The following is a 60,948-nucleotide window of genomic DNA, read 5'->3' as shown; positions in this document are numbered from 1 at the left end:
CATCAGGAGCAAACGTCATAAGTTGAAACTTAAAAAAAAAAAAGTGTATATGTGTGTGAAGTTCCTTTCTGAAGACTAAAATATCAGCCCTTGCCCCCCACATCCTAGAAGCACTTATTTTTGTGGAGTAACCATCGCGTCAGACTTAGTAATAGCTTTTCATTGTAGGGTCCAAATGTTAGCATCATATAGGTCTTATACGTCAAGCGTATAAAAAAAGATAGAAGACTTTGATTAACTTGACAACATATATAAATGTTATTACTTTTCATTGTAGGGCCCAAATGTTAGCATCATATAGACCTTATAATTCAAGTGTATAAAAAAAGATAGAAGACTTTGATTAACTTGATAGAATATATAAATGTTAATCTTTTTTTTTTTTGGAGAATCGTATAAATGTTATTCTAATAGGCAGTAATAGCTTTCCATTATTGGGCCCAAATGTCAGCATCATATAGGTCTTATATATCAAGCATATAAGATACTTTCTTATATATCAAGCGTATAAGATACTTTATCACAAGAGAAATGTTCTGTTTACAACATTTTTACAACACTTTCATAACAAATCATAGTTAGTAGGTTATTACTTTCATAACAAATCATGGTCAATAAAATAATTTCAATGGTGGATTCAAATTAAAAACCTGTAATAACTTGCCAAGTAGGATTTATTGTGAAAATATTGTGGACGTAGTACTTCTCTTATCACAATGGTGACGTCTATCATTAATAGCTTTCATTATGGGGGCCACATGTCAGTAACATGTAGGTCTTATACTTTGGGCTTGTAAGATAGTTTACCACAAGAGAGATGCTATGTTTACAATATTTTCACATACTTTCACAACAAATCTTAGGTGGCAGGTTATTATTAGTGGATAAAAAAGTAATTTCAATTGTAAATTCAAATTAAAAACCTCTAACAACTTGACACTTAAGATATATTATTAAAATATTGTAGACGTAGCACTTATCTTATCACAATAGTGAGGTCTACCATTAATAGCTTTTTATTATGGGGCCTACATATCAATATCATGTAGGTCTTATACATTTAGCGTATAAGATACTTTATCACCGTGAGGTCCAAAATTTGTGATAGCTTTTTGCCAATGACTAATGAATGATTCTTGGAATTGAAAATACCTGTTTTTTTTAATTAATGAGAATATTTGATCAAGAGTAGACCACGTAATACGTAAACTGTTGAATAACAAACCCGCAATATCAATTTAGTTTCATAATTCAAGGACTTTGATTGACTTAAAAAAATAATAATAATAAATTGAAAAAAAGATAGAAGACTTTGATTGACTTGGCGACTTATATAAATGTGAATCCTAATATTCATCCCATCCCATGCCTCACTGATAAAATCACAAAATATTTGCGTCTTTTGCTTTGTTTTAAGGGTATCAATTATCAAATCAAAATGGGCAAGTGTTTAAGTTGGAAGTATTTCAGTCTACTACTTTCCTTGCTCTTCTTCCGTTCTCAAATCCCCTTTTCTTCTTCCTTGTCTTCAAACTCACAATGCTCTGCTCTGCTCCATTTTAATCAGTCTTTCTCTATTCTCGCTTCTAATCCTTATCTTGTGATTTTCCAGAATTGTGAAAATTCTAATCCAAAGACCGGGTCTTGGAAGGAGGATAAGGACTGCTGCACTTGGGATGGTGTTGTCTGTGACAATTCCACTCGCCATGTCATTGCCCTTGACCTTAGTTTTAGTTGTCTTCATGGCTCAATTGATTCCAACAGTACCCTCTTCCTTCTTCGCCATCTCAGGACCTTGAATCTTGCTGGAAATTCTTTCAATTTCTCCCAAATTTCTCCTGAGTTTGGCAAGTTTCAAAGTTTGACTCATCTTAACTTATCTAATTCTCATTTTTATGGTGAAATCCCATATGAAATCTCCCAGTTGTCTTCGCTTGTTTCACTTGATCTTTCTATCAATTCTCTATCAATCAAAACACCAGTTTGGAAAAGAGTCATTGGTAACCTTTCCCAGTTAAGGGAACTTCTTCTGGATGAGATAGATATGTCCTCAATTACACCTAATTCTTCGATGATGAATCTATCCTCCTCTTTGACAACTCTTAGTCTCAGTGGTTGTAGCTTGCAGGGAACTCTCAAAATAAACATCTTCCGCCTTCCATGCATACAAACCCTTGATCTTAGTAATAATCGAAATCTTGAAGGTTCTCTTCCAAAGTCTAATTGGAGCAGTAGTTCCCTCAAGTTCTTATCTCTCCATTCAACGAAATTCTCAGGAGAATTACCTGATTCTATCGGCAGTCTAAAGTTCTTGGAGCATTTGGATCTCCGTAGTTGCAATTTTACTGGGGCAATTCCAGCATCACTTGGAAACATTACTCAAATTATTTATTTGGATCTGTCGAATAATAATTTTAGCGGTGAGAATCAAAAATTGCGACTTTTAAATTTTAGGTGTTTTTGGCTGAAACATCAAACTGACAATTTTTAATTATTGTGGATTCAACAGGTTTGCTACCGTTGTCAATATTTGACTTGCCGAATCTATCCGTTTTATACCTTCACCACAATCAACTTGTTGGTCCCCTTCCTAATCACGTAAGTGGTTTGAATCTCCTAATTTGTCTTTCTTTAAGTTCAAATTTCCTAAATGGGACACTCCCATCTTGGTTATTCTGTTTGACCTCTTTGGAGAACTTACATCTTGATCATAATCAATTCATTGGTGAGATTGGGGAATTCAAGTGTAATAATTCTTTAGAGCACCTTGATTTGAGCTATAATATGCTACAGGGCTCTATTCCTAGCACAATATCTAGACTTGTGAACCTTACTTATCTATATCTCTCATCAAATAACCTAAGTATTATGTTGGACTTAGAATTGTTATCAAACCTCAATAATCTCAATGTTTTGGATTTTTCATATAACAATATATTAGTCAGCATCAACAACAATCTAACATTTACCTTGCCCAATTTGGAGGAATTGTACTTGTCTTCTTGCAACATTAGTGAATTCCCAATTTTCCTAAGAACAGCAACAAATTTACTAAACTTAGACCTTTCCAATAACAGAATTCATGGCCAAACTCCAAAATGGTTGGGAGCTGTGGGGAGGAATTCATTATATTTTCTGGATCTTTCTCACAACTTTTTGACAAGTATAGATAAGATTCCTTGGAAGAACCTAAATTTTGTTGATCTTCGTAACAACTTGCTTCAAAGACCATTCCCCACGTTAAATTCTCTTAACCTTCGATATCTCTTTGCCTCCAATAACAATTTAATTGGAGAAATTCCTTCTTTAATTTGCAATGCAAGTTCCCTTGAAGTTCTAGATTTGTCTCATAACAACTTTAGTGGCATGATTCCAAAGTGTTTAGTACACTCTAATGTACTCTCAGTGTTGGATTTGCGAATGAATAGCCTTAATGGTACCATACCTGCAACATTTTCAAAGGGAAACTATTTGAGGAATATTAACCTTAATGGCAATCAATTGGAAGGGCCATTGCCACGATCTTTGGAAAATTGTACAAACTTAGAAATTCTAGATCTTGGAAACAATAAGATAAATGGCACCTTCCCCTATTGGTTGGGAAGTATTCAAAAACTACACGTTCTAGTCATAAGATCAAACCAATTTCATGGTCATATAGGCAATTCTAAGGCCAAATTTCCTTTCCCAAATTTGCGAATCCTAGACATCTCTAACAATGAGTTTAATGGTCCTTTGCCAATAAAATATTTCAAATATTTGAAAGCCATGATGAAGGTGGATGAAGGAGAAGTTGGGTTGAAATATATGGGAGATTATTATTATCATGATTCTTTGAATGTGATGATAAAAGGGTCGTATATTGAGATGGAAAGAATCCAAACTATCTTCAGAACCATTGATTTTTCAAACAATAGTTTCATAGGGGAGATTCCGCTGATAATTGGGAGCCTTTATTCACTCAAGGGGCTCAACTTTTCTCACAATAATCTTACAGGTTATATTCCATCATCTTTTGGAAATTTAACTAATCTTGAATGGTTAGACCTCTCTTTCAACAAGCTCAGAGGGGAGATTCCCAAGCAATTGGCAGATCTTCCATGGCTTGAAGTTTTAAAGCTATCACATAATCAACTTATAGGACAAATACCTTCAGGGAAGCAATTCAATACATTCAACAATGATTCATACACCGATAACTTGGGATTATGTGGATTTCCATTGACAAGAACATGCAACAACCATGAGACAAAGCAACCAACACCATCGACCTTGCAACAAGAAGACAACCTAGAGTCTAAAAATGGGTTTGGTTGGCAAGCTGTATTGATAGGTTATGGATGTGGACTGATATTTGGAACATTAATGGGATATGTTATGTTTAAAATTGGAAAACCAAAGTGGATTGTGAGGATGGTCAAACTAGAGCAACATATCTTGCTCAGAAGGCTGAAGAATAATGCCCGCAGAAATGGTGGAGGAAATTAACAAGTCAAAACAATTTGTGGGTAGATTTGTTAGAGTTTTTGAAGAAAGTGTCAAAGGCATGTTGTAACTTTTTGTAATTCGTGGAAATCACTTCAATTTCATAAAAAGGTTGGGAGTCCAAGTAGAATGCATCCCTCGTGTGTTATTTCATTTCTAGATAATGGAATTTTTTTCAACCATGGAAGAAATTACGGACATGCTGGAATCTGACTCCAATGGACAAGAAGAAACATACTCTAAATCTGACTCAAACAGCAAAACCCAGCAAAAAATGGAGCTCTCCCCCAATTCCTTCTATGTGTCAAAATTGGGATAAAGATGAAGCTTCTATTTCTACTTGCCATCTTCATCATCCTTATTCACTCTCATCTTCTTCATCTTTCATGGTTCCCAAAGACACAAGACACCATTCATTGCCAAGGTATGTCTCCTTCTTTAGTTACATCTTCTCTGTTTGTCACTTTTTTCTCTCTTTTTCTCTAAATGTAAATGCTCATTCATAGGGAAATCAAGCTGCTGAACTTTGTCATTATTAATTATAAAATAAGTATTTGATTTGTTTTTTTTTTTTTAATTTTATTTTAATGCAGCTGGTTGAAATAATTGGTAGGCCCAAGATTCCTTTCCGCCTTGCATTCTGGTTTTCAGTTGTTATAATACTTGTATTTTAACTGTCTAATTTTTTTTGCTTTAGGTGCACAGTTTCTGCTTTGCTTAGCATAAAATGCCCAGTAATGTGCAAGGTTGATACCTCTGATGTTTTGGAACATATCAATAACCTTTGTGCTCTTGAATAGTTCAAGGCCTCTGTGTAGACAGCAAGGCCTCAGTCTCTCTTGCTTATTTATATTGTTGGGTTTGGTACCATATCCTTATATATTTAAAATTTGCTTTTGTTTTCATGTCCATTTTTGAATTCTTTGGTGAATGCATTTCTTAATATTTCAAAGTTGTGTGATTTATGATGGTTTTTAATTATACACTTGCTATCCATGTTGAATGTGAGTATTGTCACTTCTTGACTAAAAAACTGAAAATTTAAATTTAATTTGATTGAAGATTCAAGATGATTTTGAGATTATATATAGAAATTGGATGAGCTGTAAGTCAACTTGTAGGTGCTAGACTTGATATCATTTCTTCTTTTTTTGTAATCTTCGAGATTTGATATATGAATGTGGAGTGAAGGTATATATAAAGTATCTCACCGTATTATTTTTTTGGCTGAATAGTTTCACTGTATTCATAAAGGAAACTCTCCTGGTTTTATTTTTTATTTTTTTCTTTTTTCTTTTCCATTTTAGCAATAGTTGGTAAAGGTAAATTTTCTTCCATGCTTCAGAGGAGGATTTGGAGCTTTTTTGTGGATCTATAGGGGAGGTTACAGAGGTTAGCTCCATTTCTATATAATGCAATCTTCTAAGTTGCTTTTGTGAAGATTTATATCAATGCCACTTTGGTCTGTGCCAACAGGTTTCGGATTATGGAAGGCAAAGATTCTGGTGAGAACAAGGGCTTTGCATTTGTGACCTTTAGAAGTGCAGAATTAGCTCCTAAAGCCATTGATGAGCTGAATAATACTGAATTCAAGGTAACATAATCTTTTGCGCATCATTTATTATTTGCCTTTTTCCCCACATAGGCTGAGGACTTAACAACAAGTTGAATATTGAATTTGATGTAAAATTATTATTGTTAGCTAAAAGATTAATATGAGTATTCCTTAGAGCTTTTTTAAGGTTTCTATTATTATTATTGTGGTCGTTTGCTGTTATTTATGCATGCTGCAATTGTTGAATGCTTTTGTGTAAACTCTCTCTCCTGGGTAAAAAATAAAATGTTCAACATCTCAAGCAAAGCACCGTTTGTTCATTGGTAAAGTTCCTAGAAGCTGGGGAGAGCAGGATCTAAGGAAGTTTGTCCTGGAGGTTGGGCCTAGAGTTATACTGCTGTGGAACTTGTTAAGGTCAGTGTGAACTAATTATACGTCTTTAGGGTAGTTATCATTAATAGTTGAGATCGTTTATTTCTTTTTTGTTTATTTTCAGAACTCCTAGTGCCTTTAAAAAATTTATGTTTTACCACAGCCAATGGTTTAGTTCTTTTGTGCCAGTTACAAGTGTCTTGTACTCAATTTATTAAACTCTTGGTCACAGGATGCAAAGAATCCAAGCAATAATCGGGGCCTTGCTTTTGTTGACTACCATAACCATGAATTATAAAAAATTTATAGCTTCCTGTCCACACTTGAGGACCAACTATTTCAGTTAAAGTAACCGGAACTGAGCCATAATTTTTTTTTTCTTTTTTGGGAGGTGGGGTGACATTAGTAAAATTATTTATATAATAAGAATAATTCTTCAATCCTTCATTGAAGAATTAAACATTTGATGCTTGACCCCTTTATGGAACACATAAAGACTAAAGAGTTTATGAAATAGTTTATACTTTCTAAATCAAGTACCAAAAAAGCATTCTTTAACCATTTCAAGTACTGTTTTAGAACATGCAACAAGAATTTAAAATCACCTAAGCTTAAACAATTTTAAACAGTGCAAACTTTATAGAAATCTTAGTTAAAAACTCGTTTTTTCACTAGAGATGGTTTAGTTCAAACCATCATCTTGCCAAGAGTCTTGTAGCTTAGTGGCATTGCTTGGTCTTCTTCATAAGGAAAACCAAGGTTCAAATCCTCCCTCCCCCACTAATTGTAACAATTGAATTTTTTATTAAATTTTTAAAGTTCATAAAATCATCTTAAAATATGGGAGAGCGGTTAAAACATCGTTTGAATTTCAAATTTTCATATTCAAGACTAAAAAGATTATTTTGAAATAATATAAAAATCATAGAGTTTAAGGCATCGACTTCTAAGAACCTAATAAGCATACATGTGCATATCATGCATAGTCACAACTACTCACAAAACCTCTAGAAGTATGTGTGTGTGTGTGTGTGTGTATAAGTCAAAACCTGCCCAAATATAGTTTTGAGCATTCTTGTATGTTGTCTCATAGTGGAAGCTAAGAACTTCCCTTATAGAACTTTTAATTGTCCAACTTCAACTCCTAAAACACATGCATCAAAACAATCTAATAACCACCTTAGAATCCTCTAATTTGTTTTATCTGTACCACTTTTAGACTTACCTGTTGATATTTAAGCTTTTCTGGGTACAAAAATTAAAAAAAATCAATTTATCAGATTGGGGATGACATCCCTGGGGAGGTACATTTTAAGCTCTGAAAAATAATCAATTTTGGTGGTTACTAGTAGGTAGTTTTTCAACCTTAAACCTGGTTTTCACAAAATAAGCATTTCATATAGAATTTGCCCTTCTTTGTGAAAGCTTTCTCTGTAATGCTGAACATTCACAAATAACCAAAAATGCTAAAAGTATCGTAAAAGTTAAATCAATTCTTGGGCCTTGGTCTAATTTTTGAAGTGGTTTGCAGGAGCGATTTGTTAAGTGAAGACAATACCATATCAAGGTGAATAGACTGGCTCAATGTTTCTACTGTAGTTGGTGTTTTCCCTTGAAGACCTGTTGACAGTTATTTATACCTGAGGATCTGTTGTCATTCTCAATCTTTGTTTATATCCCTCCCCTCCCCCCTCCCTCTCCCTTCCTGATTAGGTTCTTATGATGAAGAAGGAACTTGAAAAGGATCCAGCACTTGCACGTGAGAACTGGGATAGGTTTCTTCCGAAATTCAGGAAGTACTTCATCTACTACATTTTTTGTTGTATATATTATATATATAATCAATTTCTTGCAGTTTCTTCTGTCCTTAATATTTCCTCTATTTTAAATTTCCCTAATAACTTTTACTCAGGAAAAATGTCAAACAAAAGGTTAAGACTAAAAGAGAAGAAAACATATACACCTTTCCCTCCTCCACGACAACCTAGCAAGGTGAGTTTTGATCCTCATGTGATTCCCTTCTATGGTATTTAGATAGAACATTGTGTGCCAATTTTTATTAATATTTTTCACCATTACTTGTCAAAAATAATGATTTATGGTATTTTCAGATTGATGAACAATTGGCAAGTGAAGAATTCATCATGTCTCTGAAAAAGAAATCATCAAAGAAGTGGCAAGAGAAATAGGAGAAGCAGACAGAGAAAACCACAGAAAACAAAAGAAAAAGAGAAGCTGCATTTATTCCCCCAGAGGTTGTATTTAAGGCGCTTTATACTCAATCGTCTTCATTCTATTGTTGATGAACTTCAGGTCAAATGGCTCCTCTTGGTGTTCCAACAGAGAAATCTAGGGTTTGAATCCCTTCTCCACTACTTCAAATGTATTAAAAAATTGTCACCATTTTATTGACATTTTGAGACTAACTTTTTACTTAATTTTATATCCCAATGACTTTTTATCAATTTTGATTTGACAAATCTCAGGAACCAAGAAAGATGGATACAAAATCTAAGGATGATAATAAAGATATGGCAACCATGGCCATGTCTCTGGATGTATATAGGATTATGATACCATGAGACTTGGCTTATCTTACTTCTAGGACTTTTCTATTTTGATGTAATTGCTTAGACTGGTTATTCTACAAAAAAAAGGCAGAGGAGTTTGGGACGCAAAAATCGGTTGAGAATATTGAAACTGAAGCCTATATTGCTGTAGCTGGGGAACCTTCAAAAAAGAAATCCAAGGGTAACATGGGAAAAGGTGTGTTCAAGGGTTCCATGTGGACATCAATCACAACTGAACTTAACCGAAGGACCGGGAAAGATTTTATCCCTAACCAAGTTCAACAGAAGCATAATAGGCTCCGTACCAAACAACGCAAGTGGAGCCAGTTGCTAAGACACACAGGATTAGGGTGAGACGAGCATACCCAAACAGTGACTTGCTCTGATGAGGTGTGGCAGAATGTGGTTGCAGTATGTTTACTGTTGTTTATTAATTTTGACTTATTGCAATTATTTATTTATGCGATTTGCCTCTTGTGAACTTGCTGTGTTTAGTGTGCTAATGTTTCCAAGGACATTCCAGAGCAATCGTGGTGCAAATAGCTTAAGGAATAAGGGATGCCCAGACTACCCATCACTGCAGCAGTTGTTCGCCCCTAGTACCGCAACTGGGAACCTGCAGATCTCCTCAAACACTCCTCCCTTAAATAGTGATGAGGAGCGTGCCTTAGAGGAAGAGCTTGTCAATGCTAATGATAATGCAAGTGCACCCACCCATCTGGATGATGACTGTTACACCCCTAACTTTGACACTTTCCCGCACACTGTGGAGGATGCTGAGGTTGAGGAGGTAACCCAACGAGCAGAAAAACGTCCTGTGACAGATGCAAGTGGCAAGGGTAAGAAGGTCTCAAAGAAGTCGGATAGGATAAGTGAAATGATTGTGGCCCTAAGGGAGTACACTGCAATGTCGAGGGATAAGTTCAGTGATAAACTCAACAAGGGTAGCAGTTCATCCGAGCAATTCGCTCAATCTGCTGTAGGCGGTGATCCTTGCTCATTTCCCAAGGCAATGGAGGTGTTGAATTCTTATGCGGATCTCAGTAACAAGGCCTATATCAAGATGTCAAAGGTTTTGCAGCAAAATGATGATAGGGTAGTGTTTATGTGTATGCCAGAGCATAGGAGGAGGTCTTGGATTGATGACATTCTAAACCCGGAGGAGGATTGAGGGAGAGCAGTTTCGGTTTAAACTAGAACAATATTTGGTTTTTATGTAATATGGATTCCGGTTGTTCTATTTACTTGTTTATGTTTCGTATGGATAATACTACGGTTTATGTTATTTAACAAACTTGGGACCGCAAGCATGGTTTGTGTTATATTATGTTTATGTTATTTAGGAACTTCAGATGCCAAACTAGTTTGTGTTATATTATGTGACGGATTTGGATTTGAACTTGGAATCTTTGTATGGTTTGTGTTATATTATGTGAAGGATTTGGATTTGAAGTTGGGATGTTTGTATGGTTTACGTTATATTATGTGACAGATTTGGATTTGAACTTGGAATCTTTGTATGGTTTGTGTTATACTATGTGAAGGATTTGGATTTGAAGTTGGGATGTTTGTATGGTTTATGTTATATTATGTGACAGGTTTGGATTTGAAGTTGGAATCTTTGTATGGTTTGTGTTATATTTATGTTATAGTATGCGAAGGATTTGGATTTGAAGTTGGGATGTTTGTATGGTTTATGTTATATTATGTGACAGGTTTGGATTTGAAGTTGGAATCTTTGTATAGTTTGTGTTATATTTGTGTTATAGTATGCGAAGGATTTGGATTTGAACTTCGAATCTTTGTCACGTACTTGGATAAGGTTCTTTTTTCTTTTTCTTTTTTTACGTTTATTATCGTGATTGTTGAATTAGGTCTTTATATTCTACGTGACTATTATGCGATGTACTTGTTTTAATAACATATTTACTTTTATATCTCTCTTTACATAACCTACCTGAATAGTGTGTTTGTGCTAATGTGTAGGTCACTTATGGCGTCTGGAAATGACTGGTGGCAGGCGGTCCAAGAGTATGACTTTGATGATGCATACTTCAACAACGTTGGTTCCAGCAATGACTATGAAGAAAATGATGATGACTGGCCCGATTCAGAGTTTGAACGTGAAGAAGAAGCAGAGTTTAATTTAGTGAATCCTTTAGTCGGGGAGATGTTCGCATACATGCAACGGCATTATGATAAACAACCAATGCGAACAAGTGCGTTGACCGGCAAGGCGTATATGGACGAGGTCACTGAAGGTAATCAAGCTAAGTGTTATGAGATGTTCCGCATGACACCTGAATTACTGTTGCATTTGGTGGACGAGTTGGCTGCACATGGTTACTTGAAGGATGGACATGGTGACGTGAATGCCACTCAGGCCGTGGCCATGTTATTGTACATACTTGGACACAACACCCGCTTTAGATGTGTTGCAGACCGGTTTCAGCACTCAACAGAAACCGTGTGCCGGCATTTTCGTCAGGCGTTGCGGGCTGTCCACCACTACGCGAAGCATTTAATTAAACCTGATCAGAATGTCACAAGCCTCCCTGAGCATCTTCAAGTGAACAAGTACTGGCCATGGTTTGAGGTACAAATCATTCCCTTACTTGACATACTTCGTACAACAGTAAAATAATATGATTTTGTAGATGTCCTTGCTAAGATTAATGAAAAGGTCCAATGTGTAGAGATGTATAGGAGCAATTGATGGAACGCACGTGAGTGCCCGACCTCCTGCAAATGCGACTCAAGCACATAGGGACCGTAAGAGCCTTATAACAACCAATGTGCTGTGTGTGTGTGACATGGACATGCAGTTCACATTTGTCCATGGTGGGTGGGAGGGCAGTGCAAATGACTCAAGGGTTTTCGAGGAAGCGATTAGTGACCGGAAGCATGGATTCCCATGGCCACCAACAGGTACTATACATTACTATGAGTTTAACTAAAGTTATTTTATCCTCCACGTCTAAGTAGTGTGTTTATTGTACAACTTAATTACGTGCTGCCTGGCTGTGTGTGTGTGTGTAGGGTCGTACTACTTGGTGGATTCGGGTCTACCAATTGGCACTAGTTTTCTCCCCCCTCACAAGTCAACTAGGTACCATGCGCAAGAATTCCAGTCAAGCCGTAGACGGATAACATCAAAAAAAGAGTTGTATAACTACAGACACTCGTCCTTGCGAATGGTGATTGAGAGGTCTTTTGGAGTGCTGAAGGCCCGTTTCCCCATTCTGAATTTAATGCCAAACTTCAAGCCAATTAGGCAGCGTTACGTGGTTATTGTGTGTTGTGCTCTACATAATTTCATACGCATAAACAATCGGAGTGATGAATTGTTTAGAACAATAGGGGAGAGTGTTGGCGAAGGTAGTGCGACCAATAACGAAGGTAGTGGCGATGCTGAAGCAGCAACAAGCTCAGCAACCCAAAGGCATGTACTAGAAATGTCAAGTGCATCGAAGAGAGCGATGGGGCAATTTAGGGACAATATCACTGACACAATGTGGGATGATTATGTTGCCCGTGGCAATGTCAGATGATTATATGTTGAAAATGGCAATTGACCATTTACTTTGCAGCGTAATCGTTTTGGCACTATAGTAAGTGACGGACAACTTATTAATTAGATAGGTGGATGTATAAGTTAGTTCAACTTGTAATGATACTGCACTATTTTGGAATGACATGACAATGTGCAGATATGCTCTCGGCATAATTATGTAACGTAAATCGATTGTATCAATTATTAAAAGATATACGTAACTTAAGGGTTTCAAGTTTCAACTATTTATGTGTCGACTCTCACCAATGGCAATGAATACAAAACTGACCACTTTTGTTAAACGGCCACAACGGTCCCTCCATTCTAAAATAAGTTATTAAAAATAAAATGCGAATATGCGATGTACGCACTACAGTTTTCAATTTAGATTATTTAAGTATCATTAAATTGGGCCAAATGTCAAAATGTGCGGTTCAAAAAACATATAACAAAATTAAAAATTGTCAAAACGTGGAAAGGTTCAAATAATTCTATGGGGAGATAAAAAAAATTGGTCATACGCTGGAAAAAAAAGTTTAAAAACTTCCAAGTAAGTAAAAAAATGATAAAAACATATAATTAAAAAATAACGAAACAAAATTTATTCAAAATGAAAATTTATGAAGACATCTTTTTCTTTTTATTTATTTATTGATAAAGACACCTTATTGTCTTATACACTGAAGGGGCCAAATAAATTTTTTTTTTTTGATAGAATACGTGCAAAAAATATTAACTGATGGAGAAGTATTCATTATTGAATATAAAAGAATGCATAAAACGAATGATAATAGATTGACCTGTTTTGTTCAAGAAACGTTCATTACTATACACAACACCTCCCTGTACAGCAAACAGCTGACAAACACAATTCTCATTCTGCAAAATATTTAAGAACTCAAAACAGGGCATGCGAAGTGTAATGTACATTATACACGTGACCGTCAATGGTTCATGGCAGACGCAGTTGCGTATGGCAATGACCCCCAAAAACATTAGAGAACACAAAATAAACCCCGGGTACAGTACAAGACAAAAATAAAGCTACCCTATACTTTATAGACCTTGTCTTCAGCAATCCAGAGTTTGAGATTACTTTTTTCACCCTTGCGCTTTGCTTTCCTTAGGAGCTCCCATGCTTCTGCTTCCCTTGCATAAGCCTCATCTCTTTCATTTCTTGCAGCTATGGCGTCGGCCTTATATCTCGCAAACCTTTCGTGGACAAGTGGTGCCGTTGCACGGCCACGTGGGCATGTATTCTTGTCCAATCATCTGAAGAACTTACATGCCTGATCAGAGTCCTGCATACAACATTGAAGGCATATATAAGATGGTCAGCAAAGATAGTAAAAAATTGACAAGTCGAATATGTAATGACAATAAAATTGAAGATAGAAACTAACCGGCGCCCATTGCTGACATCCATAGAACCTCCTACCGAAATTACGGATAGACAAAGAGGTTCTTTCCACACACCGATCCATATCGCACATATGGCCGGTAGAGGTGGACTCATAAGTAGTGGCAGAAGACATGGTTATGGCTTTTCTTTTTCCAATATATCTACACACATATAATTATATATATAATGTCAGTACATAGTTCTACATAATCAATGCACTGTCAATGGAAATTCATCTTTTTGTTGTTAACTTCATAGCCTTCATTATTGTTCTACCACCTAGCAGTAGGCAAATTGATTGATTGAACCTCCTACTATAGTATACTACATTTTACAAATCTCTGCTTGTATGAGTTGAAAATTGATTAGATTGGATTGCCTTTGACGTATACCAAGAAACATGTAATTCATATAAATTCTATCTGCCATCAATGTAAAGGATACTTTTAGAGATTAGGTAAAGCAGATCTAGAAAATAGTCCTAGGATTGTACTACTTGTCATAATATGTCTAGCACACTGCACACCATGTATTGTTGATACTTTACTGCAGTTCTCAAAAATGAATATTGCTTGCTGCTTTCTGTTATTTTATTTATGAAGATATTCTTGACATGCAAACTTTGTTCATCGGATCCTACACTAGTAGCATAAGAATAAAACAATATTTGTTCCATGATGTGAACATTTTAACAAAATAAACAGCAGGTAGCTTAAGAGAATAAACATTTATTACCATCGTCTCTTATACTTAATGCCACAATCAAAACAAAAGAAGTGCCATTTGGTCATCTCGCAAGTACACTTGTTTGTGATGCAATCTAGTAATTTCTGAGTATTGATAATATGCTTTATTCAATAATTATGACATAGTATACTAAAAGAAGTGCTGCAATGCATTTTCTTGATATTGTTTTCCTCTTAAACAAATAAATCCTATTATCTTTATTGTATAATATGCATGATGACTTCTGTTAGGTCTTCAGTGATTGATACCTATCTTTATTTCCTTCTTCCAAAAATAAAAATAAAAATAAATAAATAATCTTTGGGTTAGGCAAATGCAGTAACACGAATGGCTGTGTCTGATGAAAGTAAACTGAAGTTCTTGGAGCTAAAAGAGAAGAGTAATTACTTGTTCATTTATTGGTAGCCCAGATAAAATCTAAGGATTTATCGAGTATCTACCTGCCAATGAGTCCAGCTATGCTGTCTATGATTTTTTTTTCATCATTAATGATTGATGAGAATTACCAGAAAAGTAAGAGTTTTTCTTTGCATGGTAACTCTTATTTTCATCTATATGCATGCTTAAAGACTATTGTTTGTCATTTGGTGTACATAGTAGGATGTTAAAATAAAGAATAAAGGAAGGCACTACCATGATGAGCATTTTCAGAACACTTCTGCAGCTCTGCTGAGCAAAAATCACGGCAAATTTTGCTTCCCAAATTTAATGTAAGTACTCTCAAAATGTTGATGAGTAAAGACACAATGGAATGAGAAATTGGATGCCAATTTATATTTGGCTTTCAGGCTGAACGTTGCTCCCCTCTGCTGGCATGTGACTATATTGAAGGCCAAAATAATAAACAATTTATGCAATTGTGTCTGAGAAAGTTCACTTCTCGTGTTTTTCAAGTCACCTGGTACATCAAAGTTGAGAAGTACGATGGTCTATGCTTTAGCTTCAAGGATAGATGCAAGAGAAAATGGATGGCATTCAAGTCGAGTTGCAAGCAACAGAACCTAGTTAAATGAACCTTAAAATTGTAAAAGAGCGAGCACTTTAATTGTTTGCCATTTCACCCTTTTAATGTTTAGCCCTTCCTAACAATCACATTTTGTGAGCATCATTTTTTCTGCCCCTTGTACTGCTTATTATTTAGTGTTGTGTGGGCTTATACTAAACCCGTAGTATAATGTCACACTATGAATTCATCTGTCCTGATTAGTACTTTTTAGGTTGTTTTGTCAGAGTCATTTTTGCTAGCACATAATTAAAACTACAGCCCATTTTAAGGATGGGCAATGTTTATTTCACACTAGTTGCACACAAATGTACACACACCATTTCTGCACTGAAATTGAGTGCAAAAATGGTGTGTACACTAGTGCAAAAATGGGATGCTTGTGTACGCAAAAATAGTATTCACTGATAAATGATTATAGCTCAGGCAGTAATCATTACCATTTATTAGAAAGGAGAAAAAGAAATAGGAATAGTACACAAAAATCGTAGCCTTGAAGCAATTAAGATAATTTTGTCAATGGTTGTCAGGCTAAAGAGCTTCATCACTGGAAGGTGGAGGAGGCTCGTAAATTTGAAGAAGCCAAGAAAAATCACATAATGGTATTGGTCTAGTCTAAAAAGAAAATCAAACTTTTGGAGAAACTTGAACATTTGCTTTACTAAATCAAAAATCACAAGTCGGAGAATAACAAAACAAAACACATATTACTAAATCTAGTCGTCGGCATTCTCAAAAGGATTTACCAAATCAACATTATAACAAACACATATAACTTATTCACATAATCACAATAACAAAACACGGTTAATTTAGAGATTGCAGTAACGATACATTGAAATTCAGGTCATAAGTGCATTCGTAAACACAATTCATGTATTCAGTGATATTGAAGCAGCAAAGTAACAAAAAAAAAAGTGTTGATTTATTTACATGCCTGAGTTGAAATCTGCCTAGGGATTCTTCTAAGACCTCGGCGAGATGAACTTTGAAGAACCCACCTGCAAAACCCAGAACATTTTTCTCAAAATCCAAATGCAAAACACACAAATGAGCTAAATAAACAAAGTGAGAGAGTACAGGACTGTCGAGGTAGCACCGTCTTGGGTCGGAGGAGACCGGCCGTGACAAAATCGGGAAATGGGTACTGTTTCTTATGCTCGTCGGCGCCGCTGGGTCACGACGGAGGAGATGGCGCCGACGTACGCGTCGGAGAGATCGGTGTTCTTCACTGGCGACAGTCCTGACGAGGCGAGGGAGCTTGAAAAATTTTTATAGGTTCGGTTTTTCTGCTTTAGGAGAGTGACCGGGCTGAAGGGGGAAGGGGAAATGGGAAATGAGAAAAGAGAAGCTGAAATGGGGATGAGTAGCAAGGCGCGGGTAACAAAACAGAACCATCTGGATATGTGACAGAGCTGGGGCCCATGAATAGTGATGAAAATTTTTGAGTTATGGCATTGTACTGATAAGCCAAACGGGTATTGATTTAGAGTGATGGGTGATGAGTGATGAAAAATGAGTGATGAGTGATGAGTGATGAGTGATGAAAATTAAGTGACGAAAATTGAGTGACCAAAAAAAAGTTGCCAAACAGCCTCTTATATTGCAGCCTTGACAGTCTTATACTACAGCCAAGCTTGTATCCATGGTTCTTAGATGTCAGGAACAATGAATCAGGCTTTAAATTTTGCTGTGTATGAGAACCCATTTATTGAAGAAGAAAATCCCCTTCAAGCCCTAACATTTATGGGGAATAGAGAGAGCATCAGGACCTATTTCTTTGAACTTTTCAATAACAAACCTACATTTTAAATTTCTGTGGCCATGATCATCATATTCAGAGAGAGGGGAGGGGGGGGAGAAGAGATCTAAAAAGTTATGGGACTAGAGAGAGATGCAACAATTTAGGGTTGTGAATAAACTAAGTTGTTTATGAACAGCTCAAGTTTCACTTGAAAAAAATCTTGTTTATGTTTGTTTATTTCAATTTGAAACTGTTGCTCATCTTTTTTATTTATCTTTGTTATTTTGGATAGAAAGTAGTTATGATGCACGGACACTTCTTTTGGGGTGCTATACCAATTTCATATTCGTGTTATAACGGTGTCCTAATTGTCATTTCATGTTATGATTTTTCAAAAATTGCTCGTGTCGCCATATCATATCCATGTTAGTGCATCATAGTAAAGTAGCATAGAAAAATAGAAAATCATTAATAAAACTCTACATTTCACTTAGGGATTGTTTAATTTATAAATCAATTTAATAACTATTGAACAAAAAATGTAAAGAAAGTTCCATTAAGAGAGATAAAAATTCGCTTAGCATGAGAAAGTGCAAAAAAAAAAAAAAAAAAAAAAAAATCTTCTATTCTGAAAATCAAATTTGAGTTACTTGCGTGAAACACTAGATTTTATCAGTGATTTTTTTTTTTTTTTTTTTTGAGTATAATAAAGATAGATGGAAGCTTTAAATTGAAACGGTTTCATAAGTTTGTAAGTTTGTGAATTTAATTGACACAACTAAAAGCTTGCAACTCACATAGAAACATGGTATAAACACTAGATATTCTATTTGTAATTTCCCTGAACTAGTAAACTAGATTTTCCATGCTCTATCTTAACTAACTAATCTCTCAAAAAAAAAAAAATTCCATGAATTTTAATAAATTATTATTATACTTTTTATCTTTGGAAAAAAAAAAAAAATCGGTTTTACACCTTATCCTCCTTACATGTCATTTAAATATTATTATTAGTATTATTATATTATTTAATTATAATAATTATTTTAGATATGAGTTTTAAAAAAATAATAATACTAATTGAAGCCAGAAAAAGTTTTATTATTAAATTATTATTGTTTTTTAAAGTTGTAGAAGTATAACAAGATATTTTTATAATAAAAATAAAGTACAACGAAATATTAAAAGAAAAAAAAAACCAACCAAAAAAAAAAACAAAACAAAAAACAAAAAACAAAAAGGAGGAGGAAAGCCGATTTGCTGCGTTAACTTTCCTTTCCAAAATCTTCTATACACAGCAAAACCGAGTCCAAAATTACTCTTCAAATAAATAAAAAAAATAAAGTAAAAACCAAAAATTTCAGTTAGATCAACTGCTGTACAGGACTTCCAATCCAATCCAATCCAATTCAATACAATTCCTTCGCTCAACTCCTCTCTCTCTCTTCACTCGTGAAATCCTCGATGTTGTTAGGGCTTGATTCCAAACAAGTCAAGCCAATCCGGCTTCCGGAGCCGCCGAGTCCCCACTTCGGCGGCGGCGGAGGTGTTCCCGACATCTTCGAAACCGGCTTCTCCGGCGCCATCAGGCGCGCCGTCGTCATCGGTAACGGCTTCCCCGCCGCCGAGAATCAGTGCTTGGGCTTGGTTCGCGCCTTAGGCCTCGCCGATAACCATCTCTTTTACGTAACTCCCTCTCTCTCTCTCTCTCTCTCTCTTAAATTGTATAACTGTATAAGTATAATTTTGCTAAAAACTGTCCAATTAGCTCAACTAGTAAAGGATTTCGTCTCGTAAAAAAAAGACGCTATTTTTTACGCTATAAATTTCGAATCTTTGAATATATATTGATATGAATGTGCAGCGTGTAACTAGGCCTAGAGGGGGAGTAAATGAGTGGCTGCACTGGCTGCCGGTTTCGCTTCACAAGAAGTTAGTTTATTTGATAAGGCAGATAATTCTGTTGACGGCTTCTCTGTCCTGGTCCAACAAACTCGCGCCTTTGCCTTTGGAAAATGGGGCTGTAGGCTTGGCGTCTGTTTTAGAAGCTGATGTGCACCAGATTGTCACCATTGCTCGCCAGTCCTATGACAAGTACTTTCTTTTTTATTTTTCTGTTACTGTTTATTTAACTTGCCTAGTTAGTTGTTGTTGTTGTTGTTCATTGGAGAAACGAAAACCAGAAAATGAATCAACTTTGTTGCAGTTTGAATTTATATAGTTGGGCTGAAATGAAATGTCTTGCACTGTTACATTGAATTATTGCGTATTTTTAAGAAAACCATGTTCGAAGTTTACATTGTATTCCTCAATGTGTTTGAGTATAAATATTTATGGCAATATCCTTGGGAAGTATGTTGTTAACACTGAAATTGAATTTTTAGTAAACGGAATTCATATCCTTTGGTTTTAAGATTCTGAATGTAGCAACGTAGGAAATTGGTTAAGTTTTTGTAGCTCTATGCTGAATATGGGATTGATTTCATAATTATATCTTTTTTCAGGGATGGGCCTTTGTTGGTGGTTGCTTCTGGCAGAGATACCATATCTATTGCAAGTTCCATCAAACGTTTAGCATCGCAGAATGTTTTTGTTGTTCAGGTTTGTGAATGGAACCTAATTTTTTTTGTATTAGTTTGTGCTTAAGCAAAGAAGCTGCTTCCTTGAACTTGTGCGGTTGAATACGTAGATGATTTAATGAATTTTATTTTATTTTTTGACGGCGTATTTTTCATTTTATTAAGTGCTAGAGGCATTTGAACACCATTAAGAGAAAAAGTTAACTTTAGTTGGAAAATTGAATGTTTGTTTCCTTTGGTTCCTAGACCTGCTAACTTGGATGTAGAAGGACTTGGACTCTTGAAGTAATTGTTGGCAGCAAGGTGCCCCCTAGGCCCCTTTTGGTCACAGAGGAGTGTATTGTTTCCTATTTTGAGCTTACAAGGAAAATTTGAACAAAAATTTTCATTTTTTTCTTCTACATTATTTCCTTCTCATTTCCCTATTTGGTTCAAGAGTCTTTATATTGTTATTAATAATTTCTAGCTTTTTGGGTAGTGGTAGTAAGTTCATTTTACGTGCCATCAATATAGTTTAGTTTTTCTCTTTTTGATAGGTTCCATCAGTATAGTTTAGTTGATGGAAGCTAATTATATAACTTTATACTCTTCTTGAACCAACGTTGGTCAAAACATGAGATGCACTAAAACGCCAAGGCCTCCTAGAGCCTTTGCACAAAGTGCAAGCATGTGCTTTATTTAATTTTTACTAGTTTGGCCCCAAGTGAAAAGGAAGGGTACCCCTTGCGGTTGTTCATGCCCGATTGCAGTATAGAACATAATTTTTTTTTAAATGATATAGTAAATTCAAAACCAATTATTAATGGACAATATGCCTATCAAGTGATCAATTTAATTATATAAAATATAAATATTGCACTTTATAGATTTCTCTTATAATCTCTTATGTCTACAAAAATACACAAATATGATATTTGATAGCCATTGATCAAAATGGAGTACATGGTTGAGTCAAAGACCAAAAAGTACTAGAATGGTAAGTAGTGACTTACACGCTCAATTGATATTTTGAATGTCTTCTTCTAGAATTTTTTATGAGGGATTGACGGGCCGGCTTTCATGTATAGTATCACACCATAAAACTGGTCTCTACATAGCAAATACAAGGTCCATATCAATAGCATTAAGATGTAACGATTAAATTTACTAGGTTTAAAAAAAGAAACGCACTTTTTTGCACTTTGCACTTATTGAAAAAGCTCAAAAAAGCTTGCTTTTCTGAATGTTCTTCTTTAGGTGCAAAAAGAACTTAAGGCTTGGCACTTTGTGTTTTGAGCTTTAAGCATGCTTTTACCACTACTGTTCTAAAATACTTCTTAGCGTATATAGGTTCTTTAGTAGCCTAATGTTCAATGTCTTCTTCTGCTGTAGCCCAACATTCACTGTTAGTTTGATGGAATATTTTTGTTTCCATGCTAATTGTTGTGGGCATGGAGTTCACTTTTGAATGCTTAAATCTTTTTGATGTGATATTTAGACCTTTGATGTTGTTCTTGTTATTGGCTTTTGTTTTGCAGATACAACATCCAAGGTCAAACTTGAATAGGTTTGACTTGGTGATTACCCCTCATCATGATTATTATCCTTTGACTCCTCATGCACAGGAGCAGGTTCCTCGGTTTCTTCGTAGTTGGATAACTCCACGTGAACCTCCTGACAGGCATGTGGTATGTATCATGACTATATATTGTGTGCAAAAGTTTATTTTATTTGATAAACTTTGGTCTTGATTTAATATTAGCCCCATCTATTTCTGGGTTGTTACTGTTATTCTATGCTAAGAACTTTTGGATTCAGGTCCTCACTGTGGGAGCTCTGCATCAAATAGATTCTGCTGCTCTTCGTAGTGCAGCTAGTGCATGGCATGATGAATTTGCACCTCTTCCAAAGCCCCTTCTAGTGGTCAACATTGGAGGACCCACACGTAATTTTCATATCATACTCAGTCCTTTAATGTTTGATACTTTGTTGTACCTAACTGGCTATTTGTTTTTGAATGCTGTATGCTCAATTTTATGTGTATTTCAACATCAGCTTCCTTTGTGTGAGATTAATCTCCTTTGTGTATACATGCATCTACTTTTATTTTTGTCAATTCTACATCAGCACTATCATGCATACCTATTTGACATGGAACTCTTTGCTTTGAAATACATATTTACCTGTAGGATTTAGCCTTTTCAAATAGAAATTTCACTATTGGTGCTACATGTGCAAGAGTAATGGTAAATCGGTTGACCATCTCTTCCTTCATTGTCCCGTTGCTATGGATCTATGGTCTAAGGTTTTGGCTTTATTTGGAGTAACTTGGGTTATGCCGCATACTGTTTTGGGGCTGTTAGGGTGTTGGCAAGGCAGCTTTGGTCATCATCGAAATGGTTATATATGGTCCATCGTTCCTCATTGCGTAATGTGGTGTCTTTGGAGGGAGAGAAATAGTAGATGTTTTGAAAATATTGAGAGATCTATTCTGGACCCCAAGCTTTTCTTTTTTAGAACTTTACTGGATTGGTTGTTTGCTTTGCAAAAACAATCATTCCCTTCTTTTATTGATTTCCTAGATTCTTGCAATTTTTGTATTTGATTTGTTGGCCCCTTGTACACTCCCCGTGTACTAGGGTGTTCCTTTTTTATATCAATAAAACTTATTACTTATCAAAAAAAAAAAAAAACTATTGGCCATTTTGTGGGGTTGACTCTCTATGGTTGTCAATATCTGTTCTTATACTTGGGTATCAAGATCATCTAAAACTGAAATAGTGAATTTTGTAGGAAGTGGATCAGACTGTTCATGTTATGGAGACATTTTTTTTATTGTTAGACATTTTTTTTATTGTTAAGTTCTTTAATGACATAAGAACATGCACATAATGTTCAACCCCAAGTGATAGCATAATTGGCTAGGGGCCACACCTCATGAAGCAAAGTTCACTAACTTGAATATCCCCTTTCCCCTCCCCATGAGGCCAAAACTTATAAAAAATTCATATAATGTTATTTTGGTAGTAATTTTATTCAGTTAGAGTCGGTTAATCCTTAGATTGCCCTCTAGGATGGCTGTTGAATCATTCTTCCGCTTGTTTTCTAATATTAGAAACATTGTCAGTTTTTTTGGAAACTGGTGCCACATTTCTTGATGTGGAGTATTTGGAGGGAAAGGAATGCTAGATGCTTTGAGGGATGTGAGAGGTCCTTGCTAGAGATTAAGTCTTTTTTCTTGCATACTCTCCTTGTTTGGAGTGTGGCTTTGTCGCATTTTTCTTGGTTTTCCCTTCCTGTTTTACTTGATCATTGTAATTTTGGTTCTTGATTTTTGCCCCCATAGTACATCCTCAATGTACTCGGGTTGGCTATTTTTCTTAATTAATAAATTTTTTTCATTACCTATCAAAAAAAAGAAAAAAAAGAAACAGTGTCTGTTTATTTGATATGGGATTGTCTTTTACTAATGAGTGTTGGCAAGTTATATGCATCCATGCACTTTTCAAGAGTATCAACATCAAGGATGTTATTTTTTATGGGTCTAGAGATTTTTATGAGACAATTGAATATAAATATAGTGAATACTAGGGCTGGTGTGACTTAGAGTAGTTTGTGTGATAATGTGCACAGATTATGAATATAGTGAAAAGTTTTTTAGCCATCAGGGGCTTCTTGGTATTCTGTTTAATTTTGTTATCTGTTTCTCACTACCTAAATTGACTACAATTGTCATTAATGACCTGACACTGCAAGCACATTTGTGCCAAATAAATATTAGTGTGAAGTCTGTCTTTCTTGAGCTTGGGATCACTGTTTGATTCTACTGATAATTGGAATAATGTTCTCTATTTTCAATTTTTGTTGTTGTCAGTTCTTACCATGTTTGAAGTGTATGAGATATACTTATAAAGAAAAAGTATATGAGATATGATGTTTATATGTTTATTCATCCCAATCACTTATATAGGCCGCTGTCGTTATGGTGCTGACCTCGCGAAGCAGTTAACAGCTTATTTGCTCAGTGTTCTTCAAAGCTGTGGGAGTGTCAGAATATCTTTCTCAGATAGGACTCCTGAAAAGGTGCTCCCCGCTGACATCAAGTTTCTGATAAATATTTTATATTGAGTAGCACTCTTTATTCCCTTTACATTCATAGGTATCTAACATTTTTTGATTGGTATCAATAGGTATCTAACATTGTTGCAAAGGAACTTGGAAATAATCCAAAAGTTTACATCTGGGATGGTGAGGGTAAGTATTGATTTGAAATTCAATTTTATGAAGAATAGGTGATTAAACCCGGGTTTAAGTATGGCTTTCTTCTTTCTTCAGAACCAAATCCGAATATGGGGCATCTAGCTTGGGCTGATGCATTTGTTGTCACAGCAGATTCAGTTAGTTTGATAAGTGAAGCTTGCAGCACTGGGTATGCTTTTGAAGGCTTACCTCTATTATTGATTCTTAGAACATATTGATTTACTTTTTGGTTTCAAATATATATAGCTAGATAGATAGATAGTCAACACATAAATATTTCCAATTATGTTTTGCAGGAAACCTGTATATTTAATGGGAGCTGAGCGTTGTACGTGGAAATTATCAGAATTCCATAAATCCTTGAGTGAACGGGGAGTGGTTCGGCCATTTACAGGATCTGAGGATGTAAGTGAAAATCTTTTCTACTTCTTTAACCCTATGATATGAGGATTGTCGTACATTCTCACTGAAGTGCATGGGTTAATTTCGGCGGGGTTGGGGTGGCTAATCATTACCAATTTGCTTTCTTAAGAGTAAAGAATCCCCAAATATTTGCAATCTGGATCCAATAGAGCCAAGGTTGTGCTGCTCTGTTGCTGGTGGCAACTTTTCTTGCTTGTTTTCACCCCCACTCTCATTGAACAAGTTTCTGCTGATTGTTCCCACACCCCAGTAGCCAACTATCTTATGAACTATATGTAATTCACAAAGCATTACATTAGCATGAATATGTATATTCATAAAGTAGCCTTTTGAATATACATCTTTTTTACTTATCAAAAAATGAAATTTCTTATAATTCCTCCTCAAGCATTTTTATTTCACAGCATTGAATAAATAAACAACTACCTATATGTTACTCTATCAATTGCATGATAGTTACTTTTTTTGTTGGTTACACATGCACCTAATGAGTTTCAAACTCATGAGGCCACAACCTCACCCTTTACCTACACTAGTGAGAGGAGGAAGCACCATTTGGGCCAAGGCTCATTGGCCTATCTACAGCATGATAGTTTCCTTAATTCCTTGTATGCTTCTGTTTTATGTACTTAAATTAAAATTATTTTTATGAAATATATCTAAATTAAATAAATACTTGATAATTGTTACCTTTACCGTCTGTGAAGGATAATTGTTGGTTCTAACACTGCAAAGGGAAAGTCATTCTGCCATTTAGGATAACCCTAACTCTTTGGGCCCTGATTTATCTCTAAATATGAAAATAAAGTCTTGAGTTGGCACCTTGTGATGTTGTGCTTTATGTCAAATGTTGGATATAATAATTCTTTCTTTAGAAAATTATTTACTGTATTTTAAATGTTCCTTTATTTCCATTGAAACATTACTGTTATAGGATTTTCATTTGGTGCTTCTTTTTAAACCCAACTCTAAATAGTGCCCCCGGGTCTTGGTTCAGTTGGTAGTTGGGGTGGGTGTGGCATTGGGGTTAGTCTTATGCTCAAACTTATCCACACAAACAAAAGAAAAAGGGGGCATTTCACTTATCCACAGGCTCAAATAAGTTACCATCACGTTGTTAGGCAGCATTTCACTTCTGTTTTCTCTATGAACTTTTATTTATATTAAGAAATGTGATAGTCTCATTCCAGCTTGATTAATGACCTGTTGGCTACAAGAATGATTTCTATTATCTCCATATTTATTTTTTGTGCATTGTTTTTCCCTTTTGGAATTTGATAGAGAGGTTTTTCTGGCAACTCTCTTCGGGGTTGGGCTATTAAGTATTAACCACATCAATATTTTCTTCATGCTTAGTAAATAAAGGTGTTATTTGGTGAATTTTTATTTGACACTAATTATAAGTGAACAACTTGTTGGAATGAAATTTCTTTTTCCTTGAACCAATTATTACATGTTGGTGCCTGTATTAATTTTCAGATTTCTGAGAGCTGGAGTTATCCTCCTCTTAATGACACTGCGGAAGCAGCTAGACGGGTGCATGAAGCGGTTGCTGAGCATGGCTGGAGATTGCGGCCGTAGAAAACCTGTTAATAATTGTTGTTGTAAGCACATTGTCCAATTGTTTGCTTAAAAAGGTGTAGCTATTGAAAATTTAGTTTCTTCATTAGCACGTATAGGAACTACAGCTACAAATTCAAAGCCTTTTGAATATAATTCTTTCTCACCATGGAATTTTGAGGTATGTGGAATAAAGGTTTGCTGTATTATTTCGGCTTGTAAAAATAGGCAGAGGCACGCAGGCATGTCTGTTGCAGCTCTACTAAAAGCCCTTTTGATGGGTGGTTTTGGTTAAGAAATATATTTTGTGCTGAAAATGTTTTTGTACATCAAATTGATTATGCAGTATCAAAATCTTTCCATATTTATTGAAATTGTCTTTGCTGTGGCTGATTTTCTTTTCTGCTTATGTTTTTCCATTTCTACTATAATGCTTGCTTGGATTAATTCATAACCTTATCTTGGATTACGAAAGGCAGAAGAAAACTAGGACATTCTTCTACCCATATCTGTAAATTAGAAATTTAGAATGCCTAATAGCTTCTTTTGCTCAGACAGAAGCTGCCTTATTGCAACAGGAACAAATACACTCAAAATTAAAATCACACAACCTTGTAGCAGAAAACCAAATATCAGGAAGACCCCAAAAGATTTGAAATAAGGATCTATAAGAGCAGAATGCAAACTACAAGGCAACAGTTGCCTTCAAATGATAACTTGATGAAATCCCAGATCATGTGCAGACCAAACAGCATGTAGCACAGCAATAGCATGTAACTGGATCAAAATTCTCACCCCACCCTGATCCTTTGGTCTACACAAAATCACAGCAACATTAATTTTGTATGAAGGTTATCGCCATTGACACAAGGTGCAATATTCCAGCTGAGCACAGAAGTCTAAATTTCCTTCTAAATTATTATGCTCGAGAGACCTTATTTAAAATTTGCTAATGTTACATGCACAACAAATTTTATAATTTTTTCTACAATTTATTGAGACGACAAGTTATGATTAATTCAACATTATTTTCATTGACATCATTTTTTATTGTACACCAACCACAATCTTCTATCTCATTAGTTGTGAAAAATAATTTAAAATTGATAGTCATTAGTCTTATTGTTACCAAAAAAAAAATGTTCGTTTTGATCCATAGTTTTTCATTTTTGTAACATCTATGCCCCTGTACAGCTTGTTGGTTAGCTGACGTGATGTTGTTTCCTTTTTAATTCTTTTGCCATATTGTATTGGCAAGGGGAACCGTTGGAACTTGGAAGCACTGTATTCCACATAAAAACAATCAGAACCTAGCTGATGATGATGAGGATCCCAACATAACAACAATCAAAACCAAGCCCATGATGTGATAGTAACGACAAATTGCCATTAATAATGATAACTGGAAGTTCAAAATTGTTATGATGATAGTTGTATTTATATTATCATAAGAAAAATATTATAAGTCAAGTTTATTAGAAAAGACTTGTAAACTGCTATAGTGATGATTGTAATTGGTACGCTATATTTGTATATTCATGAGAAACATTGCTTCGTATACTTTTTTGCCTTTTCTTTTTTTTTTGTTCAAGTACAGTCCTTCCTTGCCTACCACAAAGAAGGTTTTTTTTAGAATAATTAATTAATTAATTAATTAATTAATTATCCTTATCAATTATATATGCCTTCAGATGTTACAGAAAAGATAATTATTGTTTCACATATCTAAATGTGAATTTTTTTTCTTACAATGTCCTCACTTTCACATATTACATGAGATGTAAAAAAAGAAATGTGAACAGTGTTTGGATGTGAAATAATCAAATCTCTTTCGGGGAAAAAAAAAAAAAGAAAAAAAAAAAAGGAAATAAAAAAAAAAAAAAAAAATCACACCACTTTTGTTATTCATCGATTGAGCATAATAATATTCAGGAAATCTACTGCAATATATAATGAGCAGTCACAAGATAGAGATTGCTATAAGCAAAATATTTCTAATAATAGAAAGGAAGGTGGCATCAAGCTTAATATGATTTAACTTGAAAATTTTGTAACACATGAACTATCTCAAAAAAGTGATTAATATGACATATGAACAAAGAGAATTTTACTTGTTTATTATTCCATACTTATTATAATAACTTGCATACATAACCTATTTGTGTTTGAAGTGGAGCAAGTGAATTCTCATCAACAACTCCTCTGCTATTAAGCCTTACACAAGCACCTAACTTCCCACCATAATAAACACCCTAAACAAACTAACCCATTAACGAAGTCTCATTTCTTTCCACCCCTATATAAAACACACACAGTACTCTCCATTAATTGCATCTCAACCCAATCTTGCATAGTATCCTTCAAAGAAGCCCATATTTTACATATCTAATGGACTCAGACAGGAGTGGTGTTCTGACAGAGGTTTCTGTTCAAGAGCCAAAGGCCAATCCCAAAGGAAAAGCTGTTGCTGGGGCTGCTCCTCCTCCCCCTGTTGTAATTTCCTCAAAAGTTACTACTACTTCAAACCCAAAAGGAGGATGGAGAAGAGGCTTTGCCATTTTTGACCTTGTTTTAAGGCTCTGTGGCATTGCGGTTGCTTTAGCTGCCACTGCCATAATGGGAACTACTCAACAAACTCTTCCCTTCTTCACACAGTTCTTCCAGTTCCAAGCTCAATATAATGATCTTCCAACTTTCACGTATGCTAGCTTCATATATTTTCTTAAACAATAAGTCTACAGACACTATATTTTTCACAACCGTTGAATGTGCTATTATGATTTATGCATAATAAAGTGATATTAGTGGAAACTTAGGTTAAAAATATGTTATTTAATTAATCTTAAACAACAAGTCATATCAACAGTCGTAAAAAAAGTTGTCTCTAGCATTTTTTATTTTAGTTTAGTTTTTAAAAACTAAATTCTGTCGTGAACATGTGCTTAGGTATTTGAACACATATGACAACTGCATTTATAAGTCAATTCGAAATTAGTAAAAGATATTAGAAGTCGTTGGACCATCTTGCTGTGTCATTTTCCTTTTTTGATGTTAGTTTATACTACCATACTTTCTGTCATTTTCCTTTTTTGATGTTAGATTATACTAACTACCATTCATGCATGTAGGTTTTTTGTGATTGCAAATGCAATAGCTAGCGGATACCTTGTCCTCTCCTTGCCCTTCTCTATAATCTGCATCGTTCGGCCACATTTAAGAGGATTAAGGATCGTCCTTATTGTCCTCGATACAGTAAGCTTGGACTTGGACCACTAAGATCATACAATATAATCCCTATGCCTTTGTTATTGTTATTGTTATTGTTTATTTCTCTCTCTCTCTCTCTCTCTCTCTCTATATATATATATATCAGCATTTGACCAATTGATACCATTGTTCATATACTGCAGCTGATGGTTGGCCTTGCCATGGCTGCAGCTGCCTCGGCTGCTACCATTGCGGACTTAGCTCAGAATGGGAATTCAAACGCTAATTGGGCCCCTATTTGCCAGCAGTTCGATGACTTTTGCCAGAGTATCACTGAGGCTGTTCAGAGTTCCTTTGCCGTAGCAGTCATCTTCATCTTGCTGGTTGTTTTCTCCTCTTTGTCTCTGCGTAGAAACTGAGAGATGCTAGACCATCATGGAGCTAGCTAAGTCTGTGGTTTGCTGTGTACATAAGAAGCGTCTGATGTTGTACGTAACTTCCAACAACTTGTGGTGTGTGCAGTACTGGGCTTGTGTTGTGTGTTGTCTAATTTCTTGAATTTCAAAGTAAGAAGAATTTGCTCTTTTAGTTTGTTTTCCTTACAAGCTTGTTTTTTGAGTGTTTCTGTGATGTATAATTAATGTATTGATCTTCATGTTTCTTTTGAAGCCCAAAACTCTATTTTTTTTTTAAGCTTACCAAACGTAATAGCTCAAAATATCGATTGATCCACATGCTTTAAATTATTGAGTTCTGTTATGCTATATTAACTACTCATAATTCAATTTGTTTGGAAAACAAGTAAATTCAAAGAAGAAATATTGTATAAACAAGGGGCCAATACCCCTCCCCCATATTTTTTTAATTGTAAAAAATGAAGTAATTTATATATAATGCCTACACGTTCATATATTTGGAGTGAATAAGGGAGGGAAACTTGTCCGAATATACTAAAATTAATATATTTCAACAATCTTCCTTTTTTTTCATTTTGTCTCCTCTCTCTATCCAAATTAACACGAGGCCTATTGGGTAAAATTCAATTTGGTCTCTCAATTTTCAAAATCAAGGCAATTTCATCATTGAATCTCTTCTTCGTTAAATTTTTAACAACATTAATAGTTGAAATCGATTTGGTTTAAACGTTTTACAGTTTTCATAAATAAGCTTGTAACGTATTTGTTATTGTCACATTAATTAATTTTGTTAAAATTTAAACAAAGATATTCAATAATGAAATTAACTTGATTCTAAAAGATGATGGACTAAGGATCCGTTCGGGAAACAATTTATTTAGTGGAAATTGAAATTTTTTTGCTGAAAGTATTGTAGATAAAAATAGAAAACTAGTTGAAATAGTACGGTGAGACCCATATAAATAATACTAAAAAGTACAATGAGACTTATAAATAATAACAAAAATAAACTGAATAGTATAAAAATAAATTAAATAGTAAAATAATTTGAACTTTATTCAATAATTGGAGGACCAAATTAATAATTGAACTAAAAATAAAACAGTTTTGCAGGACTCTCACGATGGAGGATGTGAAAGAGAAACTTTTCCCCAAAAAAAAAAAAAAAAAAAGAAAGAAGAATCCATTCATATTTGTGGTCCCTTCCAAAAAAGAACCTTTAACCTTTTATAAATGAACAAATCCCTAGAGGTTATGGTGCTATCGAGGAAAACATCATCAGCCTCTTGTCTGGAAGTGTTGTGGCTACCATGGTGCATTGCACTGATCTCAATAATTCATATATTTTTCATTATAATTTAAATTTTATAACTTATTTGAAAAACGTAATAAATTAAACAAAATAGTACCATAATTGTAACAATATGGTTTTGGTTACTTTTATATAGGAGGTGTTTGGTTTTGGTTAGGGTTTCAATGTAGAGTGGATCAAAGTTTGAATGGTTGGTGTAGTCACTTTTTGTCATCTCATGATTTGAAACTCGAATCCACCTACACAAACAACCATATTGTTGCATGTAGCCCCTTCATTTGCTTTGTGTGCTCCTTTGATTTAATAATTTATCCCTAGCTGTTTCACCTCCCAAAAGGCAAACCTGCCTTGACAAGTTAATAGGGCCATGGACATGGTAATTCGTACTCTCAGAATAATTATTAACAATCTATTTTAAAAAGTAAATAGTTTGTTAATAATTGCTCTAAAGGCATCCATTAACATTTTTCCTATTAATAACTCCTAAAAATCTCTTTTTTGATGTTCTACGTTTAAATGCACTAGTGTTGTCATCATGACATTTCCCCTAATACCACCGCGCACTTTTGCTCTTGGTGTGATGGTCACTCTACAAGTATAAGTGCATGTGGAGTGTGGAGGGTAAAGGTCGGGGCTCAAGTCTTCAAGAGTGAGTTTCACACACATATACATATAGATTATGATAGAGTAAAATTTCTATCTTGTATAAAACATTTCTCCTATTAAAACACCCCGAATGCTATTTTAACACACTAAATATATAAAAAAGTAACCTCCATCCGGATTGCTATTTGCCAAAAATTTTAGCATTTGCTAAGCATATCTCACTATAGTCTATAGCAATACTATTCTTTTATTCTACCTCATCTTGTTACTCTTTTTTTATTCATTTCTTCTCTCTTCACTTTTTTTATTATTCATTTCTCCTTTCTTCTCTTTTTATTCATTTATTTTAGGTTATTTTAATATTTTGTGTGCTAGAATAGAAGATGTGATATAGAATCTATTGTTAAATAGTGTGTTTAAATAGTAAAAGTAAGTTTTTGGTGTGATAAAATTGCCTTTTTTTTAAGCACACCAAATGGGTTAAAGAGAAGCGTTGTTACTATTGAGAATTTTTTTTTTTTTTGAGAGATAATTATAGCATGTTGCTAACTCTACAGCTCGAAACTCGAACTCTTTTCCCCCTAGACTTCTAAGCGCTTTGAGAATCTACTTTCTCAAAATGTTGTTAAAGTATTCTCATAATGAGGCACTGCAAGTTATTAACGTGTTGTAAATAGTATGTGCTATAAATAGTGATGAGCTAAAGATATTCCATCCTATCTATATGGTAACATTTGGATTTGGAGACCTCTTTTTACCGAATATCATAAGCCATTCTTAATATAAAATAATTTATATAAATTTTATCAAAGCATGATGAATTTGAGATTTCATAATTTTTCTCCAAGAAAAGCACTTATATTGTTATCAATTTTAAATAGCATCCTGTATTTAATGATTTTAAATCACCTTATTAATAAACCTTAGTTCTTTATATATAATGTTTAACCAAAAAAAAAAACTTGTTGTGTTATACTTTATTCAAATCATTTTAACTGAAAGTTATAATTCAAACCATTTATAAATACTTGGATTTCTCATAAGTGGGATCAATACAAGAGAAATGAGGATATATGGGTTAAAACTTAGGTATAGATTGAAATACATAAAACTAATTTGCCTTTTTTTTTCCTAGAAATAATTAAATCCAATACAAGTATGTGCTTGAATTTAATTAAAGTAAATCAAGAATTTTTTTTTTCCTTCTCAAGAAAAAAGAAGAAGTAAGGAAGAGATTATATTAATTAGGAGCCAAAGGATGCATAAGCCAAAGTCAACCAACCAATCAGCATGGTCAAAGAGAACGTATACCATGGTTCAAATATATCGTATATGTATCTTCTCTCTCAAAGTAGGTGATCTCACTATTTTTATAGTGGGACCACCTACTTTGAAAAATAAGATACATATATCCAAAACAAGTTATATTTTTCCCAAGAGAGGGGAGTGATAAGATGAGATCCCAAAGCCTATTATATTATGAAAAATGCTATAAACACATAAAAATGCATAATTTTGTACAACAATTTGCACGCAGCAAGTTTTAATTGGTGAATGTGTGATGATGGGCTATATGGAGACACACTTCTACTACTTACAACTCACCACATGATAAATTATAATACAAAATTGTACATTTTTGTTTATCCCTAACATTACTCTTATATCATCCAGGAAAATAACATAAGAAAAAAGTGAGCTAGTTGAGTGAAGTATAGAGCGGGAGAGAGTAGAGACTGACAAAAAAAAAAAGCAAGTAGTGACTAGTTCACACGCACGCCCATCCAATCACATAATCACATAGACATCACTATTATTCACCACTTCCTCCAACTTCTTCTTTACTACCACTTGTACACCTTTTCCTTTTTACCTGGAAAACCCCTCCACCCCTCCTCCCACACGTGCAAATCACACGTGCCACTAACCGTCCTGTTTACGCCACGTGTACCCCCTCCTCTACGGACCGTCGCTGCTGAATTCCACGTCACCACCTGCCCCTCCTCTCTCTCTCTCCTCCACCCACCATTAAAACGCGTCTCTCTCTCTCTCTAAAATACTCTCCTTTGCCCTTAAGTTTTCTCCCTCTCTATTTATTTATTTTTCTCTCTTCTCTCTTAAAACCACTATTCGGTGCTTTCCTTTCCCTTTTCAAAAACCCTAACAAAGATTTTTCCCCAAATCAAAAAATCCGTTTCTTCTTCCCAATTCACACGAAACGTTTCGCGGCTTTTCTTTTGCAGATCTTTACACCATCATCATCATCGGTCTTTGTTGTCTTCGAGGTTTTTTCATCTCTCTCTGTCTCTCTCTCTACCAGGTGAGTCGTCCTAACTCGATCCTGAGTCAACTCTAGGGTTTCCACGATCATCTTCTAATTCTGTTTACACTTTTTGCTCTCGCTTTCGTCTATTTGATCTTTGATCGCCTTTCTTGGCTCTTGATCTTTCATTTGATTAGACCAAAAAAAAGCTTTCAATTTTGTGTCTTTCTTGTTTATGTTCCTATTAGAATGGAAAATTCGCTTTAAAATTAAGTAAAATAGTGGAATTAGCTACACTATAGTGAACATTCTCATATTCTTGGTAGCCAATTTTTAATTTTGTTAGGGATTTGTTAGAGAAAGCTATTAAATTTGTGTGTTTTTTTTTGTGTTTCTTGATTTATTTCTCTTCTTTTTTTTCTTTTTTTTTTTGGTTATTGGAAATGTGTGGTGTGAATTTGCAGCTAGAGCTTGTGTTTGAGGGCCAATCTTTGTGGTGGATAATCCGGTAAAATTCGACTACTTAAGAGGGTTAAAAATTGTTGTAAGTTTAAAGTAGTAGGAGGGTCTGGTCTGGGTCTCATGAGAATTGTCAGGGGAATGCAGAGATCGTTTGGCATTGGCGAGGAGCACAGCAGGACACTTGGCTGGAAGAATAAGTCATTCAGCCGTGGGATTGGCGTCACCACGCCCAAAGCTAGAACGCGTGATAAACCCATGACTTGGTTCTCAAGTCTCTAAAAGCTTTTGGGGGCTTTTGGGGTGTGTGCTTGCTTGTGTGTGAGAGTGTTCAGGAAGGGTCAGGACAGATAAAGAATTTATACGTGAATTCGAATATATAAAATGACTCGGATTTTGGTTCAGCGAGGTGGTTCTGCTTCGAATGCTGGTTCTTCTTCAAACCCGAATAGGAATTCCAATGCTTCCTTCCCTGGCTCTTCTTCGGCTCGGCCAGAGCCGCAGCCTCAGCCTGCTCCTTCTCCTGTGAAAGATGAGGAAATTATGGATGAGGTGCAAGAACAAGTTGTGGTGGAGGAGATCTTGGAGTTTTGTGGGACTAGTGACAATAAGTCAGCGAAAAGTGATGATCTTTCGGTGGAAAGGGAAAGCTTTTGTAATGATCAGAATGAGGGGCTGAGTGATGAAAGTGCAGATAGTGAGAAAGCTGGCAGTGATGAAAGTATGGGTTTAGGAGAGTTGATGAAAGGGATGGGAGGGCTGAGAATTTCAGAGAGGCTTGCAGTTGAAACGGAGGGTTCAAGTGGTGATTCTTCAGTGACAGTTTGTGGTAGTTCGCATCCACCCCCTCCGCCTGTCCCACCTCCAAAACCTTCATCGGGAAACTCGACTTCTAGGAGATGTGTACCAGGAAATTCAAATGCAATGCGGATTGGATCTTCTAGAAGAGCAGTTGCCTGGCCTGTTGTTTCAACAAGGACTTCACCCACTGGGTCACGGCCTAGTTCTCCCAGGTCTCATGGTGAAAGCGAGGGGTACAATAGCTCTGATGAGCAGAATCCTTGCTATGTTTCATCCTATGATGATAACGTAAGTTGAAGGTTTTATATTTACTGCCAAGTAAACAAGTGTTGCATGTCTTTTCTCTTGTGGTTTGAACAATTTAAATTCAAGTAATAAATTTGCCAGCCCCCACCTTATTTACAATGTTGAAGTTTGTAACTATTTTGAATTACACAAGCCACCCCAATTCTGTGTAGAACGTTGAACTTTTCACTGTTTTATTGCCAAAATCTTTGCTACCTCTACATTTTATTTAGTTGTATCCTTCTATCTTGCCTAGGGAACTTGTTAGTGCTAATTTTGTTTTTGTTTTGTTTCGTTTATGTTTATTGCCGTGACTTAATGCAAAGCCTAGCAGGTTGCATATTCTGTGTTGAAGTTGTAACCCTAACTTTGATGTTTTGATTTTTGGCTTAATCAGACACAGTATTGTAAATTTCCATATGCATCTTTTTTCAGGAAAGAGAACGGCAATTTGAGATTGATATTAGAAGAGCAAAAGGGTTTGAAGTCAAGAGAATGCTGGAGGATGGAAATTGTCTCTTCCGTGCTGTAGCAGATCAGGTTTATGGGGACTCAGAATTGTATGATTTGATCAGACAAATGTGCATCGACTATATGGTAAGATAATTCTTATGTGCATTTTCTTCTTGTTAACATGTTTATGCACTGCTGAAGGTCTAATTGTAATAACTATGTGTTAGCTACATGGTAATTTATTAGATACCAATTGAAGTTGTTAACGTAATTATGTGCTTTACATATAATGAAAAGAATTTGAAATATCTTAAAAGAATAAAGTTGAAAAAAAAGTCTTTATTGGGAGAATACTTGATCAAACTTTGTAAGTAAACATTGGATAAAATAGCATTGTTCCCTAAGCTGACCACTTTTCATTAGTAATTGGTGTTGCATGTGTTACTTGTAGATAATTTATCAAATTTTGATTGGTTGACTGTCATATATTATGTAAGTGGGCATCTCGTCCTGCATTGCAATTTGCTGTTGGTGAGTTACAATAATTTATGTGTCCTGAAAGTGGAGGAAAAAAAATTAGGGAATTAAATTTTTATTTTTATTTTTTAAAAGGAGAAAAAGAGTAGAGTATGTTATCTTTGGTGCACCAAAAAAGAGTAAAGATATCAAGTAAGATAGCATGTTGGGAATGTAGGTAAGAGATTTTGAATGTTGGGAATGTAAAACAAATAATTTTTTGGGTAATGAATTGTATGTTGAGATGTGTATTAGTTGTAATGATTTTTGTGTGGACAATTATGGTATTTAAATTTAAAAAGTAGTAATAACATATAATCGTGTCCATTTTATTCAAGCAATTAATTAAATTCTATTGGCTTATAGGAGAAAAGTCAACAAGATTATCTTTTTTTCTTTTTTTTCTTTTATTTATTTATATTTACTTAAGTTGGGTCATTATTCTACTATTGGTAAGTTTACGCATGCACTTAGCAGGTTTTGAACCCACAACCTTACCCTCCACCCTTTTCTTTTGGAGTGAGATGTCATTTGAGCTACAAATCTTTGGTCTAAATTGAGTCATCAATGAACCTATAACAGATATACTTTATTTCTTTATAAGTTCAATATCATTAATTTGATGTGATGGTCCAACCTTGGTTGGGCCTCTAATCTTTAAACCTCACTTTTTTGACTGTTTGAGTGGTCCAGTATGTAAAACCACAAAAATAGCCCTTGCATGTGCTGAACTACTGGATATCTTTCTTGGGATATTACTTCTTTCACCTCTTGATAACTGATGTGCTTTCTCTGAATAACTAATACTTTCCTAAAGTAGAAGTTCAATTTTTAACATAAACCTCACTTTTCCCGAAAAATTAAATGCAATTCATCTCAAAGTTCATGGAACTTTTGGATAAAAGCACAAAGTTCATTGGTGTTATGAGAAAGTACTATTGCTCATTAATTTCCACCTGGTTTGTAGTTACCTCCCCACCCATGGATAGGCAACCAATGGTGTTGCTTCTACTGTGTGTTTTAAAATCATAATTATGACCAAATTATGGAATTCAGCCTAGGTTGTAGAAAAAAATTTCGTTGGTGTTATGTGAAAGTAGGGTTATTTAAAATTTATTTTTGGATTCTTCTTGTCTATATCTGCTGAGAAAATTATGTAAGTACTTGTACGTTGCAACATTCATATTAGTCAGACAATGTTTAGGATCATATTGTGGTTCTTAGGAAGGAATAAAGATTTGTTCAATTGTGGGTTGGTTAAAATTGGCACATGTCATGCAAGTTTATTTCAGGTGCTTCAATTACCGCAGCTGCCTTTTTATAGAAGGAAATAAAAAAGAAAGACTGAAAGAGGGAGGGGGGCAGGGGGGGAATTGGGGCTTATTGTTAATTACAGATATTTTAGGTGCATGAGTGTTACTACCTGGGGAATTGGAGTTTCTGACTTCTGTAGATACTTTTTAATGCGAAGCATGGGGTAATACTTACCAGCTTTTACTTTATTCAGGAGCGGGAAAGAGATCACTTTTCTCAATTTATAACAGAAGGTTTTACATCTTATTGTAAGCGGAAGAGAAGAGACAAGGTATGTACTCTTGCAATTTAAGTAGTTTATTTTTTTGATATGTCAGTTTTAGAGCACAATTTTTCAACATTTATAAGGTTTCCTCATCACATGTGACCATCCCATTGTTCTCGTGCACCTTGAGTCTGTATTATCTCTTATTCTGTTCTGCTTTTGGTTTGGGTGAATCTCATTGTCATTATATATCATGATGTAATGAATCTTGGAGGGGTGGTGTATAGCATATCATCAACAAGCATGTGACCATTTTTTATAATTAATAATGCACTCAAGATGACAAGGTCGAGTTTGTAAGATTATTTATCTTTTAGCAGTTAATTTCTGTTTCTAAAATGTTACATGGCAGTGACTCGGTCCTTATTTTAAATCGTTAGTTATGATGGTCCACTAACCATCATGGCCTAGTTGTGGTCCAGGTCAATTTCTTGTCTTTTCCAATGACAATGTGAATCTTTATACTCTTTTTATCATTGGTGGCAGGTCTATGGAAACAATGTGGAGATCCAATCCTTATCTGAAATGTATAATCGGCCAATCCATATTTATTCCTATAGCACAGGTGATGCTCTGTTAATATGATTAATGATACTGACATTCTCCTGTGAACTTTTGCCATATACATTGTTCTAACATTTTTGCTGACTTAACTTAAATGCAGAACCTATCAACATCTTTCATGGAAGCTATAACACGGACACACCACCCATTCGGCTAAGTTATCATCATGGGAATCATTACAACTCTCTTGTTGACCCACGCCGTTTGACCATTGGTGCAGGACTTGGATTCAGCTGTCTTCATGGGGTGAGTCTATGTGCTAGGCACTGCATTTGTCTAATATAACTTTATTTTTTCTTATCTTACGTGTTACTATATGCTGATGACATTCAGAATTTTATTTTTTGAATGAACAAATAAATAGAGAGAGAGAGAGAGAGAGAGAGAGAGAGAGAGAGAGAGCATCATTTAGTTGGTAATTACTAATAATTAGCGGAACAGCTGGAGAACTCAAAGAAGGGATACTTGTGCAAGCAATGTTGTTTCTTGATTGGTTGACTTATATATGGCAGTATGTTTGTGGTTGTTTCTGCAGAGAAATGTTGATAAGGATCAAGTCAAGGCTGCAATTAAAGCTCAACAGGACCAACAGATTGATAATGTAAGTTTCTTGATCATTAGCATTATGATCTACTAGAATGTTCAACAACAGTATGCTAACAACATAATCTTAATTGCTTCCCAACTTTTCTATTGACAGGCACTTCTAGCTGAGGGTCGATTTTACTCCGACCTTGAGCTCACCGAGAAGGAAATTGAACGCATGGTGATGGAAGCCTCTCGGGCCGAGTATCTTGCAGATGACTTATACAAGCAGCAACTTGGCTGCAGAGAATCTTCTACTTCTGGTGCTGAGCCATCATCTTCTGGAGCTAGTGAGTATATCTATCTATACCAGATGGACTTCACTTCCAATAAGTATATAAATTCTATGACTTGTTAACAGCATTGGGACAATATGGAGTCCAAATGTATCAACATAACTTTGGGGAAAATGGTTTGTTTTCTATTGTTTGCTTTAGGCCTTGAGGATAATTTGAGTGTTTAATTTCACTAGAAATCTCTAATGGTCCATTTGGATTGAGGGGGAGTAAAGTAGAGTTGGCTGGAAATTAGCCTAATTTCTAGCCAATCCCCCCTTCTCCTCTCTTTCTCTTCTCAATCCAAATAGGCCATAAGTTAAAACCAAGAAACCCACAAAAAGTTGGTAGGCAGTGCTAGTTGTGGTAGTGGTGCAAGAGGAGAGAGGTGGTGGTAGGAGTGGGAGGGGAGGAGGTGTTGGTATTGGCCTATAGCAGTTAGGTGATGGGAGGAGGAAAAGAGGCGGTGGTGGCGACTGTGAAGAGAGAGGAGGTGGTGGCGACAGCACAAAGAAGGGTGAGGGAGGTGATTGTAGTGGCATGGAGGAGTGTGAGGTGAGGGAGGTCGGTTATGAAAATGTTTTTATTGATTAGTAATTTTTTGGTTGTACAGAACATCGGAAAACATAATATTTATCTCACACAATTTCAGTGTTAAACTGCCTTTCTAACTGAAGTGGTGTGCCTTGTGAATAATTGGCTTGTCAGGCAGTGAGACCAAGGTGGAATGTGGAAGAGAGCGTGGTGTGCAGAATTCTGTCCTTAGCAACAGCATGCAGACAGTTCTGTCAATGGGGTTCAGTTATCTGCAGATGATTGAGGCCTATAGCTTATTTGGGGAGGATGTTGATTCTATGGTCTGTTACTTGTTAGAAACTGGCAGCAGCGGCAGACGCAAAGGAAAGGCAACTGAATGAGTTTCCAAACCAAGACATGGGCTGCATGTGTATTTGACTTCATCATGCCGAAAATCGTAGCATTGGTTTAATAAAACCATTTCTATAAACAAGAGGCCTGTGAGCTTTATTAATGTCATCTAAATTTAGTCAAATAAAATGTATCTACTAGTGTAATACTTATATAGAAGTAAACTCCTATATGCAATTTAAGTCATTAGTTTGAATAAGCCCTCTGAAATTAAAATGTCTTAGACTAGTAGTGTGGTGATAGCAACAGTCAGGGCCACAATGGTAAGATCTCTGTAATAGTAATGCTGGCCTATTGATAGGTAAAATATGTTAGATTAGGTTGATTTAATGATTGATCACCTTGAAGGCTTCGAGTATGGTTTTTATAACATCATTCGTTTCTAATTGTTCTACACAAAATAAACTAATGAAAAATAAGTTACACCAGACGCACTAGAATTTTGAGGAAAGAAGCTTCTTGTGTGATGACCAGTTAGTTAAAACATAAGCTAAATTACAAAAATCTCCTTTCTGTATTTCAGTTGAAGTGATACTTTTACCACTCGGTTTTCTGTAGTCTGGTCAAAATGATTCAAGGAATGTTGTTTCTTTAAAAGAAGGTTTGTTTTATTTATCTTTTAATATATTTTAGGACAATTATATAATAATTCTGAAATTTAAAATCCTAAGGTTTAGCTAAAAAGGGGGGTTGTTAAGTCTAGTTAATCCACTAAAATTATGGGGTCAATTATAATAGTAGTTTTAAATTACACTCTAATTTCATGTCCTAATTAGTTTGTTAGATATGTATATAATCAAATGGTAGATACTACATCCTAATTTGAAGATTCTTTTGTAATATTCACCTTACCATAATGTCTAAATTAATAAGTTGGTTGGGAGGATATAATACATATGTGGGGATTAATGTGTTAATTTTGAGATTCTCAAAAAAAAAAAGGTGTTAATTTTGACATAATAAAACTCAAAGAAAAACTAAAGATAGTATAGATATTATGCAATTGCAACAAATTGTAATTAACAAAATTAATCAATATCTACTCCGTAGTACCCCTGATTCAATTTGGATCTTAGATTGTAAATGGTAATCATTTTGTTTTTTATAAACTTTGATTGAAAATTAAATCACTTATTCAATGGAAAGAAAAGAAAAGACTCATTCAATTTGGATCTTAAATGGTAAATAGTAATCATTTTGTTTTTTATAAATTTTGATTGAAAAATAAATCACATATTCAATGGGAAGAAAAGAAAAGAAAAGCGAGTAAATTTTTGATCCCTTTAATTCCATCAGAAAATTTTGTAGTGTTGAAAACCCATAAATGTGTTTTGATTGATAGAGAAAGTTGTAAAAACCATAGAAGTGTGATTGTGTTTTATTGAGAAAGAAGAGCTGTAAAAGTCCATATTTTTATCCCAGTCTTGCGACTTCAAACGTCTTTTAGGTAATATACTTGCATCAATTTTATCTATAGGGTTTATATTATAATTTTTGAAACTTTATGGTATTTAATTTTGTACTACCCTTAAATTATAGGGTTTAAAGTAAATTTTATTAAATCAAGATTAAGTTACACGCGGTATAACTTTAAATAAAGTTACATTGTCTGATAACTTTTTATTGAAACAATATTTTGAAAATTTTACATTTGAATTATATATTCTCTATATGTTTAACACTCATGATAAATTTTGTATCAATCAGATATCATTTATTATTTGTTCAACAAATAAATGAGGTTTATAGCTATTACTCCAAAGAGCTGAATATTTAATACAACTTGAACATTGAATTATGGCAATGTTCTTCTCAAAACTACGAAGATAATTAAAGTGATTATTATTGTAAATTAAGAAAGAGATCATATTTTATGAATAGAAAATAAATTACTTATGGATATATTAATTGGTTTGGACACAGCTTGTATCCAGTGCATCTGTGCGCTAGACATAATACAATGCGGACACTAGGGGTGTCTAACAGACCCGGAGACCTGTTCAACCCGCCCCACCCGCCCGTGTCCGACCCGCCGCCACCCGATCCGACGACTCTGGCGGTCGGACGCGGGTTCCGAACTTGCTAACCCGATCCCATGCAGGTCGATTGTCAGTTTTTCCTTTCGAAGCCTGTGACACCCGACCAAAACCGTGGCGTTTCTCTTGTCGATGAGTTATTACGATTTTCCGACCATTTTCGGCAAAAATCAGGTCCAGATCCTTCGAGATCTGGCGAGATATCGCCGTTATCCGACGAAATCTAGGCCAGATCTCGACGGATCCGGCCAGATCTAGGCGAGATCTCAACGAATCCGACCAGAATTCGGCCTAATATGGCCGAATCCGACCAGATTTCGGCCTGATCTCGCCGAATCCGGCCAGATTTTGGCGTCGGAGATGAAACCTGATATCGACCCGAATCAACCGGAATCGACGAGACCCGAACTGGAAAAACCGACCAGATCTCCAGGTCGGTTTCGGGTCAATTTTTTATCCACCCACCTCATTTGGGTCGAGTTCGGGTTGGGCACAAATTCGACCCGACCCGACCCGTGGACACCCCTAGCAAACACAAGTTCAATTTTAGACACCCCTATCATATCTAGTATACAGATGGAGGGGACAAACTCACAAAAGCTTTAAAGCTAAGAGATTTTCTTATGTTGTTTTTGCTTTGTGTTTTTTTTTTTTTTTTTCCAACGGTAAATAGTCGTTGGGTCTGGTTAAAAAAAAAGGGGTAATATAGTAACTTTGCAGAATAAACTTAGGTAGCAAGCTTTCGCTGAGTGGTGGTGGTCGTAATAGGCATCGACAATTGAAATTGACACACGCAACTCTTTCTCCTTCTTCTTCTTCTTCTTCTTCTTCACTCTCTCTTGTCTCTGCAATTGAGACCCCAAACTCTAGGGTTTTTGTTGGCACAGACACAGAGTCCCAACATCAACAGCAACAACAGCAAAAATGTCACAACAGAGTGGGAAGCTAATGCCAAATCTGGACCAACAGAGCACGAAGCTCCTCAACCTCACCGTTCTCCAGCGAATCGATCCCTTCGTCGAGGAGATCCTCATCACAGCTGCTCACGTCACCTTCTACGAGTTCAACATCGACCTTAGCCAATGGGTTCGCCACTATCTCTCTCTCTCTCTCACTCAATTTCAAAATTCTTCGCTTTCTCTGATTTTCTTCTTCTTCTTCTTCTTTTCGTTCATTTTCAGAGCCGCAAGGACGTCGAAGGATCTCTCTTTGTCGTCAAGAGGTAAATTGTTTGGGTCTTTTTGTATTTGTGGGTTGTTGTTAATGTTAATTGTGTGGTTTCGTTAAGATTTTTTTATAAAAAATTTTAAATTTTTTTGTTGGTATGTGAATTTTAGGAATACTCAACCTCGGTTTCAGTTCATTGTGATGAACCGGCGTAATACGGGTTAGTGAATTTCTATGCTGTCTTATTTTGCTGATTGAACTTCCTAATTACTTGTTTGTTTGGTACTATTTCTATTATCTTAGGTCCAATTGTGATATGGTTAGTAGAGTTGATAAACTGCATAGTCTGTCAGGAACTCAGGGGTGAATGCCCCTGGATTACTTGCCTACTGGTTCTGGCTGGTGGGGTCGGGTGCCCGTAGGTTTTTCTGGCTAAAGGCGAGTCCAAAGGTCTCTTCTTTAGAAAGGTTCCATATGTTATTAAAATAAAAAATAAAAATAAAAAAGTAAAAGAATTGCCTTTTGGGGTGCATCAAGTTTTAATTTTTAACAATTTTGGGTGGCATTTGCATTGGCATTGAGGCAAAGTAATACTAATACGATCTCTATCATATTTTGTTTTCGGGTTTGGTTTTATTTTGCCTAGAGAAGGTATCTCTTGTATAGGATACATGCATCCTCCCTCTCATGGTATGTGGGTTCCACACGTTTTCAGATGAAGGATTCAAATATCTAATGCATAAGATAATTATTGACTTTTACCCACCTTGATTTGCGAGCTTATTCATGAAAGGTAGAATGGCAATGATATGAGTATGTTGATTTGGGGATTGAAATTGATCATTTGATATGATTATGCACCATTTTCAATATTGCTTCCTTAAGTAGGATTAAGTTTCACACGTTGCTGCTAACAATTTGGTTCAGAGTTACTAGATTGCTTTTGTGTAACAGGCATATATGTTCCTCCATTTGTTGAACTGAAGAACTTAAGTATGTTGATATAAACAGATAATTTGGTGGAGAATCTATTGGGAGATTTTGAGTATGAAGTCCAGGCTCCATATTTATTATATCGAAATGCTTCCCAAGAGGTGAATGGCATTTGGTTTTACAATGCACGTGAATGTGAAGACGTTGCAAATCTGTTTAACAGGTAAAAAAAAAATGAAATTTTCCCATAGTCACTAATTCTACAGTAATTCATAATCTCATAACACTTTGTTAATTTGACATAATCAAGAGTCTTGTTTATTTTTTAAGCACAACATTTTTATTGACGGACCTCATGGAATCATTACTTCAAATAAGACCCTTTCTGGGGATCTGGCCTTAAGTTATTCCACCATTTTATGGTCTGTGGAGGAACTGTATGAACTGGACTTTTATTTGATGCAATTATTGTCTTAAATGTTTGTTGCAGCTTTTCTTGTGTGCTAATGTGGAGATATGTATGAACATTACATAATCTTTTTCTTTCTTTCTTTTTTCCCCCCTACCTCCTAATCTTAATCTGGTGCAGTATTTCTATTATAAATTGCAGTGAAACTGTTTGTACCCAATAGAAGATTAGGAAAGTCATGGTAAATTTGTGTGGATTATAGGTCATCGCAGTGTACTGAATGCTGCTTATCCCAAAATATTACTTAGTGCAATCTTTACATTGTTATTTAATCTTAGGCAGTTGTTGGCCTTGGCCATGATTCTGTATTTAATTTTCTAGCATCCTTTTAAATGGTATGAGATATATTTAATGTTATTTAATCTTTTTTTCTATCTACTTGTACTTGTATATTCTACTTATTTCATATATTCCTAAAATGAAGTACCATATTAATAGGCTGTGCTTGTTGATTAAATGTTGTCTTAAAGGATGTGAAAAGCCAATTTGCCTATAAAGTATTGATTTAAGATCAAAGATCCTGGTTGTTATATTTGTGAAGGCCTGAAGCCTCATAATCTGGTACTCAATCTAGTTTGCAAATTAGTTAGTATAGCATGGCTGTCATATCTTGTTTTCTTGGAGTATATCTTGTTGTTATTATTCATCTTGGATATGTTTCAGTGGGGCATGTAAGGAGAAATATAATCTTTTGTAACTTGGTGTACTTTAAGCGAGATATTTAACTATGATGCTATGTTCTTTATCCAATTCAGCCGTCGAGTGCCTTTTTTCTGTTACCATTGTTTGTCTTGAAAGTGACCGAATGTGAAGCTACATTGCTTTTGCTAATTACAGTAAGAGTCCGTTCTCTGAAATAGAGCATAGTCTTTACCCATAGAAAAATTGTAGTAAAAGGCGAATGATATAACTTGATCCAATAGAGTCGTAACACCTTTATATCTAAAAAGATGTCCAGTTACTGAGCTCTATCTCAAATGAAACTTCCTTCCCCTATAAGAGCAATGTAAAGGGTGTGTAACTTACCAAGGAAGTAAAAAAATTCTTTTGTGGCTGATTCTTGAGTTTTGTGTTTTTGTTCATGAGGTAGTTTTTCTGGAATAAAATCACTAAGTAAAAAAAAAAAAAAAAAAAAAGAAGAAGAATGTGATTCCCAAAGTTTGAAGCATATTGGGTCATTTGGGAGGTAATTTCACCATTTTGGAGGGTATTTTTTTCATTTTGGTGGTTTTAGGGTATTTTAGTTATATTGGAGGTTTTTGAAGGTATTTTGGAGGTTTCAATTTTATTTTGGTTAATTTAGGTTTGGGAATATTGTAGTCATTGTAGAAGTTTTGAGGGTATTTTGATCATTTTGGAGATTTTAGGGTTATTGATATCATTTTAGAGATTTCCATGGTATTTTGGTCATTTTATTTTGGAGATATTATGTAATTTGGGAGAATCTAGACGAAGATGTTGATTAAATGTGGAATTTAATGGTCAGTTATATTAAAAATTTAAAAGAGTGGCTAAAGCCATACTTGGAGATTCTAAAGGATGTGAGCAACTGACTTAAGGAGACTTGGTGGTGGACTAAGGAGGTTCACGGAGCAATTAGATCAAAGTGAGAGCTATAGAAGCTTACCTAGAGGTAGAGACAATCCCACTTGTAAAAATTATAAAATGGCAAAAAGGGAAGCAATAAAGATTGTCCTAGAAGCTAAATGTAAAAACTTATGATGAATTATATTTATATAGCTAGAAGGGGACAAAGGATGGAGAAATAATACTTTTAAATTTGCTTAGACAAGGGAAGAAAACAAGAGACCTACAACTTTGATGCAATTGTGATTTAACTTGTATTATGCTAAATAATTCATTATTTTATTTTTAAAGCTTATTTACTTTATAGTTTTGTGTTACTTTTTTGTATGATAGTGGTAACTTATTAAAAGAAAAATCGTATCATAGTAATATTTATGTGCTACTTCTAAAAAAATGATAAAATTTTCTCCTCAACTGGGTCGGAGCCTGGAAGAGACTTTTATATGGCAGTTCATAAGACTATTTATGTATATTCAATTACATAACTCATTAAACCATTTAAACAAGTCATGTGCTTATTAAAGTCGTGATGGCAGAATGCTCGTTTGAGTTGTCAGTTTGTCACATGGTGGGTTTGAGGAAAATCCTGTCAAAATAAATAGTTGCTGAAAGTGTGCTTTGAGCTTTTAATATTACTGTTTTGGCCCAAAAAATTCCTGGTGATGTTCATAAAGTATCCATCATTAGTACAATTCATCTTTGGAATTGACATATTTGTTAACTCATTGAATTGTAGTGGAAGTTACGACTTTCTGAATCCCAATTGTTGAATCTCATTACATGAGTTAAGGCTTAGTCTTAAAACGCTGATGTCATTTTATTTTTCTGATAAATAATCATACAAAATAAAAAATGCCTTTGTCTTTGTGGCAAGTGGTACGAAACTGCAGCTAGATAATTTTAGGCAAGAAGTTGTGGAAAGTCAGAATGAAGGGAGCTGTTTTTTTGAAAAGTAATGAACTTCATTGAAAAATCATAGAAGAAAATATAGAGAAAACAAGGCACACAGGCAGTGTGCTAAGAGGCAACAGAGAAAACAAACTAAATAACAATGAATGAAAGTAAAAAAATCATGCATATCAGACAGAGAATTGAAAGTAACAACACCCGAAGCATTTTCCCATTTAAACAAAGTATGACAGAAGAAAAGCTTTAACTCATGAATTGATCTTTCATTCCCTTCAAATGTACATGTATTCCTTTCCCTCCAAATGTAGCTGTTTGGTTATCTGCTTTAAAAACAAATTTCATATTTTAAAAACAAAAGGTGGTGGGTCCCACTAGGTTATGATTGGGGTTAGTTGTGGATTTACTGCGTGCTATTTTTCTAGTTAATGTAAGAGAGGGTTACTGGAAAAAAATTAATAAGAAAAGAAATAACTAGAAGCAACCGTTCTGTTCGGTGATAAAATCCTTCTACTATTCTCATCAGTGAATTTTATTCACAATTTCCTTTTTGTTGGCAGGAATTAGAAGATCATACTCATGAGGTGAATGTGCAACATGAAGTGCTTGATGGGATGTTCACCTTTTATGATTTGACTAAAGCTAGACTTGCCATATATCAGGTATCAATCTTAAGTTAGTTATCTATTTTTCTTTATGCTGTATGTAAATGTTGTTTTTGTGTGTTAGCTATTTTATTTTTTTATTGTTTTTTAAGTAGTTAAGTTCAATTAATAAAGCGGAATTACCTCATGTACATAGATTTATACGTTAGATAACTTAAAGAATAAAAAAATAATAGTGTGAACTACAATTGAAATGAACAAGAATCAATTAAGTTTACAATAGAAATAGTAGCACTAGGACCTAGAAAATGAGACCATTCAAGCAATGATCTAGTGATAAAAGACTTCAGATGAACCATCCAGGGTTCCACATCTTCAAAAGTATGACGATTTCTCTCTCAATAATTTCCACAATAGGCATAAGGGGCTAAATTCCAATAAAAAAAGAATGTTTGCCAAACCAATTCCTACAACCTGATAAAAGATCAACAACACTTCATGGCAAATCCCATTGAGCATAATTTAATATCTCTTTGTTGAAGTCAAATGATAAATCTCTGTTTTTTCTTGGGAAGGCAATTTTTTTTTGTCTGCCCCCAAAATATCTTTATATCTTATATTTCTACACTATACAATCTGAATTATTTGTCAGCATGACACTCAGTTTCTTACCCTGCTCTTTTGTGGCATTATTTCATTTATTTTGTCTTCTTTTGGTTATGCATGAGCCTACGCAAATTTTTCCTACATTGAGAATATATGAAAAAACAGATTATCTGAGAATTGTTCATTTATGAATCTATTGATTTCTTTATTTAATTTAGTTGCTCGGGAAGTAACGAACTCATGCATAATTTGCAGGTAGCCAGTGTAACATTCGACTTGCTGTTGCTTCTAGTGTTGGGATCATATTTGATAGTGCTGTTCAGTTTTCTTGTCATCACTACTAGGGTATTTACTCTTTCCTTCTTTCTTTTTTTAATTTGCTTTACTCTACTTGCCGGAAAATAATGGATATCTGATCGTACTAAAATTGTTGATGATGCCATCAAACAGGGTCTTGATGATCTAATCAGTATATTTCGACGACCTCCATCTCGCAAGGTGAAAACAGCTTAGACGACTGAAGGCTGGATTCACACCCAACTTGCTTGCTTCAGCAGTGAATCTTTCTTATGTAGCTTAGATTGAATCTCGATTGTTAGTAATCCTCTGTTGGTTAGTCTAGTACTCTAGTGTCACGTGGAAAGATGTTTGTAATTTGTTGTGCCAAAATGAGAATCATCTTGTGCGAGAAAAATTTTGTGAGATTAATTTTTGCGGCCTTGTTATTGCCGGCCTTTTTGCAAATGACTATGTATTCATTGCGTGCATCTGCACGTGGTGACTCAATGTGCATTGGTTGAGTGCAACTGCACATGGTAACGGAATTTGACCTAAACTGCCAAAAGAAACTTTGTAAAACTTATGCAACTCTATTGTTATCCTAATTTATGATTCAGCAAAACATCAATTTTTTAATTAAGAAAATAAGCCAAGCAACCCAAATAGTTGGAATGAGATTTTGTTTAGTTCCCTGTAATTATCTGTCTCCCCCCAGTTTGATATGTGAGGCTCATTAAGGTTGGGCTTTTGATTCAGTTGAGGACTGGTGAAAAACAGAAGGGTAGTAAAAGGCAACCTACAAAAGTAAGAAATAAATGTTAATAAATGAGAGGTAATCAGCTATGTAAATCTCTCTTTTTGAAAAACTCTAAAGGGAAAAAAATTTGTTTGAACAAGGAAAGGCTAAGAAATAGTAAATCAAATCTAATTATTTTCCCAATAAAGGTGTTAAACGAATCCTTGAAAAACAAATGCTTCAGACAATAGTTGGGATGCATCATACATCTTAAATGCAATAGCTGAAAGTTTGAACAAGAAGATGAGCATCATACTCAACAAATTCAAACGGGAATTAGATCTAGAACAAATTTTATGCTTCAGACAAAAAAAAAAATGGAGGAATTGATTTCTGGATGTAATTTTGAAAATTTGATAGCTTTTTATAATGTCGCATTTCAAGATTCCATTATCGGAACAGACGAAGAAATTTGTTTATCGTAACAAATTATATTCCTAAAATTCATTTTGGAACTAGATTTCGAATAAATCCTATTCCTCAAAGGCTTCAAAAAGAGGAATTATGTACATTTAATATACACAAATTTTCAAAGATTGTACACAAAAATGGATTTANGTTATTGCCGGCCTTTTTGCAAATGACTATGTATTCATTGCGTGCATCTGCACGTGGTGACTCAATGTGCATTGGTTGAGTGCAACTGCACATGGTAACGGAATTTGACCTAAACTGCCAAAAGAAACTTTGTAAAACTTATGCAACTCTATTGTTATCCTAATTTATGATTCAGCAAAACATCAATTTTTTAATTAAGAAAATAAGCCAAGCAACCCAAATAGTTGGAATGAGATTTTGTTTAGTTCCCTGTAATTATCTGTCTCCCCCCAGTTTGATATGTGAGGCTCATTAAGGTTGGGCTTTTGATTCAGTTGAGGACTGGTGAAAAACAGAAGGGTAGTAAAAGGCAACCTACAAAAGTAAGAAATAAATGTTAATAAATGAGAGGTAATCAGCTATGTAAATCTCTCTTTTTGAAAAACTCTAAAGGGAAAAAAATTTGTTTGAACAAGGAAAGGCTAAGAAATAGTAAATCAAATCTAATTATTTTCCCAATAAAGGTGTTAAACGAATCCTTGAAAAACAAATGCTTCAGACAATAGTTGGGATGCATCATACATCTTAAATGCAATAGCTGAAAGTTTGAACAAGAAGATGAGCATCATACTCAACAAATTCAAACGGGAATTAGATCTAGAACAAATTTTATGCTTCAGACAAAAAAAAAAATGGAGGAATTGATTTCTGGATGTAATTTTGAAAATTTGATAGCTTTTTATAATGTCGCATTTCAAGATTCCATTATCGGAACAGACGAAGAAATTTGTTTATCGTAACAAATTATATTCCTAAAATTCATTTTGGAACTAGATTTCGAATAAATCCTATTCCTCAAAGGCTTCAAAAAGAGGAATTATGTACATTTAATATACACAAATTTTCAAAGATTGTACACAAAAATGGATTTTGACTTACCAATCAACTTTTTTTTATCATTTTTTTTTTCAAGTTTGAGCAGTTGACGTATGGGTTACCAAAGCCTCCGGTAATTTGAGCATGCTTTACTTCATCTTCACTTTTTAAAACCTAACCTCCCTATGGGTTGTAGTTGCATTAATTTTTTCATCTAAATTAAGAGAAAATGACAAAATGCCAGAAGAGTCCCTTGATTTGAATTTCTTCGATAAATAGAAAGGTTGATATACGGGTTTTCAGCCACGTTGCTGTGTTGTTGGTGGAGGCGTATGGGGAGTAGGTGGCTAGTTGCTTTGGGAGAACGTAAATAGAAGGGAAACGAGTATTTTTCCTCATTTTCTGCTAATTTGGAAAAAAAAAAAAAAAAACTTTGCAATTTCGTCCAAACAATAGGAGTGTAAACTTTACATGTGAAATATGTCCAAACAACCTATATTATAATTTTCCCTTAATAAAAACTAAAAAGTACTATCATTGGAAAGGTGATCAGATGTAAATGCTATACATTCTCCTTGCACACTTCCAGAAAGGTTATTTAAAAAAAGAAAAAGAAAAAACCAACAATATAAAAACTAAATAATAAACAAAATTCCAGCATGTGGATCACAAGGCCTCTTCCAATTTTGATTATGAGTGGTGTGAATTCAAAAGAGCTCGATACACCATGTCAATGAATTGATTGTCCTATATCACAAATACAAAGTTGATCAGATACAATGCAAGAAGCAGCTTAACACAAGTAGGAAGGCCTTTTTTTTCAGCAAGATTTACTTGAAAAAGTTTAGAGCATGAAGAGAAGTATGATGGGAAAAGAAAGAAATCCCCACACTATCCAATTCTAACAAATAGAAGAGAATATTCCATAATTGAACAAGCAAAGTTAGTCGGAAAAAGTAAACAGAACTTGAGATTTGCTTATTTCCTAACAATCATGTGTGTGTGTGTTAAGGTTATGACAATTGACAACTACATGAGTTAACTCGGATGATTCATGTTTAAATTTTTTTAGATTAGTTTTTTACTTTCAATCTTGTCTTTTAATCTTGCTCCACCTGACCTAAATTTCTGACTCCGCCATTGATGACAACTACATGAGTTAACTCGGATGATAAAAAGAAGAGTTCGAAGGTCAATTTGACTAAGCTGACCAATCTAAACCATCTATAACACGTCATCTGTAGACACAAGTTCCGGGTGATTAGAATGCCGCACATCAATGATCAACACAAATCAAATCCCAGAAAAGGCAATAACAAGAGGGAGCCTGTGAAGATTGTGGAAATAATAGAAGGGCATGGAAAGAATATAAATATCAGAAACAGATAGTTCCTTAAGTGATGTCCTTTTTTCTTTTCTAGTCACATAATATATGAACTAAAGATGTTTTACTCCCCTTGAATTTGCCCTATTTTCATTTTGTAACCGTGTTTGGCAGTGTCACTTTACACCCTTTAAGGTTAGTTTCATAAAAGTTTCTAACAAACAGCAGTCAGTGACACAATGCCTCAAGAAGGTAACATCAATATTCCATCAATTACAAAAGGAAATATAGCAAACATTAGGGAAGTGGCACTTCCAAGATGACAAATACAGACAGAGTCTGGAACTTAAATTACACCCATACAATACAACCTTAACTCCAATTCCTTCAATTAATAACCATATTATAAGTACCAGGGGATACCTATTTTACTGAGGAAGTGACGGTATTACAGAACTAGAAAATTGGTTTCCTTCAATATCCATATAAATATAATTGACTACTGATTATTTATTTAACCTCAAAAGTCCACATTCTTCCCTGTAAAATGTCCAAAAAGCATTCAAAATTTCGAATAGCAAATTTATGATGATCTATCAGCAATCAAAGAAGTTTAATGATTTCATTCAAACACAAAACATGACTATTTTGAAAATTATCAAAAATTTTAACCAAAGCCACCAAAGTCATGTAACCAAACAAACTAACCTGAACAAGCAACAAAAGTGCATCTCGGACTTTATCTCGGTTTATAACTGGTCCATAGTTTGGAGTTGGAATAGGAGAAGGAGCAAGAGATGGTGGAGGAGTGGGAGGTGGAAAAGGTTGTAACAACGGTGCACCATAGGGGCGTTGTAGGTTGTGAATTGGAGGAGCAGAAGGCATGGATGAAGAGACAAGTGGGATCATTATTGCAGAGGAGGGAGGAACAGAAAATGAAGAAGGCTTCACAAGATTAGTGGTCAGGTTGCTGTTGCTGTTGGATTCAGGAGTATCAAGGTGGGGCATTAAAGGAATAGATGATGACAAAGGAGGGGATGGTATTTGCAACGTGGGCATGGTTGGAGCAGCAACACTGACAGGACAGGAAGGTGGAGGGACCATTGCAGGGAACTGGTAAGCTTGTCCGGATATTGCAGCATTTGAAGAATTACCAATAGTCATAGCTGCCTGCAATATGGTAATCAATAGACTCAGTACTACTCAAAAACAAAGAAATTATATATGAGAGAGAGAGAGAGAGAGATTTGTGTTTGGTTGTAAAGCAGAAGTTGAAGTTTAAATCCATGAAACAAGCAAATAAAATCAACATACCAACAAATACGGATATGAAGAATGCATCTATATAAACATTAAGGCATCCATTTTTGGGTAAATGAGACAGAAGTCGAATCTAGAATACAAATATCTTGTCTATAAAGAAAAGAGTGATACATCTACATGCATTTAAATACAAGTTCCTTTTAGCAAACAATTAAATCAATAGAAGTCATTCCACTGAATTTGTTTCATATCCCAAAACAGTGATTTGCACATCTATGATGCAGATTAGGCAACTTCCTTGTCATACCATGTGTCAACATGGGATCTGTGTCCGACCTTACTTAACCGTGACACTTTTTGATCTGATCTAAACAGAGGAGCTTTCTTTAAAAAGAGAGGAATTTTTTCAAAAAATCACTTACAACCAAGAAGAGGATTTTTATACCAAAAGCTGAAATGATTTTATTTATTTTTACTTCATGGAAAAAAGCTGAAATAACTTTGATAAAAGACTATATTTGATTTTTGAGAATATTATATGGCTTTACATCATATTTATGATGCTTACACCACAGTTCATTTAAGGCATGTTATACGGTTGAACATAAAAAATGCCATGAAATAATTCACAGAACCAGATAACATAGTCCAGAAGAGTACAACATACGTACACTGAAGAAGTTCACAAAGGAAGGATCATCAGGAACATCTGTGACATTGGAGGCAGTTGATGATGATGGCTCTAGAGGACCGTCCATAACTGCCAAAGTTGGGACTGCTTCAAGTTCCTCAAACTCACTGCAGTGAAATATAACTGAAAAATTATTTATTTATTTATTTATTTTTAATTGTGTTTCTTATAACAATTATACATAAAACAGATTACACAGACGGTGAAGAATGAATATCAAGGGTGTCAGCCAAAGAAAACATTAGAATATTACCAATAAAAATGAAGGGTGCATGGAGGCTTTTATTGCAATTCTAGGCCATGACAACATCATGAACCATTCGTTCAAATTTACAAGATTTGAAACTTTAAATTTTTTTTGTTAAACTGGAAAGTTCTGGTTATTACACATTTCATAGATAGAAAAACCATAATTTTAGGTATGAAAAATGTAACAAGGAACTTCACAACTAGAAAGAAGTAAAACTACAGGTATAGAAACTCTGCAACCATTAGAAAAATGCAGATGCAAGTCCAACACTATCAGAATGAAATGAGGACAATATTATTATTATTATTATTTAAAAGGGGAGACGCAAGTGATGATCAACGTAAAAGCACAATGCTTTCTACAATTTTTTGTTACTTTCAATGCGTAATTTACGTTTCATTCAACAATATTTATTTATAATAATAATAGTCATAGAAGATCCTATAAAGATTGCCACATAGGCCATGATATATATCAGAAATGACCGTCACTCAAATGAAAAAAATTAATATGACATCCAAAATTTAAAGTCAAATAAATATTAAAACATCATCACTCTTTCTTAGCTCAAAATATTTTAAAAAAAAATCCATAGAATGGATTGCCAATTAATACCTTTTGTTGGAAGACACCTTTGACTTTTGAGGCACCTTGGAGTATGCATTAAGTATCCTGCATGCATAAAAGAAATTAAACAAGCGAAATAAATAAAGTGTTTGAGGATTTTTTTTTTGTTTTTTGGTGTGTGTATGTGGATAAGTTGAGAACAAAATTATACATGAAGACAATTCTATTCATCATAAGTTTTTTGTTAAATGGATAATATACATGCATTTCAGTTAAAACCAAACAAACACCCTAACAATAACATCAGGAGGCCTATGAATTACAAAAAATTATCTAGAACCAAATACAAATGGCACTTTGACATTTATTTGACATCAAAGTAATTGTTTGTTCAAAACATAGATACAGATCCAGTAAGACACAAATACTCTAATATGTCAAGGATAAGATCCTACAGGAATATGCTAATAACTAATTGAATTCATTAAGATGTGTGTATGCGTACTCAGGCACACATGCATGTGTAACTACATTTTCAAATATTCTATTATGTAGATGTATTGATTAATTGTGTAAAAAATTCACAATTAATACATTAGTACAAATGTGTGGCATGAACCCTTCATGTGTTTTTAGTCATAATTTACATTTCTATTCTATACTTAAGAAGGTCACATGTATCTGGTACTTATCCAAGAGTTACATTCACAAAGTGTAACTTTTATATCAAATATTTAATAAATAGTTCAAATGAGAGTGATTAATGCACCGGTAAGAAAGAGTGGGTTGATCCATATAGAGGGAACGAAAAAAGGCAAAGGAAGATAAACATAAAATTATTAGAAGTAATAAAAAAGAACATCAATTAAGGAAGTATCAAAGTGTATGAATTCTAATAGAATAGGATGGAGTAAAAAAATACATGTGACCGACCCTAACTAATTTGTTGAGGATCCATAGCTAGCCCAAAATTTTGAGACTAAGACTTTGGTTTTGTTGTTATTTGATAAATTTGTGAAGTAAAGGATAAGTATCAGTACAGATCCAAAAAATATAACTTTCTCGACCTTTTAGCTAAGATCGAGTGTAGAAAGCATCCAAAAACATATGTAGCACAGATAAGAATACAACTCTCCTAAAGAAGTATCTGTGCAACATAGCCTTTATATATGTATGTTCACATTCATAAATTTATATGATAAATTGAAGTGAGTGAACTCAACCATATCCAGTAATCAGAATTTGGAAAAAGAACATGCTACAATAACTTCTCATCACGAGACCAAATTCAACGTGTTGTGACTATTTTTCATCAAGTGACAGAGTTATTTGTAAACATACAATCCTTTAGAACCTTTGAATAATTTTTATTGATAATCTATGGTAAATTGATCTGAGATCCATCAAATAGAACAAATCAGATGTATACAGCACCTTTATACATAGGACTGAACGCATAGCATTGTCAACCATCTAGTTCCTCTAGCCTCCTCCTAGCAATGTTGGACATATAATTTCATGGCAAGCCACAAGATCAACAATTCACAGGCTGGTAAAGAAAGCTGTTGATGAAAATGAAACTTCAGAAGTTTTCTAGCTCAGTTTTCCACTCATAAGTTTCCAAGAATGGACTCCATCCAGAATTTTATCCTCTCCACAAAACTAACAGTTTATTCATGACATCCTTAAAAACAGCTTACCGTAACATTTCAGTTATATATAAATGTGTGTTCCTTAAAAAAGCTTACCATAACATTCAGTTCTATATAGATGTGTGTTCCTTAAAAAGGCTTACCATAACACTCAGTTCAATATAGATGTGTGTTAAGCTGTTAACAGTAGAAGTAGAAAATGACCCAAATTCAGAAGCCAACATTATTCCAACTATTAAATTAAGATGAATGAAAACCAAAGTTTTCTGAAATGCTGCATCCACTTTCTGCTAAACTGAACCAAAGAAATATTTTTGTACAGCAATTTTCATAAGGACAACTCCATGAAACAAAATCCTAACATGCGAAGTGATCCCAAAAGTCATCCCACCAAAGTAGAAGACCCTTGTGCTTGTCCAAAAGATTTTATGTCCTAGAAGACAGACACATCTAGTCATGCAATGCACACCAAATATTTCTGAACTGGTGGTGTAAATCCACAAACCTCAACATAATGGGTGCAATCAAACATGGGCAGATTAAATATCGTAATATACTTACATGAAATGCACAAATAAAAATCATCCACCATTGCAATTTGAGAAATAAATAAATGCTCAATTGCTGAAAAAATGACAAGGGGCTGACCTAACAAAATATCCCAAGAAGCAGCTTCTCAATCATTCAAGTTTTTATTTTTTGGCAAAATTGAAGTGATTGTGTAAAATTACTGGTAACTATCTCTATGATCTACATCCCCACACAATAATCCTCCAAAAATGCATTAATGATTTGAGTTCACACTATACACCATACCGGTTGCAATCAAGACATTCCTACAACCTTGCCATGCTCCTACTTAGATGTCACATAAGAACCCCAAAACTCATTGCAGTCTGGCCTTTGGCCTGATAGGGAGTTTCCATTTACTGATAAACAGCCACCTCTTGCACATTATGAGTCACTTGTGACTTCACAAATCAGTCCTAACATTATGCTAAAAAGACCCTCCCTCCATGAGCAGCATAGCCAGTTAACCACTCTAACGAACCAAATGGTTTTAGTATCATGATACTTCCCCCCCCCCCCCCCCCCCCCCACAAAAAAAAAAAAAAAAAGAAAAGAAAAGAAAAGAGGGAGACACTTTGAATCTTCTAGAAATTTCTAGACTCAAATCCATTACCAAAATTCAATATATAGGAGGTATAGAAAATTACTGAAATGTTACTAATCATAACTTATCAAATAAAAACATGCATTAAAATCTGATTTAAGCCTAGAGTACTACGACTATATTTTATTTTATTTTTTGATAAATAAACACTTTTTTTGAAAGTAAATAACTTAAGACTAACTGACTAAACATTAAAACCATATGGCTCTTACTTCAATCATATTGGCACACCATATATAAAGTTCCAAGATATCAAAACTGAAAATCCCTCTAAAGCCAGCAACTTGACTCTTATCCAATGGCTGCTTCAGAAGTATAATAGCCAATTAAGGCATGGAGTTGCATTGAAACCAAAAAAGGAAAAAAAAAAAATTCCAAAGGGAGTCTACATTAAATTTCTAGTGATAATCTAGGAAAAGTAGAGAACATGTTAGATAAATATATAAACGTGTAGTTCATGAATTTTAGTGTGATCTTCAAGTGAAAACCATTGCAAAATAAGAAACAGCAGGAAATTCAAAGGAAAACCATAACTTGCATTAAAAATAAAAACAGTTGAAAACCTTTTTTAATGCCATGACAAATGGGTCATTCTTTGAGAGGAATGGTGCCACTCTAGGTGTCCGTGACAAAAAATCCAACCATGACTGTATATAAGAAGGATTGATGGCCAAACTACTGTCATCTGCAAAGATTTGGATGTTATTTCCTTGATAACCATAGATATGTCTCTGCATAAAATAGAGGAAAAGACTGTGTTAGACATCTGAAAACTAGAAGTTGTAAAGTCAAATGGACATACACAAGCAAGTGTGGATTTCAAGTATCTAAACACTAGTCTTTTTTTATGTACATATAAGTAACTGGACAATTTATTCAAAAGAAAAGAGACATCTCAACCCATGTACAAGGGTTGCTAGAATATCATCTAAAAGTACACAAATCCAAAAATTCCAGCATATTAGAAAAAGAATGACTACTTAAGGCAGCCATTCAACCATTCATAGCATGTAAATACATAATAACAATATTTTTAACTGAAGTTTTGATTTGACACAGGATGCTTCACATACATAACTCAAACTTGGAGATTTGTTAACCCCTATATACTCCCTGTGTACTAAGGTGTCCCTTTTTTGATATCAATAAATCTTATTAATTAAAAAAAAAAAAAAAATTGTATTGAGTTTGAACCTGGTTTTTTTTTTTTTGGCAATCAACACCATCTTTATAAAAACTACAAATCTGCTCTCTTCCTTCTATGAACATAGAAGTAAAGTGTACACATCTTTCTCTCAGTAAATTAGGAAGATGTACCTACAGCTATTTTGTGTCATCTGAAAGACAACTTTTATATAATTCTTAAAGCTGTTCATGTGACACAAGCAGTGATATCTAAAACAACGTTTATAATCCTAAAAAAGTCAATACAAATAAATGCACACTACAATTACAAGAACATTTATATCTGTCTGATCAAATATAAACATCAAAAAAACATATATCCCAATATATATAACCTTACCGCAAGACTCTCTGCAACTAACTTGACACTTCTGATAATTGCAGTTTCATTCACAAAATGTCTGTAAAATACCAAGCTCTCAGCAAATGGCCTTATAAACAAAACAGATACTAGAGCAATAAGATAAATATGCCTTAGTTCCAGAAGGATAACCTGCTATCAACCAACCCTCCAGTGCTTTCCAACAGTTCAGGAGCTGTGAAGAGTTCCGAAAGTGTGGCAGCAGTAACCCTCAACCTTGAAAACTGTTCATGCTCCCAAGCTACCTATAGCAGGTAAACAGATTCATTACCTGGCCCAACAGTAGAATCTGGGCACAAGTTCAGGGTACACAGCATGCTTATAAAATTCAGAGTGTTCCCAGATTGATTAGGTGCGCACAATCAATATAAACCAAGTATCTTTATGTTGAATCAAATGCAACAGGAGAAAAACTGAAAAAGTTTCCTTCATGAACAGGTCAAAAGCTCATCTAACAAAAATTTTGAATCAGCATAGGCTGGACAAAGTATAGAGGATTTTATGTTCCTTTGCTGAAGATGATGGAAAAAATATCCACCTATATGCTAAGTGCAATGTGCATAACTATAAAAAAGTGAGCTCAAATAACACAACGTTAATTTTTATGAATTCTTTTATTTTCTCAAGTTGTGAACTATATTTTATCAAAAGAATTCAAAGTAAATTTGAAGAAACAGGGCATCGACATAATAATAAAAGTGGTAAAAATTAGCAGACATCATAATTTTTTGCATTAGAGTATTCTCTACCAACCTTTCAAGCAGAACTGCCAAAACAATAAATAACCAAGAAAACAGTATCATTCTCCACATCTGGTTTCATCAACATTCTAATGCCTACTTTTATTTTGATTGATAAGTAACACACACGCCCAATTGGTGTATTGAACCCAATACCTCACCCTACACCTAAAAACTTATAAGGGAGAGGGTGCCTGTTGAGCTAGAGCTCATTGGCAGTCTAATTCCTACTTTTGACTAACTATATCCCTGCAACGGTGTTCTTCAGAGTGAACAATGATTACAATATTATTTTCAATCACCACAGAAACCAAATTATTTATAGGTTAACCCCATGGTACAAAACGATACAATGTCCCTTACAACTTAAAAAATATTACTCATTAAAATCTCAATAAATAATACAATCCCAATTTTCACATTGAACTAAACTGTTGTTACTTTTTTCAAGCCAGTATCATGAA

The 60,948-nt window shown here is 34.6% G+C and overlaps 8 protein-coding genes and 1 long non-coding RNA gene across 12 annotated transcripts in view; 7 read left to right on the top strand and 2 right to left on the bottom strand.

Annotated features, from left to right (window-relative positions):
* The first annotated feature begins 2,514 nt into the window (after positions 1 to 2,514).
* On the top strand, positions 2,515 to 6,080 carry LOC112024881 (receptor-like protein 34). 2 transcript variants are annotated; one of them, XM_065773042.1, is made up of 2 exons: positions 2,515 to 4,909; positions 5,831 to 6,080. In XM_065773042.1, exon 1 carries the CDS (start codon positions 2,785 to 2,787, stop codon positions 4,486 to 4,488), a length of 1,704 nt encoding a protein of 567 aa, XP_065629114.1. In that variant the 5' UTR covers positions 2,515 to 2,784; the 3' UTR covers positions 4,489 to 4,909; positions 5,831 to 6,080. The 2 variants fall into 2 exon arrangements, with proteins under 2 accessions (XP_065629114.1, XP_065629115.1); XM_065773043.1 differs by lacking the exon at positions 5,831 to 6,080 and adding an exon at positions 5,183 to 5,574.
* Positions 6,081 to 10,823: 4,743 nt separating this feature from the next.
* LOC136067357 (protein ALP1-like) lies at positions 10,824 to 12,698 on the top strand. Its single transcript, XM_065773085.1, has 3 exons — positions 10,824 to 11,578; positions 11,679 to 11,910; positions 12,022 to 12,698. The coding sequence occupies exons 1-3, from the start codon at positions 10,961 to 10,963 to the stop codon at positions 12,531 to 12,533; spliced, it is 1,362 nt and encodes a 453-aa protein (XP_065629157.1). The 5' UTR covers positions 10,824 to 10,960; the 3' UTR covers positions 12,534 to 12,698.
* Positions 12,699 to 18,682: 5,984 nt separating this feature from the next.
* On the top strand, positions 18,683 to 26,606 carry LOC112000822 (mitochondrial fission protein ELM1). The gene is made up of 10 exons (XM_024032993.2): positions 18,683 to 19,117; positions 19,296 to 19,525; positions 19,936 to 20,032; positions 21,528 to 21,677; positions 21,808 to 21,934; positions 23,960 to 24,072; positions 24,180 to 24,243; positions 24,325 to 24,418; positions 24,546 to 24,654; positions 26,152 to 26,606. Exons 1-10 carry the CDS (start codon positions 18,896 to 18,898, stop codon positions 26,251 to 26,253), a joined length of 1,308 nt encoding a protein of 435 aa, XP_023888761.2. The 5' UTR covers positions 18,683 to 18,895; the 3' UTR covers positions 26,254 to 26,606.
* Positions 26,607 to 28,479: 1,873 nt separating this feature from the next.
* On the top strand, positions 28,480 to 30,142 carry LOC112000849 (casparian strip membrane protein 3). The gene is made up of 3 exons (XM_024033020.2): positions 28,480 to 28,931; positions 29,361 to 29,484; positions 29,643 to 30,142. The coding sequence occupies exons 1-3, from the start codon at positions 28,621 to 28,623 to the stop codon at positions 29,856 to 29,858; spliced, it is 651 nt and encodes a 216-aa protein (XP_023888788.1). The 5' UTR covers positions 28,480 to 28,620; the 3' UTR covers positions 29,859 to 30,142.
* Positions 30,143 to 33,684: 3,542 nt separating this feature from the next.
* On the top strand, positions 33,685 to 40,850 carry LOC112000779 (OVARIAN TUMOR DOMAIN-containing deubiquitinating enzyme 6). 2 transcript variants are annotated; one of them, XM_065773041.1, is made up of 10 exons: positions 33,685 to 34,093; positions 34,501 to 34,544; positions 34,643 to 35,584; positions 36,017 to 36,178; positions 38,058 to 38,135; positions 38,616 to 38,694; positions 38,794 to 38,939; positions 39,229 to 39,294; positions 39,394 to 39,568; positions 40,262 to 40,850. In XM_065773041.1, the coding sequence occupies exons 3-10, from the start codon at positions 34,880 to 34,882 to the stop codon at positions 40,468 to 40,470; spliced, it is 1,620 nt and encodes a 539-aa protein (XP_065629113.1). In that variant the 5' UTR covers positions 33,685 to 34,093; positions 34,501 to 34,544; positions 34,643 to 34,879; the 3' UTR covers positions 40,471 to 40,850. The 2 variants fall into 2 exon arrangements, with proteins under 2 accessions (XP_065629113.1, XP_065629112.1); XM_065773040.1 differs by having other exon boundaries at positions 34,501 to 35,584.
* Positions 40,851 to 43,252: 2,402 nt separating this feature from the next.
* LOC136067340 (mRNA-decapping enzyme-like protein) lies at positions 43,253 to 44,856 on the top strand. The gene is made up of 4 exons (XM_065773039.1): positions 43,253 to 43,602; positions 43,698 to 43,738; positions 43,854 to 43,903; positions 44,695 to 44,856. Exons 1-4 carry the CDS (start codon positions 43,441 to 43,443, stop codon positions 44,841 to 44,843), a joined length of 402 nt encoding a protein of 133 aa, XP_065629111.1. The 5' UTR covers positions 43,253 to 43,440; the 3' UTR covers positions 44,844 to 44,856.
* Positions 44,857 to 48,105: 3,249 nt separating this feature from the next.
* On the top strand, positions 48,106 to 49,690 carry LOC136067341 (uncharacterized). The gene is made up of 3 exons (XR_010628819.1): positions 48,106 to 48,240; positions 49,045 to 49,134; positions 49,240 to 49,690. It is a non-coding gene; the product is annotated as an uncharacterized LOC136067341 (long non-coding RNA).
* Positions 49,691 to 51,696: 2,006 nt separating this feature from the next.
* LOC136067339 (mRNA-decapping enzyme-like protein) lies at positions 51,697 to 58,071 on the bottom strand. 2 transcript variants are annotated; one of them, XM_065773037.1, is made up of 5 exons: positions 56,807 to 58,059; positions 55,421 to 55,477; positions 54,536 to 54,662; positions 53,310 to 53,771; positions 51,697 to 52,024 (listed from the first exon to the last, which is right to left on the bottom strand). In XM_065773037.1, exons 3-5 carry the CDS (start codon positions 54,620 to 54,622, stop codon positions 51,968 to 51,970), a joined length of 606 nt encoding a protein of 201 aa, XP_065629109.1. In that variant the 5' UTR covers positions 54,623 to 54,662; positions 55,421 to 55,477; positions 56,807 to 58,059; the 3' UTR covers positions 51,697 to 51,967. The 2 variants fall into 2 exon arrangements, with proteins under 2 accessions (XP_065629109.1, XP_065629110.1); XM_065773038.1 differs by lacking the exon at positions 51,697 to 52,024 and adding an exon at positions 52,855 to 53,141 and having other exon boundaries at positions 56,807 to 58,071.
* Positions 58,072 to 58,625: 554 nt separating this feature from the next.
* The window catches only part of LOC112032460 (uncharacterized), a 7,627-nt gene continuing 5,304 nt past the window's right edge, over positions 58,626 to 60,948 (bottom strand). The window contains exons 9-11 of the mRNA XM_065773036.1: positions 59,877 to 59,989; positions 59,724 to 59,784; positions 58,626 to 58,929 (exon numbers count right to left, since the gene is read on the bottom strand). Coding sequence (XP_065629108.1) covers positions 58,738 to 58,929; positions 59,724 to 59,784; positions 59,877 to 59,989 — 366 coding nt within the window. The 3' untranslated portion in view covers positions 58,626 to 58,737. The remainder of the gene's footprint in view (positions 58,930 to 59,723; positions 59,785 to 59,876; positions 59,990 to 60,948) is intronic.

The sequence above is a fragment of the Quercus suber genome, unplaced genomic scaffold, assembly GCF_002906115.3.
Source record: "Quercus suber isolate HL8 unplaced genomic scaffold, Cork oak 2.0 scaffold_68, whole genome shotgun sequence".
NCBI lineage: Eukaryota > Viridiplantae > Streptophyta > Magnoliopsida > Fagales > Fagaceae > Quercus > Quercus suber.
Note: the sequence above shows the minus strand (reverse complement) of the source record. Positions and strands in the feature narration are given on the sequence as shown.

Coding starts and splice junctions, on each gene's coding strand:
- LOC112000822 (XM_024032993.2), top strand. CDS start 18,896: ATGTTGTTAGGGCTTGATTCCAAACAAGTCAAGCCAATCCGGCTTCCG. Junction 19,526..19,935: donor GCTCGCCAGTCCTATGACAA/GTACTTTCTTTT, acceptor ATCTTTTTTCAG/GGATGGGCCTTTGTTGGTGG. Junction 24,244..24,324: donor TTACATCTGGGATGGTGAGG/GTAAGTATTGAT, acceptor TTCTTTCTTCAG/AACCAAATCCGAATATGGGG.
- LOC136067339 (XM_065773037.1), bottom strand. CDS start 54,622: ATGGACGGTCCTCTAGAGCCATCATCATCAACTGCCTCCAATGTCACA. Junction 53,772..54,535: donor CCTTTGTGAACTTCTTCAGT/GTACGTATGTTG, acceptor ACCATATTGCAG/GCAGCTATGACTATTGGTAA. Junction 52,025..53,309: donor CACTTTTGTTGCTTGTTCAG/GTTAGTTTGTTT, acceptor TTTGTGATATAG/GACAATCAATTCATTGACAT.
- LOC112000779 (XM_065773041.1), top strand. CDS start 34,880: ATGACTCGGATTTTGGTTCAGCGAGGTGGTTCTGCTTCGAATGCTGGT. Junction 35,585..36,016: donor TTTCATCCTATGATGATAAC/GTAAGTTGAAGG, acceptor ATCTTTTTTCAG/GAAAGAGAACGGCAATTTGA. Junction 39,569..40,261: donor GCCATCATCTTCTGGAGCTA/GTGAGTATATCT, acceptor TTGGCTTGTCAG/GCAGTGAGACCAAGGTGGAA.
- LOC112024881 (XM_065773042.1), top strand. CDS start 2,785: ATGCTACAGGGCTCTATTCCTAGCACAATATCTAGACTTGTGAACCTT.
- LOC112000849 (XM_024033020.2), top strand. CDS start 28,621: ATGGACTCAGACAGGAGTGGTGTTCTGACAGAGGTTTCTGTTCAAGAG. Junction 28,932..29,360: donor AATGATCTTCCAACTTTCAC/GTATGCTAGCTT, acceptor TCATGCATGTAG/GTTTTTTGTGATTGCAAATG. Junction 29,485..29,642: donor TCCTTATTGTCCTCGATACA/GTAAGCTTGGAC, acceptor CATATACTGCAG/CTGATGGTTGGCCTTGCCAT.
- LOC136067357 (XM_065773085.1), top strand. CDS start 10,961: ATGTGTAGGTCACTTATGGCGTCTGGAAATGACTGGTGGCAGGCGGTC. Junction 11,579..11,678: donor AGTACTGGCCATGGTTTGAG/GTACAAATCATT, acceptor TCCAATGTGTAG/AGATGTATAGGAGCAATTGA. Junction 11,911..12,021: donor ATTCCCATGGCCACCAACAG/GTACTATACATT, acceptor GTGTGTGTGTAG/GGTCGTACTACTTGGTGGAT.
- LOC136067340 (XM_065773039.1), top strand. CDS start 43,441: ATGTCACAACAGAGTGGGAAGCTAATGCCAAATCTGGACCAACAGAGC. Junction 43,603..43,697: donor ACATCGACCTTAGCCAATGG/GTTCGCCACTAT, acceptor GTTCATTTTCAG/AGCCGCAAGGACGTCGAAGG. Junction 43,904..44,694: donor GATGAACCGGCGTAATACGG/GTTAGTGAATTT, acceptor TGATATAAACAG/ATAATTTGGTGGAGAATCTA.